The 72,089-nt window shown below is 37.5% G+C and overlaps 1 long non-coding RNA gene across 1 annotated transcript; it reads right to left on the bottom strand.

Moving 5' to 3' along the window:
* Positions 1 to 27,723: 27,723 nt before the first annotated feature.
* On the bottom strand, positions 27,724 to 60,901 carry LOC116599713. The gene is made up of 3 exons (XR_004289458.1): positions 60,838 to 60,901; positions 30,392 to 30,486; positions 27,724 to 28,353 (listed from the first exon to the last, which is right to left on the bottom strand). It is a non-coding gene; the product is annotated as an uncharacterized LOC116599713 (long non-coding RNA).
* Positions 60,902 to 72,089: the final 11,188 nt, after the last annotated feature.

Below are 72,089 nucleotides of genomic sequence, written 5' to 3'. Positions count from 1 at the left end.
CATGACTGCCTTCACTTTTCAAAACTCATATAACTGTACACCAAAAAGTAAATTTCACTATATGAAAATTCATAACTTCTGTTGATCCTAGGAACGAACTTGATATTTCTACCCAGGTGTGTTCTGATGGCTCTTTACTGTGATTTTTTTTTTCTAAGATTTACTGATTTATTTTAGAGAGAGAAAGTGAGAGAGAGGGAGAGACAGAGTGACTGAGCATAGTGGAGAGGGTCGGAAGGAGAGAGGGAGAGAGTTTCAAGCAGACTCCTTGCTGAGTGCAGAGCCCAATGCGGAACTCAATCTCACAACCCTGAAATCATGACCTGAGCCAAAACCAAGAGTCAGATGCTTTATCAACTGTGAAAGACCCCTCTTCACTGTCATTTTAAGCAAGTCTCTTTATTTCTCTTGTCAAAAGTGACCTTGGACAAATTACTCAAATACTTTTCCATCTACATAATAAAGAAAATAACAATTAAAAAAGTACTCTCTCTAGACTTTTGACTTGCAATTTATATCATCACATCAAGAGTATTACTTATAGAAAAAATGTATCAATCAGGTAAGCATATTTTTATTTTTATCTGTAGATTTATCAAAATTTCATTTATTTATTTATTTATTTTAGGGCGAGAAGGCATTCAAGCATGGAGTCTGGGGAGGAGGTAGAGGGAGAGAGAGAGAGAACCTCAAGCAGACTCCACATTGAGCACACAGCCAACATAGGACTCAATCTCACAACTCCAAGTTTAGTACCTAAACTGAACGAAACCAAAAGTCAGATGCTTAACTGAGCCAGGTGCCCCAAGCATTTTGTTTTTTTTCTTTAATATGGAGTTTAAGTAGTACTCACTTTACTGGATATGCCTATTTGTTTGTCTAACTCAGACATAAGCAGTACCAGCTTGGTCCCTGTCTTTCCCTCTTTGCTTTAAATCATTCTTAAAGCAAATCTCATTACTGTTTCCACTGTACTAAAAGAGTCCATATCCCTAAAAGCAATGAACTACTTGGAAGAGAGCTCGTTTGAGAGAGAAGGAGACATTTGGCACATAGTGTCTTAAATATTCATTCCATTTGTGTCCTCTCTCAAATTTTCCTGGACTCAAACTTGAGTCATTTCTTCTTTACCTATCTTGATAAGTCCCTGAAAAAGCCCTAAAACAGCCTTCTGAGCTGTAGAATCTTCCTCTACTGTTTCTTAATCACTCACTGTGTTCTCTGCCAATGCAGTTCAAGACTTACCTCTTATATCACTCCTGTGTAAATTTGTGTGAGAAACTCCAACAGACAGACAAAACCATCAATCAGATTTGAGTAATGGGAAGAAGAGGAATTAAAGGCAGGAACTAAAAATTATTTTAGGAAACAGTATTGAATAAACAAAACTTTATACATAAAACCACTATAGAATTTAATACAGAGAGCCTACAAAAATGTTAAATTTTACAGTACCAGTTAAGTAATGAGAGATTCCAAAGAAGAAATTTGTTTTTCTTTTCTCTACCACTACGTTAATCAATCTATTGATTGATTAAATGTCAACTGGATAGTCTTGTATTATGAACAATCACTACCACTCCCTACTCCAACCTACACACACACACACACACACATCAGTATATCATTGCATGAATGAGTCACATAGTAATAGAAAAGGCATGATTAAATCATTACTAGTTTGTGATAGAACAATAGAACTTTCTGTCACTGGTTGGCCAAGAACCAATTTCCCTTTGGAGAAAAATGAAATCATTTGCTTCCAGATGTAACAAAGGTATATCTCTCAAAGTTGCTCCATTCCCTTTGTATTGTCTTAAAAATAACTTCATATACAATTTATGTTATAGATTGGAAGATACAACAGTTTCCATTCTCTCCAAATAATGACTATCAGAGCTTAATGCTTTCAGACTTAGATTTAGGAAATGTTTGTTATAAGGAAAAAATTGGGGAAAAACCTTGAAACCCAAGAGTTAGAAAATTGTCATGAAATCATATTTGTCTCACATTGGAAATTAATGTGATAAAATAATTTAAGCCAGTTATGCAGAGATTTTGCATTGTGTATCAATTATGTACGAGGCACCATGCAGCTGGTAAGTTAACAGAGGATATAATTGGGCACCTAACATTACTAAAATAGTGTAGAGATCAGCCAGACAACAGCCTGCTTTTTTCAAGTTTATTGGAACACAGCCACACCCATGTTTATGTATTGTCTATGGCTGTTTTTGTTTCTCAATGGCAGAACAGAGTCATTGTGACAGACCATATGATCACAAAAGCCAAAAATACATCCTATCTAACCCTTGAAAGGCAATGTTGTTGATTACTGAACTAAAAAATTAAAGGGTGGGATGCCTGGGTGGCTCAGTTGGTTAAGCAGTTGCCTTCAGCTCAGGTCATGATCCCAGCATCCTGAAATCAAGTCCCACATCGGGCTCCTTGCTTGGCAGGGAGCCTGCTTCTCCCTCTGCCTCTGCCTGCCACTCTGTCTGCCTGTGCTCACTCTTGCTCCTCTCTCTCTGACAAATTTAAAAAAAAAAAAAATTAAAGGGTATGTTTTCTGCAGGCTTGTTTAGAATATATTTTAGAAGTAGAGCAAAAAGGACTTGATGAAGGGTTAGATGAAGAAAATGAAGGAAAAAGTAAAGTTGAGGATGGTTTCTTTTTTTCTTTTTTCTTTTTTTTTTCCTTTCCTTTAACCTGAGCAATTGGGTGAAACATACTACCATTTACTTAGGTAGGGAAATTTTTCAGAAAAGGTAATTGTGGGGAAAAGGGTGGGGGCTGTCTAGTGTCTGTTCACAGCAGTACTCTGTTTATGGGCCCCTGAAATTTGTTTCTTTGTGTATTTTACCTTGATGTGTCTTTAAGCCAAAGAGTTACACACATTATGGGCACATAAAAGGTATAGTCCCTGTAAGTCCGATTCTGGAGCTAGATTTACCTAGGGTAGAAACCTGCCTTCAGCAATAGAAGCTACCATATACAGGACAAGTTTCTTGACTTCTTTTTGCCTCAGTTTCCTTATCAGTAAAAAAAAAAGTGAAGTAACAATAATATCTGACTCAGAGTGTTGCTGTGAATGTACAATGATTTAATATTTACAAAACAGTAAGAGAAGTGGAGCAAAGCATTTCAGTGTTTAATAGGTAAGTAAAATTGAGTATGTCAACCTTCAAAATAAAACAGCCAAATTAGTTTACTAGCAACATGAGTTTATTTGGGAAGAGCAGAGGAATTTGGGACAAGTGAACTTTGGCAAGCCACAGGCAGGTCCAAAGAGACAAAGGGAAGGTGAACTTTTATTAGGTTTTAGGAGGAAATTGGGGGGATTGTTTGGAACAAAAGCTCAGGGGAGAGGAAAAAGAGTTGGTGCTTGTGAAGGCTTCTCGTTGGCTGTAAGCTGTGGTTAGTGCCTTGTTGCTAGGGCGGGGAGCAACCTTCCTTCTTTGTCGTAAGGGCAGGAGATGAAGTTCCTATGTCAAAAGTGTCGTCAATTGTCAAGATAAGAGTTATCTTCCTGGGGGTTTTGCAAACTGCAAGGCATGGTTCCTATGTGGAGAGCTCCCCTCAGGGCCTCCTGACTTCATTCATTCATTCATTCATTCATTCATGTTTTTATTTAAATTCTAGTTAATGTACCTCCAATGTAATATTAATTTCTGGTGTACAACTTAGTGATTCAACACGTCCCCATAACACCCAGTGTCCAGCGCAACAAGTACACTCCTAAATCCCTATCCATCATCTATTGACCCCATCACCCTACCCACCTACCTTCTTGTAACCATCAGTTTGTTCTCTATAGTCAAGCATGTTTCTTAGTTTGCCCCTCTCTTTTTCTCATTTTAATGAAGGCTCTTTTCCTCATTTTTTCACAAGATTTCCGTAGGTTTTACTTTAATGGCAAAGAAATGTTTTCATCAGTGAAAGTGAAACTTACTCTGCATGAAGAAGCAAGGGAAAACTGGGTTACTGATAGATGTCCTGGTTAGCGAAGATTGGAGACCAGGCCTGAAAAGGTCTCCAGGCTGTTGTCAGAAGAGTGGCCACTGGTAGGCATACCCATGAAGTTGTGCTCTTCCACTAATGGTGAAAATGAGCAATATTCCTACATTCATTAAGAAATTGTTTCTTACTAACTGGAAATTATTTTTATAGTTGGCATTTAATTTGTTTCTACTAAGAACTAGTCCCCTGGTAGCCATCCCCAGTAATCTTCTCCATTACCTACCAAAGGTAACCACTATTCATCTTTACAGTAATCAATTCATAGTTTTTCTTTGTAGTTTCACCTCTAAATCATGTATACCTAAAGAAAATAATTTATTTGTTTACCAAAGTATATAAATGGAATTAATGCCACATGTATTCTTTTGAGTCTTGCTTTCTTGATCACCTTTATGTTTGGGAGAATCACCCTGGCTGTGGGTTTAATTCTGTTCATTCATTTGCATCACTCCATGATACTCTGTTACATCAATATATAACAATGTGTTTATTGTAAACTTAATGGTAATTTTATTTTTTCAACTATATTATGGTTTCATAACATCGTATTTCATGTTTCTCTATGAACAATACATATATACTTCTGTTGGTGTAGTCAATTCTCTGAAATGGAATTACATTGTCAAAGGGTGTACCTATCTTTAATGTATTAGATAATGTTACATTATTTTTCCAAAGTGAAAGTACCACCAGCAGTGTCTGAAGGTTCATTTTGGTCTGTACACTAATCAATACTTAGTATCCTTTACCTTTATAATTATAGCCATTTCAACGGTTACATAGTAATATTTACTTGTGGTATAATATGAATGCCCCTGTGCTTTCTAGAAGCTGTGGTAGATACAGAAAGGAACTGAATAAGAGAGAGATGTATTCTTTGAAGCTGAATTCATGAGGCAATGCATATGGCAGAAAGCTAAAGGACAGACATAGGCTAAGTTTGGGACAATAAATATGTGATGGGGCAACAACTTGAGGAGATATGAGAAGTGTGAATGAGAGCAAAAGTTTGAGCCTGGAGCCAGAACACATCTTGCACTAACACAGGAGTGAGGAAGAGTAGAGACAGGTGCAAAGGTAGGGCTGGGAGTGAGGACATAGAGAGACAACGTACAGTTGTGAGACTTTCTGACTTGCTTTTTGGTCAACTTTAAGAAGGCACAATTTGTCTGCTTTGAGCCAGTATGGAGGGAGGTAAAAGAGAGATGGTGAAATGAAACTCTACTGTGGGGAACTGGTGAGGCAGAGTGAAGTACCTTTTTATATCCAGCACATGGTACAGTACTTAAGTAAATTGGATACATCAGAACAGGCCTTACTAAATGGATCTTATGTGTTTAGATGTCTGTCTCTCTCACTGCACCATAAACTCCCTTAAGGTTGGGACCATATGATGTTTCCTTTTGTAGCCCCAGGGTCCATTATAACTTGTGCTGTCGAGTAGGTATCTAATACATTTTTGTTAAATGATTTTATAAAAGAGAGAAAATTCTATGTTAAACCACTCTGTAATTACCATTTCAAAGTGTCAGGGTGTTTCTTAAAAAGGGATAGGGAAATGTAAACAAGAATTTATTTGCTTGAGGTACTAAAGAACTTCCTAGGACTGTAGAAGAATCTAGGCAGCCAGAAGTGGGAGCTGAACTGAAATAAAAAAGATCATTTTTCTTCAAGTTGCCATCTGAGGGTAAGGTAAGGACTGCTTCACAGTTAAATGAGAAAAGAGAACATGATAGACAGTTGAGACACTGAGTCCATAGCATTTAGAAACACTGCTGCCTGCATATACCCAGAATTATTTTGTGGAAGTAGCAGATGTGGTTCCTCCAGATTAATAAGAGAAGGCCCAGGAAATACTGCTTTTCATTTTAAGAAAATATTACCCATTGGGGCACCTGGGTGGCTCAGTGGGTTAAAGCCTCTTCCTTCGGCTCAGGTCAGGATCCCAGGGTCCTGGGATCAAGCCCCGCATCGGGCTCTCTGCTCGGCGGGGAGCCTGCTTCCCTTCCTCTCTCTCTGCCTGCCTCTCTGCCTGCTTGTGATCTCTGTCTGTCAAATAAATAAAAAAAGTCTTTAAAAGAAAAGAAAAGAAAATATTACCCATCAAGATGGTGACATGGTGACAGGGGCTTTTCCTGACTTCATTTCTCTCTTAAGACAAACAAGTGAACTTCTGATTATGATAGCACCAGGACCAGGGACAACCCTGAAAGGGTAAGAGGAGCAGCTGCACACAGACCCCTGAGCCTATGGTTTTTCTGGTGGGAAAAGAGAGCCTGAGGTGAAAGTTCAGCTCCCCTAGCCTTGCAGGACACTTCCTCAGAGACCCACTTAGGCCTTATCTCATGGGGATCACTGGGAGAATCTAAGGGTCTCAACCGCTGGGGAGCAGGTAGGATGGCGAAGGAGGTCGAGGCTTACAGCAATCAGCAGTCAGACCTTGGTGGACCATATTCCTACTTGCAGCAGTGCACAGACAGAATTCCAACCAGCAGCTCTATCTGTCTGCACAGCTGAGCAGGGACCCATGTGGCTAAGGAGCTCCGTTAGCAGTTCTGCCTGAGGTGGGTCGCAAGTCCATAGGCTCTACTGGTCATGGAGCCCTTTCTACCACTCCACCTAGGAGCCCTCCCCAACTGTTGGGTATAGCGTCTAGTCTTACCTGACCAGAGAACCTGGACAGCTATGGAACCCACCCTACAGGCCTGAAAGAGCAGAGAACCAAGCCAGCAGCTGTCCCTAGCTGATGAGCATAGCTTCTGGCCCTGCATATCCAGAGAGTCTGAACAACCCTGGTTGTCATCAGAGTTCATCCTATACTACCCCTGAGTGGCAGAGCTCAGCCTAAATCCCAACCCAGCCAAGAGTCCAGCCTCTAACCCTACTCAGCAGTAAAGCTCAGCCTACAGCCCTTTCCAGTTGCTCAGTAGGGTCGATAGCCGAAAAGCTGGCCAGTGACCCTGTTCAATTACAGAGCATAACCTGCAGCCACACCCAACCAGGGAGCCCGGAGAGTAACCCCACCTACCTCACAGCACAAACTCTAGGCCCACTCAACTGCCAGCTATAGCTGGGGACCTCTCCTGACCAGAGAAACCTGCCAACAGCCTTGCCCAACTGCCGAGAACACCTAGTGGCCGAAGCCCAGTCCGCAGTCCCGGCCAGCTGCAGGCACAGCTTAGAGCCTACAGCTCTGACTGATCACACAGCTCAGTCCTGAGGCCCCGTTCACCCACAAAGCCCTGTGCATAGACCCCTGAACACGGACCCAGCCAGCAACACCATCCAGTCCAGGAGTACAGCCTGGACCCCAACCAACCAGAGTCCCCCCCCCACCTTTTTTTTTTCTCCATTTCATTCAAGTATCCATGTAGATGCAAGATGTTTTGGGAGTAATGTCCCCCATATGAAAAACCAGTCTCATGGTATTTTGATCATTGTAACGTGTTAGATATGAAAATATTCCCTCTTTTTAATTATTACTAATAGCAAGAAGAATTTTATTTGAAAAGGAGCTGTAACCTCACTATAATAATACCCCAAGGCTACTCTCCAGCTGTTTTAAAGATGGCACTGACATGTTAATGATGTTCTTTACAATTCCATTTGTATATCCCAGAGTTCCAAATCAACTCTATGCAAAGACTCTCTGGAAGATACAGAGCCAGTCTCCCTCAAGAATACTAATAAGAGAGGTGCCTGGGTGGCTCAGCGGCTTGGGCCTCTGCCTTCATGATCTCAGGGTCCTGGGATCGAGCCCCGCATCGGGCTGTCTGCTCAGTGGGGAGCCTGCTTCCCCCTCTCTCTCTGCCTGCCTCTCTGCCTACTTGTGATTTCTCTCTGTCAAATAAATAAATAATAAAAAAAAGAATACTAATAAGAAAGAAAAGGCAGGTACGTCAATATCTGGAACACAGGCTAAAACTCGATGGGACATTTTTGTTCTGAGATCTCCTTACCGAAGACCCAGCTTATTCTAATGTGTTTCTGTGACCTCTGCGTGCATACTTCACTTACCAAAGTATCCCAGAAATCATTTTACCTCACCTCATTGCAAGATTTTCTTCATTAAGAATAAGAACTTACACCATGAGCTGTAAACATGTATCTTCCAAAAAATGGGTGTTCATGATAGACTAAGCGCATTCCATTGTTAGGCATCTTTTCCCACCTCATCTCAAGACCTCATAGCATTAATTTGTAGATATTTAGGTACTTGCCCCATATGTTTTATTTATATGTAAGCATAGAGCAATATACATTCACAAGTTGTATCTTCCATTTATTTTCTAAAAGTTATATAGAGATCTCCAACGTGAGACAGGAATCCATCAGAATCCTAGAGGAGAACATAGGCAGTAATCTTTTCTGTATCAGCCACAGCAACTTCTTTCAAGACATGTCTCTAAAGGCAAAGGAAACAAAAGCCAAAATGAACTTTTGGGACTTCATCAAGATCAAAAGCTTCTGCACAGCAAAGGAAACAGTCAACAAAACAAAGAGGCAACCCACGGAATGGGAGAAGGTATTTGCAAATGACAGTACAGACAAAAGGTGGATATCCAGGATCTATAAAGAACTTCTCAAACTCAACACAGACAAAACAGATAATCCTATCAAAAAATGGGCAGAAGATATGAACAGACACTTCTCCAATGAAGACTTACAAATGGCTTCAGACACATGAAAAAATGTTAATCATCACTAACCATCAGGGAGATTCAAATTAAAACTACATTGAGAAACCACCTTACACCAGTTAGAATGGCCAAAATTAGCAAGACAGGAAACAACGTGTATTGGAGAGGATGTGGAGAAAGGGGAACCCTCTTACACTGTTGGTGGGAATGAAAGTTGGTGAAGCCTCTTTGGAGAACAGTGTGAAGATTCCTCAAGAAATTGAAAATAGAGCTTCCCTATGACCCTGCCATTGCACTACTGGGTATTTACCCCAAAGATACAGATGTAGTGAAAAAAAGGGCCATCTGTCCCCCAGTGTTTATAGCAGCAATGGCCACGGTCACTGTGGAAAGAACCAAGATGCCCTTCAACGGATGAATGGATAAGGAAGATGTGGTCCATATACACTATGGAGTATTATGCCTCCATCAGAAAGGATGAATACCCAACTTTTGTATCAACATGGACGGGAATGGAAGAGATTATGCTGAGTGAAATAAGTCAAGCAGAGAGAGTCAAGTATCGTATGGTTTCCCTTATTTGTGGAGCATAACAGATAACATGGAGGACATGGGGAGATGGAGAAGAGAAGGGAGTTGAGGAAAATTGGAAGGGGAGGTGAACTATGAGAGACTATGGACTCTGAAAAACAATCTGAGAATTTTGAAGGGGCGGGAGATGGGAGGTTGGGGGAGCCAAAGGGTGGATATTAAGGAGGGCATGTATTGCATGGAGCACTGGGTATGGTGCAAAAACAATGAATTCTGGGGGTGCCTGGGTGGCTCAGTGGGTTAAAGCCTCTGCCTTCGGCTCGGGTCGTGATCCCAGGATCCTGGGATCAAGCCCTATGTCGGCTCTCTGCTCCACGGGGAGCCTGCTTCCTCTCCTATTTCTCTCTGCCTACTTGTGATTTCTCTCTCTCTGTCAAATGAATAAAATCTTTAAAAAAAAAACAATGAATTCTGTTATGCTGAAAAGAAATATAAATAAATAAATAAATAAATAATTAGAAAAGTTATATAAAGATCTCTTGCAAAAAAATAATAAAGAACCTACTTTTTCAAGGAATCTGAATTGATAATATACTGTAATGATTTACTGACTCTGTTCTGCCTACCCACGAGGTATTGGAATTGCAGTTAACTTGAGAGCATCAATGCATAAACAACAACTAAGATATGCAAGTAATTCTAGTGGAATTGCTAGGTTATTCTGTTTCATAAATGTCACAGGCAAATTTAACACCAGGTGTTCAAACGGTATCAGCCCAATTTATATGTGTGTGTGTGTGTGTGTGTGTGTGTGTGTTATTCTTTTGTATTTAAAATATAAAGTCGAGAAAAGGAAGTCTCTCTCATAAAGATTTTTCAGAATTATAAATTCTGGTATGAAAATAAATTATCCAAAGTCAAAATGACTAAAGAGTTTAAATCTAATGATTTAACAATTCAGTGGGTCTCTAAACCCCTAATTCCTGTTTCTCAAATTCTTTTTCAGATGAATATTAGCACAGAACAGTAACAAGAATCCAGGTTGTAGAGTAGGAAATGTTGACTATGGGTCACAAGATGGCCACTCCCACAGCTTGCAGAAGTAGAGCAAAAAGACTGGCATGAGAGGGTGTTGGGAGTATACTCCCTCTGGAACAGCCAGCATAATAAAGATGGTGCTAGTGTGGGGATGGAGAAAACCATGCTGAACTCATTCAGTGCTAGGCCGTAACACTAAAAAAATTACAAATTCATTAGGAAGCAGCAGATTCATCAATGGTTTCATTTCTTTCTCTTTTTTTAAGATTTTTATTTATTTATTTGATAGAGAGAGAGATCACACATAGGCAGAGTGGCAGGCAGAGAGAGAGGAGGAAGCAGGCTCCCTACTGAGCAGAGAGCCTGATGTGGGACTCTATCCCAGGACCCTGGGATCATGACCTGAGCCAAAGGCTGAGGCTTAACCCACTGAGCCACCCAGGTGCCCCTTAATGGTTTCATTTCTAAGTGTCAGAAAATGGGTATTCCAAGGCTGCCACAGCTCAGGAAATCCCTTTCATATAAATAGAACATACAATCCTACACTGCAATATTTTTAATACACAACAGGTAGAAGGTTCACAGAAATGGCAAGTCATAACAAAACCTAAAGAAATTCAGCTGGGGAGCTCAGTTTTACCACCAAGACACCAAAGCCAGGGTGATGATGAATACATCACAGCCCATGTCTGCCCTCACCCTCTGGTCAGAAACTAGATTTATTCAGCACATTAAGAATGGAGTCATCTTTCAGGAAGTGACTCATATCAGCCAGAGCCATATGGACTGATGTACAAAATCACTGTGAATCAGTAAGAAGAGATTTGCAATGTCCAAAGAGAACAGAACAAAGAGACTGTGGTCTGTACAATCTCCCTGGACTAGGCATGTTACACAGCAAACCAAATTACTATCAAAATGCCAGTTTATTAGTTGATATAGGATTTTAATTACCAAGTGGGCCAAGCATAAACACTCTTTAGCAGCATATTTTCTTCATATAAGGAAGCTACACTGAAAACTAATTGATAATCAGATTTTGGTTATACACTGTGGTCTTAAAACAAAGGGCAGGGTTTCCAGTTTTAGTGCTGATTGACTCAGCACTGGAACCAGGCAGAAGGAATACTGGAAGGTCCATCCTCTCCCTGGACTATGCTTGAAAAACAAGAGCCCCAGTTGCTGGTCAGACTCTCCTTCTGAAGTCCCTCTCCCTGTTATTTATGGATGGTTTCTGGTTCATTGCCTTGGCTTTCAAGTAGATTGTACCTCCCAGCTGCTTTCTTCTGTAACAACTGAAATTACTTCTCAGTGTGATACTTTAAGATCCTGGGCATTTGAGGGTGATGAATGACCAGGTGTTACTTAATTTTATGCTTTGTTTATCACTTCCTTTTGCAAGACTATACCACTTAAAGTTGCATGGTATATCAACCCATTTTCCCCTAACTCTGCTTTCCTGTCCTTGGGTCCACTCTTACTCCTTAAAAACGGTACAGATCTCTCATGATGACTTTTAGGAAACCTCACACCCCTTGCCCAGAATCCATTGCACACCTCCCTCCCTGGCAATGTATTTCTTCAAGTCTGTTATTCTACCTGGAACACACTAAGCAAGACCTACAAACAAGACATTTTTGATGTTTACTTTAAAGATCACTACACTACTATAGCCCCCAAAATGCCTTCTGAGTCTTATAATGTTCACTGTTGGATAGGACATCTGTGATGTCTTCCCAAAGAAAAGTCTTCATTCATTCTAGGAAGATAAATATTTTGCTAGCCCTTCTGTTATTTGCAAAACCCCCAATCCATACTGGAGTTCAGGCTGATGATTATTATGCAGAGAGAGCACTCTTACAGTCGCTCCTCTACCTCTCCATCCAACTTGCTCCCACCCCTATGCTTCCTATTATGCTTGCTGAAACCTAGTATATAATCAAAAATTTGAAAAATAAGCATATGGTTAGGGCATATACATATTAATTGCTGCTCATTAGCTACACGAATCCTCAGCTTAGGCTTTAAAAATGAACGCTTAAAAATTGTTAAAATGTTGACTTGATGTTATGTATATTTTATCACGGGGGAAAAAAAGAGTGAGAGAGAGAGAGAGAGAGAGAAAAGAACATCTGTAAGGTGTTGATCAATTTATCATATTTCTTTCCAGATTGAGGGGGGGGATATTTCCTTAGCTTGATACCACCTCTTTAATTTTCTTTTTTTGTGTTGTTTATCTCCATTGCAGAATAATTTCCATTATGATTGACACATTCTTTCTTTAGATATGTTAATGCCTTAACAATACCTTAATGCTTATAACTACATAGTTTAGCTGGCCTGGAAATTCTTCTCTTTCAGAGATGATACTCAGGACATCATTATTGCTGGTGTTTCCAAGTTATTTGGGGACATTTCACCATCACTCCAGTGCATCCCCTACCTTTGCATTAGAACATTTTCTTTTATTATTTATCTTCTCATATATAACTCTGTGACTATCTTTGACAAGCATGGATTCCAGAACCAACTTCCTGGGTTTGAATTCCAGCTAATCCACATATGAGCTGTGTGACACTGGATAAGTTATTTGACCTTTCTGTGCCTCAGTTTCCCTAGGTCTAACATAAAGATAACAATAGTATCTCCTTGGTGAGGTTGTTGTAAAAGTAAATGGGTTACATGGAAAGTATTTGCAACAGTGCATAGCATATTACTGTATACGGAGTTTGACTACTGGCTGGCCACTAGGAATACTATGGAGAGAGAGATAGATCCTATACAGGGAAAAATGCAGTTTCCCTTGACACTATTTCTATTGCTTTCGCCACTCCTTCTGGTCATATTCCCATACTGACTGTGTAGGTGCATACAAATCATTTCAGTTTTGACACCATCTACCTGGAATTAGTCTCAGATCCCTCACCTTAAGGGCTCAAGTCCCACAAAACTACAGATAACATTGGCAGGTCCCAGCCTGTCCCCCGTACTTCTGACTGACAGCTATAAATCAGGGTCCCAACCCCTTTGTGGGTTTCATAATTTGTTAGAGCAGCTCACGGAACTCAGTGAAATGCTTACATTTACCAGTGTACTATATGATAAAGGATCTGATAAAGGATGCAGATGATTGGCTGGATAACAAGTACACAGAGCAAGATCCCAGAAGGCTCCTACACCCAGGAGCTTCTGCACCAGTGAAGATGGACTGTGCCACCCTCCTGGCACATGGATGTGTTCACCAACCCTCTCTAAACCCTGGGATTTGGAAGATGTTTAGGGAGGCTTCATCATATAGGTATGATCTATTATTCACTTAATTTCCAATCCTGCTCCACTCTCTGGAGAATGAAGGGTGGGGATGAAAATCCCAAGCTTCTAATCATGGTTTAAACTTTCTGGTCACCAGCCCTCTCCAGAGAGAACCTCAAGAGTTACCTCATTAGAATAAAAGATGCCTCTAGCTCCCAGAAAATTCCAAGGGGGTTAGGAGCTCTGTGCCAGACATCCCCATCACTCAGGAAATTACAAGTGTTTTAGGAGGAGACAGGTTCAAAGACCAAATGTTAGCTGGAACTAACACAGAGACAAATATATTTTTATTTTATTTCACAGTCCTTTCTCCGGAGAATATACAAAGCTTGTATTCTTTTTAAAGAGACAGACAACTCCAAACACACAGGCCAATAAACAAAATAAGTGCTTGCTGCAATGGGGCTTTTGAAGACAGAAGGAAAGGAGTTGTGATAAGAATGATAAAGAGAAACTGGTTTAAGATAGAGCAGTCAGGCAAATCTCTGAGGTGATAACAGTCAGGAAAGTGAAAGATTACCAATTCAGAGAATGGAGGAGAGAGCCTTCCTGGCAGGGGGAATAGCCGTACAAAGATCTGAGGTAGTGAAGAGCTTGGTGCTTGAGGAGCTGAAAGAGGACGGAGCATTAGGGAAGACAGAATGTGTCATTTGGTGTTCTTCCATAAAGTTGATCATCTGCAAATATTAATGCAAACCTCCTTGTTACATTCATGAGCTGTGTGGCCCAATGCCTGATACCCAATAGTTTCTCTTTTTTAATAATTCAAGGCACGACTTAGCAAGTTCTCAGGTGGAGGTGAAAAAAAAAAAAAAAGATGCTATCAAATTACAGTGCCAAATAAATTAATTTTGCAAATGTACTGTTTTCACATGCATTTTAAATTAATCTGACTTCCCGAGTTTCTAGTGATTTGACAATTTTAGTCCCAATTCCTCTATTTGCCCTTATTAAAACAAAACAAAACAAACAAGCCAAAAAACCCCACTAAATCTAGATGCTGGCTGTAAGACTTCACCTGTGACCCCACAAATGGCCCATAAAACGTGCTGACAATAATGCCCTGTGAGCAGCAGGGGTAACGAGTCGCAAAAGGAGCCGAAGAAGGGAAACTAAATGAATAAAGAAGAAGGAAAACACTAATGGTTGGGGGTGGGGGAAACGGACTGCACAAACCAGGCAAGTATAAAGACATCTACTGATCTGGGATGAGAGAGGAACTGCCAGAGTCTTGAAGGGCATGAGAGGAGGTCCTTGGCCCTGGATCACTCTCAAGACAATGCCACACAGCAACACCAAATTATACTCTGATAGGGGTTATCTCGATTGTACCTCTAGCATATTTTCATGTAAATAATCAAACCCACAGGTTTTTAGAGAAGAAATCTGGCAGATGGAGTAAACCCCCATGCACAGCATAGCACCAGAAGCATCTGGTTGAGCCCCAGGAGCAGTTCCGTGAACCCTCAAGTATCTGTACTGGTGACACAATAGCATGATGGGGTTGCAAGGGAAACCTAGGTACAGGAGGAAACTCAACTGCGGTGGCAGGAGGAATGTTCTGGAAGAGGGAGTGTCTCGTGAGCACATCCAAACGCTCCTGACACAGCAGTCCTCATCTTCATCAGACACTGGTTACTGCCTTAAAATCACAGGCAGACGTGTCAGTCACCTCCTAAAACCAACAATAATCACGGATCCCGAACACCATTTGTACAAGGATTTTACCATGAAGTGCAGAGTACTGGTGGTCAGAGATTGAAAGCAGAGTGGGCTTTTGCTTTGTTTTGTTTGTTGGGAGATGCCATGAGACAGGGTTAAGAACATACCACCCCCCAGTATGGCACCTTGGCATAGGGAATTTTTAGTTAAAGAAATCTGAGCCATGGCAGGTGCAGGAAGGACTCTCTAACCTCTCCCCCTTCTTCACTGAAACAGGCTGGAAGACCTTCATGTGAGAGATGCCCTCCTTTTACCCAGAGGAAAGTAGCATCTTCATCTCTAAAGAGGGAGGGGAACCAACAGGCCTTGCTGAACTTCCCCCAGTTGTCTACTCTTATTTACCTCATATACTTTTGTTTTTATCTTGTTTTCCCACAACTTTCTACCCTTCATCAAACCTAGTATAAAAATGCTTAAGCTTAACAGCTTTTTGGAGTCTTCATTTCCTTATGAAGACTCTCATGCCGTGTAAAACTTGTAATAAGTAAATGTACATGTGTTTTCCCAATTACTCTGTCCTTGTCTGTTTAATGTTCAGGCTTAGCCAAAAATCCTAAGAAGGTCAAGGAAAAGTTTTTCCTCCCTTACACATGGAAGAAAAAAACTAGCAAAGGGAGTATTCACCTTTTAAAAATTCATTCATTCATCCATTCCTGTATAATTGACATGCCATGTTATTTCAGTTTCAGGTGTACAAAACACTGATTCAGCAATTCTAAACATTACTAAGGGCTCACCCAGGAAGTGTATTCACCATCTGTCACCATAAATGTTATTATAATATTATTGATTATATTCTCCATGGTGTTCTTTTCTTCTCCATGACTTAGTTATTTTATAACTTGAAGTTTCTAACTATCAATCTCCTTTATCTCTTTTACCCATCCTCCTACCCACCTCCCCTCTGGCAGCCATCAGTTTGTTCTCAGTATTTAAGAGTTTAATTTTTGTTTGTTTGTTTGTTTCTTCATTTTGTTTCTAGAGCTACAGATAAGTGGTATAAGGTACCTTTCTTTCTCTGTCTGACTTATTTCAGTTATCACAATATCCTCCAGGCCCACATGTGTTCTCCCAAATGGCAAGATTTCATTTTATATGGGTAAGTAATATTCCACTGTGTGTATATGCTACATCTACTCCCTATGATTCTTTTTACTATTATTATTGAATTAACATACAGTATTGTCTTACAGTATGTAATTATATACAGTATGTAATTAACATACAGTATTGTCTTAGTCACAGGAGTATTTATTCATCTTCAAATCCACTAATTTATCCATTCAGCAGATATTTATCAACTTGTCTGCCATATATAAGTCAGGGGTTGGGGATTCAGTAATGATATCCTGCCCTCATGGTTGTAAGATAATTACAACAGATATCTATCAAGCAACTCCTCTGTCTCAGACACCATGCTAGACTCTCTGGACACAGTTAAAAGCCACAACTGTTGCCCTCAAGGAACTCAGAGTGGTTGGACAGACAGATAAGTCAATATGTGTGGCATGAACAATGTTATGATAAAGATGCTCATAGGTGCTAGAGGAAAGGTTGTTAAGGAAGTTTTTCAAGTTGAGTAAGGACTGGACTGAGTCTTCAATGATGAGGAAGAACATCTCAAGCTAAAAGAAAAAGGAGTTACATTCCTAGAAAGCTACTCTACATGAATAAAGACCTAGAACCATGACATATAATAATAGCTAATATGTATTGCATGCTAAAAATGCCTGTGTCAGGTATATAATCAATGCTTTACATAGATTATCACCTTTATTCTTTACAACAATGTAATAGAATAGGAACCTTGTTAGCTCCATCTTGAAAATGGGGAAACAGAGGCCTAGGGAAATTAAGTCACTTAAAATAAACTTAAACACTTAGTAAAGTAGAACCAGGAATTGGTTCTATCTTTGAAAACTCCAGAGAAGAGCTCCTAATCACTGTGCCTGAACATCTGGCATGACTATGAGATGTGGGTTCAGCTGAGAGACAGAGCGGAGAATCAGGCAGAAGCCAGATTTTGCAAGAACTCATAGGTCATATTGCGGACTTAGATTTAAATCTGAAGGTAAAGAACCAGTAAAAGATTTGAATAAGAAGAGAATTGAGATCATTTTCATATTTATAGTTTTTTACTATACAATTTATAGTATAGATTTCAGAGGATAAGACCCAAGAGAGGAAGGACCCTGTAGGGACCACCATGATATTTTAGGAAGAAGACAGCAATGGTCTAAAACCAGGTCATGACATGTGGGATAGGAGACAGAAGTGAGAAATGAGTAGTTTCTGAAATTAGCAAGACTCAGCAGTTACTCTGCTATAGGGAGAGAGAGAAATCAAGAATGATTCTGAAGTGTTGCACCAGATTGACTGAAAAACTGGGTCTTCTGTTAGCCCAGATGGGAATACAGGAGGCAGTGCAAAGTTGAATGAGCCATAATAAATTCTGTTTTGCAAAATATGAGGTTGAAGCTCCTGTGAGGCCCTCAAGGAGAAAGTTCTAGCAATGTGGACACATGTATTGCAAGTTCAAACTAATCTTGAAGACAAAAGATTCACTGGCTTTATTAGACCAACCATATAGAGGACATGGTGGTAGTGTAATGCAAAGTACCAGAATGCCTGATTCAAAGCTGAAGTCTGCCACGTACTCATCATATAAACTTGAAGAAATCATTAGGTTTCTTGTGTCCTTGGCTTACTTTTTCTTTAGGATGAAAAAGATAGGAGTAATAATCTCTTAGAATTCTTCCAAATCTAAATGTTGAATACATTGTCATGACAGGTTTTTAAATTATTTTTTTAATATTTTATTTATTTATTTATTTATTTGAGAAAGAGAGAGAGAGAAAGCATGAGCAGAGGAAGAAGTGGGCTCCCCACTGATCCCAGGACCCTGGAATGATGACCTGAGCTAAAGGCAAACACTTCACCAACTGAGCCACCTAGGTACCCCACAATAGGTCTTTTAAATGTGTTTTCATTTGATCTTGCCTCATAATGAGTTCATCATGTGTAAGAGACAGTAAAATACTAGAGAGAGATGAGGCAGATGCACCAATGTTTTGAAGGAAAGAGAAAAATATTCAAATGAGAATAAGTTAAACTTGAGTACAAGTTCATTCTTCCATTCATTCTACAAATATGTATGAAGTTCCCACTATATGCCAAACACTATATTGTGCTCTCTAAATAAAATACATAAGACTCCTGCCCTTATGAATCTATTTCCTTGGGCAAGTCACTTAAGGGTGTATTGTTTGCCAGGTACAAATTTAGGTTAATAATAACTCCATTGCCATTATATTAATCACATGATCCAATGTATGTGGGAACTCTTTATGAACATGATACAACTGATAATTCTTCTCTAAGAACTTCATCACGCCCAGGCACAAAGCATTGTTCTCTACATACTGGGAGCATTAAAATACTGTATTTCATCAAATCTCTATTGAATCCTACTCATCATTGTTGTATGCATCACTAAGAAAGAAAAATGTCTGCCAATTAAACTATGACTCAATGCTAGGATCCCATCAATTAGAAGATTCAACTGACTTCACAAATGTTAAAATAGGAAAAAATAAATAAATTTTATAAAAATGCAAGCTAGCAGCCATCTAGCTCAGTACACATTTAGCAGGGAGGTAATGCGACTTACAGAAATGAAGGTGTATAACAGACTAATTTCTTATTATCTTTGGAAAACAAGTTCTGTAAATAAGGAAGAAACAATAAATAAAATTTGTGGGATCCCCTATGGCATTTGTTATTTCTCAAGTGGTATTTTTACAAGTTAGCTCTGAAGATATGGTCTAGATCATACTCCTCTAATACTGTTTGTTGATATTCTCCCCATGCACTGAAAACATATCATATACAGACACTTCATGGGTCCAAGATGTAAAGAGGGGTGACATTGACAACTTACTCAAAAACTTCAATACTTGGGTTAACTCCAAAGATTGGTTGGTAAGTGAATGCGACTACCTTGAGGAAATTGTTTTAGAAGCACGAGTGGAGGTGGAGAGCCGAATCTGGGATCTGAGATGTTTGAAAATTCTATCAGTGTTTTAAATGAAGGATGCCTTCATTACATCTGCAGAAAGTGACAATTTTTTTTAAAAAAGTAATTAAACCGGAAAAGAATGAAGCTAAATGCAAAGCAGACTTGATAAAGTAATTATCTATTCAAACATGCTAATAGTCAATGGCTGGTAGTGTAAGATGATATAGTCTGGAAATTAAAAACAACCATCCAAATATAGAATTTGAAACAATATGCAAAATAACTTAGATGGGCTTTGATGTTGAAAAAATAGAAAAAATTAGTGCTGTACTTCCGCACCTGCTTTAAAAAGATCCAAAGAGAATCATGAGAGAGAAAAAGACTAAAGAGAAATCTAAAGGGGGTGGAAGCCTTCTGGACAATTGCCTGGAGACAGCCTAAAGGTGGAAATCACCCCATCTTCCTGGGTAAGAAAGGTTATTTTCAGCACAAACTAATCCGTTTCTGTAGGGTCACCAGTACAAAACGCAGCCCACATCACAGAGAGAAGAAATGGACTGACAGAAAAGTAGACACAAAGTTATCATCAGTTAAGGGTGCCACCCCATTCTATGTGATAAGGTAATTAATTAAATAGCTATCTCCATCTTTCTGCAATTATTTGTCAATGACAGGTAGATTAATGTTTCCCAAAGTATACCCTCATAGAACAATAAATTCACAGGGGGACAATAAATTGTAGCTGGGGAGAGAAAGGTATATTCTGTATATACACTTGGAAAAACTGGGGTTAACACTGAGTTAAACCATGGATGGTTAAACATGAGCGAACAAGTTTCTCTAGTGTGAAGCTTCTCACAATTTTTTATGGGATTGTATAAAAATCAAACATAATCCCTAAATTAAATCTGATGATGTTACTACCTTCTTTCTCATGGAGGAATATTAAGGAGCAGCTAGAGTTCTATAGAGATCAATTTTGAAAATCCTGGTACAGGTCAATCTCTGCCATCAAAGAGAGCCTTGGAAGATATCTTTCTCAAATCCTAAAATTTCTCTTTTTAAATAAAATTATATGGAATCATTGCTTCACCAAATTATGCAAGTTTGGAGAAGATTCTTTTTAAGGACCCAAAGGAAGGCAGCGTAATTAAAAAGCTCTAAAAGAATAACGCAACAAAGGACTGCCAAAGTGAAGTTGTTTTTTACTTCATACACATATGACAAATTTCTTTTTTTTAATTTTTAATTTTTTAATTTATTTTCAGTGTAAGAGAATTCATTGTTTATGCACCACACCCAGTGCTCCATGCTATACGTGCCCTGCATAGTAACCACCATAGTAACCACCATCCCACCCCCACCCCTTCAAAACCCTCAGATTGTTTTTCAGAGTCCATAGTCTCTCATGGTTCACCTCCCCTTCCAATTTCCCTCAACTCCCTTCTCCTCTCCATCTCCCCATGTCCTCCATGTTATTTCTTATGCTCCACAAATAAGTGAAACCATAGATAATTGACTCTCTCTGTTTGACTTATTTCACTCAGCATAATCTCTTCCAGTCCCGTCCATGTTGATACAAAAGTTGGGTATTCATCCTTTCTGATGGAGGCATAAAACTCCATAATGTATATGGACCACATCTGCCTTATTCATTCGAACATATGACAATTTTCTAAAAAACAAAAACAAAAACAAACAAACAAACAAAAACAACAACAGCAAAAAAATAAAACAAAAAACCCACATTGACATCAAGGCATAGTTCTAATTCCTTAGAAACCTAGTGGCGAAACTTGACTGTGAAATCTTTTCCTTTGTTTTGTTTTGCTTTAAGGAGCTACTTCACAGACAGCACACTTGAGAGACTGAGTCACAACCTTCCAACTGAACTTTAATCTACAGATTCTGTTTTCTCAAATGGAGCATTCCTAAAATGTACTTATTAGTGCATCTGGTAGTACTAAGGTGAGTCCTAATGAACATGGGCTTTAAGGCTCACTTGAGCAAAATACTGTGTCACAAATTGCTGTCTAGATCTATTTGTAAAGAGATTAGAGTCTGAATTCTATATAAATCCACATCTTACAAAGTCATCTTTTGGGTCCTCACACAGATTTAAAAACCACATCTGGTGAAATGGTATGGTATAATAGCAAGGGATCTCTGCTGAAGCCATGAGAACATCAAATTAATGCTAGAATCTAAAAAAATAAATTTTTGTTCAACTCTGGTTTCAAAGAGCACCTTGGAAGACTCTGGCTGTTCTGCTCGTCTTTGCTTATCTCTATTATTTGCTTATGGAATATAGAATATTTGGTCCTTAATATAGCCCAAGATCATATTCAAAGGGTGAAACTATTCATTTCTATAATAACTGATTTATCAATGCTTCCTATACTCTAGGTAATTTCCTTTAAAAAAAATAATCAGAAACCTAAGCCTGGGAATTATTATTTTTATCTTAACATAAAGTGTTGTCATTTGGATGGAGTTGAGCCAAGTGCCCAAAGTCACAGACCTAATAAATGGCAAAGCTGGATATAAAATTTCTGTCTTTCTGACTTTCAAGTCCATGATGTTAGGAACTAAGCAATGGACCTTCAGAAGAGCAGCACTCCACTGACTTTTTACTCAAGGTTAATTGGTTGGAAAGATGAAATTCATGATGCTAATGAGCTCGCCATCACAGACCATTGTCAGGATGGTCACTGGTTTCACCACTGGCCTATGAATGGGTAAAAAATTTAGAGTCAGTTAAGGTCAGCTGAGACTACACAAAAGAACAGCTTTGAAATGGACAGTCCTTCCTTTCTGATCACAACTGCACATGTCCTTTGGCATTTTAGAGTGATGTTTGCTTTTGGTGATTTACAACTAGAACCGTAGGTCAACTAACCCAATACAAAATTGTGGAAGCTAGATGTATAATCTCATATCCTAAATATGCCCATCTTCATATTTTGTGTTTCTTCTCAAATAGCCCACTTTTCCCAATGCCAAGGCATCCTCAGTAGCCTTAATTAATTTCTTACCTTTCTTAAATGTATATCATATGTAACATGATCATTTCTGCACATCACAATTTGTTTTATAAATATAGCCCAGCCCATCCTATGTCTTCACTCTCATTCATTGTTCCCCAGCTTTCCTGAGGTGTAATTGAGCAAAAAAATTGTAAGATATTTAAAACATATGATGCGATAATTTGACATATATTTATGTTGTAAAAGGATTCTGTTAAGGTAATGAACAGATCCAGCACTTCGTATACGTATTTTCTTTCATTTTTGGGAGAAGATTTAAGTTCTACTTTTCTACCAAATTTCAATTATTCAATACAATGTTACCAACTATAATCACCACATGAGACATTAGATCCTCAGACCCTTTACATCTTATAATGGAAAGTTTGTATCCTTTTACCAACCTTTCTCTATTTTTTCCACCCCCAGACCCTAGAAACCCCTTTCGTACTCTGAGTTTTATGTGGGGGTTCTACATATAAGTGATACCATGTATTATTTGTCTTTCCCTGTCCAGCTTATTTCACTTAGCATCATACCCTCCAGTTTCATCCATGTTGGTGTAAATGACAGGATGTCCTTCCTTTTGATGGTTAAATAACGTTCTTTTGTGTGTACATATATCTCTGTCTCTATCTATCTATCCATCTGTCAATCATCTATCACATTTTATCCATTCATCTGTTAAAGGACACTTAGGTTATTTCCATATGTTGGTTATTGTGAATAATGATGCAATGAACTTGAAAATACAGGTACCTCTTTAAGGTAATGATTTTGTTTCCTCTGTTTATACATCTATGAGTGGTATTGCTGGGTCATATGGCAATTCTATTTTTAATTTTTTTTAATTATTTATTTATTTGACAGACATAGATTACAAGTAGGCAGAAAGGCAGGCAGAGAGAGAGGAAAGGAAGCAGGCTCCCTGATGAGCAGAGAGACCGATACAGGGCTAAATCCTGGGACCCTGGGATCATGACCTGAACCAAAAATAGAGGCTTAACCCACTGAGCCACCCAGGTGCCCCTCTATTTTTAATTTCTTTCTTTTTTTTTTTTAAATATTTTATTTATTTATTTGACAGAGAGAGATCACAAGTAGACAGAGAGGCAGGCAGAGAGAGAGGGAGGGAAGCAGGCTCCCTGCTGAGTAGAGAGCCTGATGCGGGCCTCGATCCCAGGACCCTGAGACCATGACCTGAGCCGAAGGCAGCGGCTTAACCCACTGAGCCACCCAGGCGCCCTATTTTTAATTTCTTGAGGAACCTCCATACTGTTTTCAGGAGTGGCTGCACCAGTTTGCATTCTCACCAACAGCGCATAAGGGTTCCCTTTTCTCCACACCCTCACCAATATTTGTTATCTCTGTCTTTTTGAACACTGAACAGGTGTGAGGTGAATCTCACTGCAGTTTGATTTGCATTTCCCTGGTGATTAGAGACGTTGAATACCTTTTGATGTACCTCTTAGACATTTGTATGTCTTCCTTTGAAAATTGTCTATTCAGGTTAGTGCTCATTTTTTAATGAGTTGTTTGTTTTTTTGTTATTGAGTTGTACAGATTGCTTATATATTTGGATATTAATCCCTTATCAGATATGTGGTTTGTAAATTTTTTCTCTCATTCCATAGGTCACCTTTTCATTTTGTTTATTGTTTTCCTTCCATGTGAAGAAGCTTTTTAGTTTGACATGGTCCTGCTTATTTATTTTTCCTTTCATTTCCTTTGCGTTTCGGTGTCAAATCAAAAAAAAAAAAAAAAAAATCATTGCCAAGACTGATGTCAAGTTTACCCACTATATTTTCTTTTAGATTTTACAATTTTAGGTCTTACATTTGAATCTTCAATACATATTGAGTTAATTTTTGTGTATGTTCACCCTCAGTCTTGACCCATAACCTTGTCATTCCTTCCTCAATATGGGGTTCAAACCTATGCTATCTTATCTTTCTGCATTCCTCACCCATGTTTATGCTTTTCTTTTCATTCCTGCTCTACTATTGTTATAATCCTTAGAAATATTCTATGGAAAGGGTGCCTGGGTGGCTCAGTTGGTTAATCATCTGACTCTTGATTTCAGCTCAGGTCATGATTTCAGGGTCCTGGGATTGAGACTTTCATCGAGTCCCATGTTGGATGTGGAACCTGCTTAAGATTCTCTCTCTCTCTCTCTGGCTCTGTGTACATTCCAGGGGTGGAGGGGAAGAGTCTATAAAAAAATATTCTCTGGTCTATATCCAGGAGAGAATAGCAATTTTTCAACTTTGTCTGATTACCCGAAGCCCTACTACCCCACTTATCTCTACTCCAGACCTAGCACATTCAAAGACAATGATTTTATCAAATTAATAATTCTAATAAAATACCCATTTGGAACACTAAACCTTCCTTACGGAAGATATCTAATGAGAGTAACAAGAAAGTGAAATGATGTGCTAATTTAGCCATAATATGCTAATTAAGAAAAGAAATTTTTAAACACTGAGAAAACCTCCATTCAGACAATGCTCATTTCAACAAGAATCAGAATATAGAAGAAGCTCTGCTAAAATGTTTACCACAGTATTCTTTTCACTGAAGTGTCAGGTTACAAAATTAAAACACTCTTTCCCAAGTAATTCCATTAAGCAAAAATCACTGTGTGTGGTTTTGAGATTATTATATAATTATCTCTATGCGTTTAACATTCATTATCATGGGAAGATGAATCTGTGCAATCAACATTTGTTTAGACACGATGTTTTGTCAGTACTGGGGTAGCAAATGTCACTAAGCTAAATAAAAGCATTTCTTACATATGCTTGTGCAACAGGAAAGACACTTGGGAAGTTAATTCTGTCCTGTTGCTGATTTCGAATGTCAGCTCTGACAGCCACAATAACAATTGGTTCAGGTAGTGTTGACAGCTGGTAAGGATGGGCTAATGCAAGCAATGCCTTGTAGATTTAGAATCTTACCACTGTAGTCCTTGAGCTGAGGAAGTCAGGTGACTGACATGTAATTCGGTAAGTGCTAAAATGAGTTATAGATCACTTTTGTAAAATTGATTCAGATTTTTGGATGACACCAAATAGCAAAAGATAATCCTCTCATGTCATCTAGACACTTTGATAAGGCTCCTCAATGGAATATCTCAAACCACAAGTTAAGGGCAAAACAACTGATGAAATGTGTTCAAAGACTGTCACCACAAACCGTTTACATGGAAAACTGGCACCGGAGTTCAGGCTATAGGCTGGAACATGGGTCAGCAAAAGTTTTCTATAAAGGGCAAGACACTAAATATAAAGGGTCATACAATTTCTGTTACAACTACTCAGTTATACAGTTATAGCATGAAAATAGCTATAGATAATACATAAACAAATATTGGGTGAGTTCCAATAAAACTTTATAAAAACAGATATGGAACCAATTTGACCTATAGTCATAGTTTGTTGACTTCTATACTAGATTATAACCTCCCCAAAAGCTGATGGTTGGTATTAGAAACATGGTATTTCTACTAGCCCAGGTGTATATGCATGACAGTTCCTTCCAGTCATCTTTAAAAGGCTCTTAGGTCCTGAGTCTATCTAAATTTAGACTGAAATCACACAAGTTTACTATCAATCTTGATGAAGGCAGGGGCGTAGAGCAGAAACTAAGTGTCTCGTGTAGAATTCATTACATATATCTATCAGTTCTCCTTCCAGTTAATAAGAGGAAATCCAATCAACTAATACTCTGATTCAAATATGCCATCCACAGCAGTACTCTGTTTAAAGGTTTGTATTTTTGTGAAGTGGAAAAACCACTGAAGAAGAAATTAAGAGTCCTAATGTTGATCCAATCTCAGTGACAAATAAGTATACAGTCTTGGGTACTTTGTATTACACCTTCAGACTGCAGTTTCTTTTGTGTAATAGAGGCACTGAATTTGATCATTTCAAATGTCTCTTCCAGGTCAACATTCTATCATATATGCAAGTCAATTTCTTTTTTCCTTTTTTTTTTTTTTAAATATTCGATACCTTCTTTTTTTTTTTTTAAGGATTTTTTATTTATTCATTTGACAGACACAGATCACAAATATGCAGAGAAGCAGGCAGAGAGAGAGGGAGAAGCAGGCTCCCACTGAGCAGAGAGTCTGACGTGGGGCTAGATCCCAGGACCCTGGGATCATGACCTGAGCTGAAGGCAGAGGCTTTAACCCACTGAGCCACCCAGGCACCCCACAAGTCGATTTCACTTTTAATAGTTACGTTCTATAAAATTGCTATGAACAATAAGTTAGCTGAACCAGTGCTCCAAAGGGAAAAACAGGGTTAGGTTCCTGTAAGCCTCTAGTCACATTTTTGTCAATCTATCAATACGTAACCTGGTTTTATGTGTATTTCTGTTTAAGGACACCATATTTAATAGATAGTATTGATTCAATAGCATGATTCAATAGCATGGAATTCACAGCCAAGAGCACCAAAATTCATGTTTGAACAAAGCACTTCTGATATACGTTTTCTCCTTACGGCACTCCACAGCCTTCTTGCACTTAGGAGCATTAGACGGCACTTCGACATTGTGCTTGGGAGCCATTTTAACAGTGAAATCAACAACAGAAAGCACAAAATGGGAGAAATGTAGCACTAATTGGATTGTGAAAAGCATACTTGTTGACAGTACGAAAGCTAGAACAAGAAGGCAGAGCATCACCTTATTTCACTTTCAGCTGGTACCATGCATGCTGGGCAACTCAGATTTTTTTGCCACTCAATGCATATCTGTGAATGACCCAAAGGTGCTGCAAGCCCAATAATGCTATTTTATTTTCTTACACTTTTCATAAGACATCACATACTGTCCCTTCTAAGGACTCTTCCATATCTAACTACTCTGAGTCCCAAGCCAAATGCCTTGAGCTTTCACTTCACTGCTTAGCTATCCATGTTAATTCCTCATTACCAGTAGAATAAAATCCTAAAATCACAACTTCTTAGCTCACTATATAACACCCTTCATAATTTAAATCTAACTCCACTCTTGCCAACACTTCTCTTGTTTTACATATTATCCACTCTCACATCCTTATATATCCACCCTTGTCGTTGTAGGAGCCTGTGCTTTGCAGTTACTATCGTTGTTTGCTATGTTCATAGTTTGAAGTCCACCAACCAACTCTGGTAATTTGTCCTTGAGTATGTTAGAAAAAAAAAAAAAGATATTGCTTACAACATTCAGATTACCTGTTTACATGAAACTTGATGCACTGAACTGCCATTTCCTTAAGTACAAGGGAAATCTCTTACGGATATTTTATGTTCTAACACCTCAGAATGAGGTCAGAGGATAAGAAGTTCTCAACAAAGTTGCATAGTATGTACAGAAGCAGTATGCACTTACTACTCATTGAAAGTATTTATTCACTGCTTTCCAGTATTGGTGTTGAGGAGACACAATCTGAAATCTGACACGAGCTATATAATGTCTCTCCGAGGGAGGGCAAAAGGGTTATATGCTCACATACCCAGAATGATTTACATGTCTCTCAGATTCAGTCAACTAATTTCTGACTTGGAGTTATTTTAGATATTTCTTCCTATTCCATGATTACATCCTCAGACTTCCCTTGTGAAAGTTTGTCTCAATTCTTATTGAACTGAGAGATCCTTCTATCTTTTAGAAAAGAACATAATCTCCTGTGGACATTTACAATAAGCCCAGTCTATTATGTGGCTGCAGGCTACAGAAAGCCCCAACTACATTGACTTAAAAAATATGGGTTTGTTTTTCTCATAAAATGAAAGTCTGGAAGTAAGTGGCTCCTGGCATTGGCTCAATACTTCAGTGTTAGGGTAAATGTGTCTGTGATTCTCTTGGCCTTTCTATCACGATTTGTAAGTGGCTTTTAGAGATGAAGCCACCATGCCGGCATTCAAGGCAAGAACGGAAGGAGGGGGGTCCAGCATCGGAGTTGGGAAGATCAAGCTTTCTTGGGAAGTCTTGGTGTAATCCCATCCGCATCTCATTGGCGTTGCTTGTATCTCATAGCTATCCTGCACACCGCCTGCCACAAAAACCAGGACAAAAAGGATTTTTAGTTCAGCCCATTCATTACCATCTCAAACAGGTTGTATTTTTCTGTGGGTAAGGTAGAGGAGGAAGGAACAGATATTGCAAGCACTCTCATGGTTAGCCACACCAAGGAAACAGCCTAGGGCAGGTTTCATAAACCCAAAGGAGTTAGAGAATAATCCAAAAATATGGGCCTCTCTCAACACATTTTTAATAAATGCACACATTAATTTCTCTGATTCTAAGGTCCTCATTAAAAACACAAAATATAAGATATCTTTTTGCATTTGTATCCATAAAAATAAAAATGTACCTAATTTCAATTCTCCTAAGGATTGTTTGTTTTAACTTCTGTGCCTCTAGGACATGAGTTCTCAAGCCCTGTGTTTTAAAACTCACAAGTTTCCCAGAAAAACACAACTTATCTCACAAATACCATCACTTCACATGAGAATAGGTGTGAAAGATGGACAAAGAGAGTGATGCACAAGGGATGTATCCTAGAGGTGCGAGAGGAAACTAGAGGAACCCCTGTGTGGCCTGTTCCCCATGCAGACACCAGAAGCAACAGCCCTTTTAGGTTAATAGATAGCTGAACACTGACCAAATGGTGGACCGCTCTTGTCAGTACAAGTAAGGTGGCAACCAGCACCTGAAGTGTGGTACTGAAGAGTAGGAGGCTGCCACTAGATTCACAGGGAAAGACCCTGGTCATTTTTAAGGAATAGCAAACCAGCTTGGCAGAGGCGGGGTGGAGCCAGGGTTTGTCCGGCGGAGTTTGGCGGCAGAAGTTAACATTTAAATGTTTTCTGTCTTGCTTAGATGCCCTTTTGGCTAGAAGAGTAGGCTTCTGATGAGGCTGTTTGTGTCTGTGCTCCCTAGGTGTTTCTGGGTACTGGATTCTTCAGCTCTAAGCCTAAAATAAAGGAGATTTTAAAAGAGAGAGAGAGAGAACACACCACCATGTGTGTGCTTGGCTTCCCATATTCTTAAGGAGTTTGCCTTCATTTAAAGGTACTACCTTCAGTAACTAAAACATACTACCTTTTAGAGTATTCTCACATTTGTTTTACCCAATATCCAGAGATTTTAGTCCTGCTTAGTGAGAGGAATAGAGAAAAGGGCGTCTACTTTCTCTTCCTAGAAGGTGAAGTTCCCTGCGTTAAATTACCAAGCAAAACAAAACTCCCAAAGATAGCTTCCACAGCCAAAAGAGCAGATCTGGAGATGCCATGCATCTCCCTCCTAGGTTTCGTTCAGTGTGGGCATCTGCTCTTTATGAAAGCAACAGCGACCCTAAAACATGGCTTACAGATTGGAGTTCTTAAGCACTTTTCTTCCACCGATTTCATGAGTTGTAAAAAATCGTTCCATTTTTTCATGTGCGTGATTATTTATTATGGAAATCCAAATGTTCATACATACTACAGTGAAATTCTCACTTGTGGTAGGTTGTCAATAAATCTTTAGTAAATATTTACATGAATTAATGCATTAATGGACCAGAACTAGTATATATGAACCTACAAATAGATCACAACACTTTCTTTGAAAAATACTGAAGCCACTAATTTTTCCCAAGTCACGATGGAAAAGGATGCTGCTGACTAGCCATCCTCTCTCCCTACTACCACCAAAATGATCTCAAAAATTAGGGACGTGGGGACTCTCCTTTGCAAAACATGCTCTAGGCACCATGCCTTAATAGACTAGCAATAGAAAACATTAGTGAGAAATCCCAGCGGAAAGATCACAAATTGGGAAAAACTTGGATCACAGCAGAAAAGACAACGTGCATTAATGATAAATTCAGGTAGAGGCAGTCAGTAAGGCAAAGCAGAACTAGTCATTCTAGGACCTTCACTATGTTTCTTCAGCACTGTGCTTTTTAAATGTCAAATACAAGGTTACGACGACAGTTGTCAGCAGAGAGGAATTACAGAGCTGCAAAACCACTCACTCAATCTCAATGATTTAGCCCTCTTTCCTCAGGGAAACGTCTAAGTAAACAACACACAGATAACATTTACCTGACATTTTCTCTTTCTTCACCTTGATTGGTAATTCAGCAGTAATTCGTGTTCCCTTGGGCACACCTCTTGGGATCCTCGTAATTCTCAGAAATCTCGAGAAAAGCAAAGAGAAAATGGACAACTTCCCTCCTGCTTCCAGTCTTCATTCAGACTGATCGCTAAATGACCTCCCTCTTACCTTGGAAGAAAGACTAAACACGTCAGGAGAGCAAAGGCAACCACTAGCAGACCATGGCATCTCAGAATCCATGAGAGCCAGCTGACAGACTAACATGATTACCTTAACTCACTATTGCCAATTCTGTCTGATGGGAACAAGTGGCCTGGGTCTTATCCAAACAGGAAATCACTGCATCACCGCTTATTCTTTGGAGCTCACGACATGTGAGACTCTCTAAGCACCCACGTTGATTATTCCCATAAGAAGGGTAACTTGGTTGCTGGACAAAGTGTTCCAGAGAAGCTCTGACAGCAGCCACTTGACTTGGGATGAAAACACAGTAGTACGTGATCCCGCCAGCCCCAGGTCTTCAAACCAGGCCTATCTACTCACATAACTCAGCACGCCGAGTCCTCTTCTCAAGGAGAATCGTGAACTGTGGACCTTCATTACTGACCTTGTTCTGACTCAACTTCATTTCATTTCCTACCCGACCCAGTCTACAAAGCTCATGATTGCTTTGTCTCCCGTTCCTGACACCTTTTCATTCACTGATTAATGGCTGACATTGACTTCCTTGCTTTGACCCCTTTTCTCTATAGGAACTCCAAACCTAATCTTTTTCTAGTTCTTTGTGCAACAGACGTTTTTGCAAAAAAAAAAAAAAAATACCTACAAGCACAAGTTCTAACATTCCTGACAAGTGTCAATGCTCCAACCAGAATCTCTGGCCCCTCTAAGAGGAGTCAAAATATAATTTATAAAAATAATTATCTGAAAAAAGAAGTATTTCCACTATTATTTATATAAATGTTCTTCTGATTTTTTTCATTGTTCAGATTTTTTAAAAATACCAGAAAAACACGTGCCTGGATGGCTCAGTCAGTGAATCATCAGATTCTTGATTTTGGCTCAGGTCACAATCTTGGGGTTGGATGACTGAGCCCCATGCCAGACCTGTGCTGGACACAGAGCCTGGTTTAAGATTCTCTCTCTCCCTCTGCCATCTCCCTTAATAGTGTGCTCTCTCTTTCTCCAAAACAAAACAAAACAAAACAAAAAACCCCAAAACCTGAAAAAACAAAGTTAGTCAACATCCCCAAATTTTAAAATTTTGACATTTTATTATCTATTTGATTTTATTTAAATTCAACTAATTAACATATAGTGCAGTATTAGTTTCAGAGGTAGAGTTCAGCGATTCATCAACTGCATATAACACCGAGTGCTCAGTACAACATGTGTCCTCCCTATCCCCCCACCCATCCCCCCAACAACCCTCAGTTACTTAAAAAAAAAAAAAAGATTTTATTTATTTATTTGTCAGAGAGAAAGAGTACCAGCAAGGGGAGTGGCAGGCAGAGGGAGAGGCTCCCGGTTGAGCAAGGATCCTGACATGGGACTCTATCTCAGGACCCTAAGATCATGACCAAAGCTGAAGGCAGACGCTTAACCAAATGAGCCACCCAGGCGTCCCCCTCAGTTTGTTTCTTATGGTGAAGAGTCTGTTAAGGTTTGTCTCCTCTGATTTCTTCTACCTTTTATTATTTTTAATTCCAATTAAAACAGTAGAAGAATATAAAAATTTTAAATCCTATTTCTCTACTCACTTCCATTCTACTCCCTTCCTCCCCAAAGGCAACTGCTTTTATTCATTTGGTATGAAATCTTCTACATGTGTATCTGCATATCCATGAGTAACGTGTTGCATTACCTTGCATGTTTTTAATAAGATAATACTATTATGCTGCATGTTTTATTTAAAAATGTGATGTTTTCACTCAACCTTGTTTTTGACACCTATCCTTCAATCTATTTATCTACCTATGTATTTTTTTTTATGTATCTATCATTCAGTCATTTTAAAGCAATGAATAATATGCTACTATATAAACAAATAATGTGTTACACATTTAATTCCCTCTTGAGGGACATTTAAGATGTTTTCAAAATTTGCTCTTACAAACAATGCTTCAATAGGCATTATAGTACTCTTCTATAGTTATGGTCCATATGTGCTGGTTTTTCTAGGGTAGTATTTATAGAACTGTTGAACCCATTAGAGTATTATCAAGTCAATTTCCTATATCAGGACTATCATTCTAAACAATGGTAAAATAGACTAAGACAGAGTGAAATAGATTAAAGTAGAATAGAATAAAATACTATAATGTTATAGATGGTCCACACAGATGATCATCAAGTCCTCCTGGCCTAGTACATGCCTCTCCCCATGTAGAGATGATATCTATTTCCTTTCCCCTTAACATGGTTTGGCTTTATGACTTGCTTTAGCCAATAAAATGGGTTGAAGTGTTGTTGTTTTTTTTCCAAGTTCTGAAGGCTGGCTTTGAAAAGCTCTGGCATATTCTTCTTTTGCTCTGAGAGACCTGAGCTACCATGTGAGGAAACCCATTTATCCTACATGGAGAGAGGCGAAGCTAGTTTAGCCATTCTGACTAAGGTGATGCACAAGGAACCAGAGCCAATGTTGATCAGATAGCTCCAGTCTAACTTCCAGGTGATCTTTTTTGTGAATGACCTGGGAGACGAAAAATGACCTTTCCCAGTGGGGTCCAGACTAGAATACAGAATCAAGAGCAAATAAATGTGAGTGTTTGTTTGTATGTTTGTTTGTTTAATATGCTAAATTTTAGGTCAGTTGTATTCGTTCTTGTACATAATAACAGTAAGAATATTGTAATACTCAGTATGGGCCACGTAATGCTACAGGATCAAAACCTCCAAAATCTTAGTGGTTGGTAAAATCCAAGACTTATTTATTAGTTAGTCTCTATGTCCATTTTCGGTAGGTTGAGGGCTCTGTTCTACATCTCCTTACTTAAGAACACAGGCTGAGTAAGCAAGCAACATCTCAAAAATCTCCAACTGCCATAGTGGGGGAAAAATACAGAACATCTTGCAGGCAAACTTTAGCACAGAAGAGATACATATTATTCTGCTCACCATTTCCTGGCCAAAAGCGCAGGCTCAATGGGACTAAGAATCGTGAGCAGGGAGGCCTTATTTAAAGATCATGTAGTAAGAAGACAGGAAGTTAGCAATATCTGGTGAATTATATTACATCTGTGCATTTATGTCTACTTTGTCTGATGCAACATGGATTTTTTTTTTCTATGTGTTGTGATTTCAAGAAAAAGTCTGAAAAGAAAAACAGATCTACAGTGTATTTCTCACCGTGAGATTACTAGGTCATAGAGCAGGTACATTTTCAACTTTCCTATGTTTATTAAAATGTCTTCCCAAGTGGTTGTACTAGTTTATACTCTAGAGTTTTTCAAAGCAGTCATACCTAATAGCACTCTCTGAGAATTCTCATTCCTTCATACTCATACCAAAATTTAGGATTGTAAATCTAGTAATTTAGTTAAGGTCTTAATTCAGGTAACTTGATCACTTTAGAATATTCTATTTTTCTGGGGCACCTGGGTGGCTCAGACGGTTGGGCGTCGTGATCTCTAGGTCCTGGGATCAAGCCCCACATTGGACTCCTGGCTGGCTCAGCAGAGAGAGGGTTTCTCCTTCTCCCTCTGCCTCTCTCTGTCTCCTTCTCAAATGAATAAATAAATAAAACCTTTAAAAATATATTGTTTTTCTTCTTACCTCTTTTATTTCTTTTTTTAATTTAAATTCAGTCAGCCAATACATAGTATATCATTAGCCTCAGATGTAGTGTTATTTCTATATCTTTAATTACTAGTGAGTCCTTGATTAGTAATTGGTGAGGTTGTGTATCACTTCCTATGTTTTTGCCTATTCTGGTCCATTTTCTGTGATTTGCCTGTTTATATCCCCTGCTTATTTTATACTGGGTTGTTTGTCTTTTTCTTATTGGAATTCCTTATATATTCTGGATACTAATCTTTGGTCAGTAACATCCTTCTTTTTCTCCCCCCTCTCAGCAGAGTTAACTGTGCGGGTCTTTTCCTTTAGGATTTGTGCTTTTGTCTTAATCCAAAAAAATCACTTTTTTGACTCTGAATTTATAAAGATGTTTCCTGGAATTTAATTTGATTTTTTTTTTCCCACATGAAAATACTGTCCCTTACCCAGTTATAGACTAATCATTCTTCTTCCACCAACATATAATGCTTTATACCAAGCTTTATAGCAAGCTTGGTACATATGCCTACTATGTTTCTGGCACACCAAAGACATAGACGTTGCATGCAGCTTTCTGCTGGAGAAGGCAGAAGAGTAAACTTTTAAATCAATAATAAAACTGGCTCTAACTTATTCTTCCTCTATTTTATCATGTGTAAGCAACATTGAACAAGGCCGGTCACAAGATACTCCAAACTGCCACAGTGAGCTGTTCCCTGGCCCCCCTCCCCCATCTTGTTAAATGTGCACTGCTCTAATCCATCCTATTGACAAATTCGTGCGTCACATCTAAAATTTGGAATTTGCACATCAAATCTAAAATTCTTGCATCAAGTTTTGCATATGAACAAATATGCACACTGTTTAAATTCTAATATGTGTCATAAACATTGATACCTGACAGGGCGCATTTCCCTTCCTTGTTTTCAGCAGGGGTTGGGGGGGTGGGGGACGGGATGAGTCTTTTTCTTGACCTCTTCCTCATCCATATTGATTTTGGCATCAGATTGTCTAATGCCACAAAACCAAACCTGTTGATGTGTTAATTGCATTGCATTGAACTTAAAGATCAGTTTTAGGAGGATTGTCACCTTCTAATATATTTGAGTATCCTTATCCATGTATATCATTAATCTGTTCATTTTGTTCTGTCTTTTTTTAAGATTTTATTTATTTATTTTACAGAGAGAGAGAGAGAGAGAGAGAGCGCACGCACAAGCAGGGGGAGGAGCAGAGAGAGAGAGAGGGAAGAGCAAGCTCCCTGCCAAGCAGGGAGCCTGATGCAGGGAACCGGATGTAGGGCTCAATCCCAGGACCCTGGGATCATGACCTGAGCTGAAGGCAAATGCTTAACAGCTGAGCCACCCACGGGCCCCTTGCACTGTCTTCTTTAATGCTCTTAGTACTATTTTGCAACTTTCTCCAAAATAAGTCCATGTATTCTTATTAGATGCATTTCTTTACACCATGGATTTTTGGTTGTTTTGTTTTGAAATTTTTCCTGTTATAAATTAGTTATTTTTGGTATATAGGACTGTCAATGATTTCTGTATAATAAGCTCATACCAGGAACAATGCTGAACTCTATATTGCTACAGTTCGTCTATGAATTTCACTCCTTCTTTTCCTTTCGGTTCTATATTTTTATTTCCTTTGTCTAACTGCAATCCCTAGTAGAGGTAGTAGTAACAGGCCACATTCTGATTTTAAAGACAGTGCTTCTTAAATTTCATCACTGAATATGATCCTTGCTATAAGCTACAGTAAATTTCTATTATGAAGATAAATATTTTTCCTTCTTATTCAGTTAATAGTTTTTAATCATTAATAGATTTTGAATTGATATTTTTATATGTCGTAAGATGATAAGATGTTAAAATAGAAAATTAAAATAACAGATTTTCTAATATTAAACAATTCTGGCATTCCCTGTACAAACCCAAAATAGTAATGGTGCATTTTGGTATATTTTTACTGATTCTTTTTCAGGACTATCCGTCTATATTTGTTAAGTGAGATTGATCTGTATTTTTCTTACTCTCACTCTAATTGCTTGGTTTTGCTCTGAAGGTTTTATGAACCTGATAAAATATGAGCAATGTTCTCACTTTTTCTAGTCTCTGGAACTATTTGTGTTACATTGAGATTAATTGGAGCTTAAAAATTTGGTAGAAAACTTCTTTATCGATGTGTAATTTTGAAGTATGTTTTTAAAATTTCCCAATATATACTTCTGTGTTGTCTTTTTTATTGTTGATTTGTAACTTAATTGTTTTAATATCAGAAAGTGTTAAATAGCAATTTTCAATAGTTGTTGAACCTTGCTTTATGGCATAGAACATAGATGGCATGATTATATAATTTTTCATTATACTTGAGAAAAATGTGTAAGATGTTCTTGGGTAAACTGTTCTATGCATATCTTTTTGATTCTTCTGAATCTTCCTTACTCCTATTAAAGATTTTATCTACTTGATTTACAAGTCATTCAGAGAGGTATATTGAAATCTCCCATTATGGTGGTAGATCTGTCATCTTCTCTCTGTTAAGTTTTTTATATATTTTAAAATTATGTTATTTCACATACAAAATTTAAAAGCGGTATTGCTTCATAGTGATAAATATTTAGGAATTAATTTTGCCTTAAAGGCTATCATCTGTATATCAATTAAGCTACACCATCTTTTTTTTGGTTAGTATGATTTAAACTATTATGGGTTCTGCCTCCTGTCTAGGCTCAACAGTCAGGCAAGGTAACCCAATAAAACATATAAATATGATTCTAGAAAGATGATAATGCTTTACAAGCCTCAGTTGCCTCACTTATATAACGAGTGCCTTAATTATAATGATCTCTAATGTACTTTACAACTCTGACATCCTATGACCTTCCACCTTTTCTTCCTAGATTAGTACTATGCGGAAGTACTCCACTCACTCTACTTGAATTTGGCTAGCTATGAAATAATGTTAATTTGCAGATATTCCAGGTAATTCTATCTTGCCAAGTGGGACGAGATCAGAAGTCCACACTATTCTTTAGAAATTAGAAAACAAACAAACCCAGTTATTTTACAACTGTGGCTTTCATCGTAGTCATGCAAACAAAACATCCAAGTTGAAATCTGTCTTGGGTTTGGTCCGTTCTACAAAATCTTTGGATCCTTAATGGCTAAGTAGAAACAGAGAGAAGAAAGCTCAGTGTGAGAGAAATAAGGGCAGAGATGACGCCTTTATCTCAGCAGGGGAAGACAATTTACAATAATTTGTACACCAGTACCTATTTTCTTGCCAAATACATTTCATTCAAAGGCTGCTGGCCAGCAGGCTTATCATCAAATATGACATAATTCAATAAATAAATATTAATGCTCTATGTCCAACACTAAGCATAGTATAAATTTGAAGACAGAAAAGATATTAGGAGTCATCAGTTCCAGAATTTTCATTTTAGAAACAGAAAATTAGAACCCAGAAAGAGTGATTTACCATATTGTTTGTTTTTAACATCGTATGCTTCTGATTTTCATGTATTGATCATCAATTTCTTTTACCTTTGCCAGAGAAGTCCTACCTTAGGCCTATGTAGACGTGTAACCCCCTTTCTCTCCTTAAGCCAAATTGTATATTTTGCATTATAAGAATTTATTTTTGTTTACTCTTTACATTTTTTCCTACTGTATCCTTACATACTTTTTTTTAAAGTTTCATTTATTTATTTGAGAGAAAGAGCACAAGCCAGGCAGAGAGGCAGAGGTAAAGGGAGAAGCAGGCTCCCTGCTCAGCAGGGAGCCCAACACGTGGCTCCATCCCAGTACCCTAGAATCATGACCTGAGCTGAAGGCAGATGCTTAAGGGACCAAGTTACCCAGGTGCCCCCTTACATACATTTTAAGAAAGATTCAAAAAGTATATTGATATGCTACAAATATTTTAACTCAAAGATTTTGAAAATCATTTTCAATATCATCTTGAAAATGTTTCTTCTTTCTTTATTCCTTTCTTTCCTTCTTTGTTTTCTATTAACATATAATGTGTTATTTGTTTTAGGGGTACATGTCTGTGATTCATCAGTCTTACACAATGTTTCTTCTTAATTCAACCGTTTTCTTCTTCCTGGAGCTGACATGTTGAATTTTTGTTCCTTATCACTGACATAAATGATTATGACTTAAGACTTTTCATATTGCAAATTCATGCTGACCCTACTCTAGTTGGATTGCCTCCAAAATACCTCTTTAAGACCTTGTCAGCTCAAGGATTTGAGGGGTACATATCATTGGCATTGAGTACTCATTCTTAATTGTTTAAAATATGATTAGAATTATAAATAACTAGAACTTTTAAAAAAATTCACAATAAAGTCACCACAGAGAGAAAACAGTTACCAAGATACTGGCTTTTGAAAACTTGATAGCCCTATTTCTTGAAGTGCATAGTACTTTAGAAATAAAAGATATTCTTAAAGATTGTCTGGGCCAGTGGTTCACAAAGTGTGGTTCCAAGACCAAATTCTCAATCAGAATCTTTGTGGGAAGGTAAGGAGATCCATCAAACTGTGTTCTAACATTCTCCCAGGTGATCTGACACACACTCAGGTCTGAGAACCATTAATCTAGGCCATCCTCCACCCTCTCTGTCTACCTTTCCATAAATAATGGCAAATGAAGTACAGAATGGTATGACAATCCCTTGTGCTTTGAGTATTCTGATTCCCTGACTTTCCTAAGGTTACACAAACACCACTAACAGACCCAAGATGAGAACATGTGTCTCCTTACTTATGTATAACTGAGGTATAGAATGAAAGAATGTTAGAGGTAAAAAATATTTAAGATCAATGTATCCAATGTGTTTTATGTTCCCCTGAACTTGTTAATTAGCTATTATACTCATAATTATTTACTTAATGTCTATTTTTCCTACTAAATTCAAATATCTGTAAGTGATAGACCATAACTTTTTTGATCATTATAGAGTATCCAGTGTCTTCACAGTAATCTGTGACATGGTATCTACTTAAGAATATCCACTGATCAGGTAATGATTGACTATATAACATGATTCCAGAGAGTAATTCCAGGGACCCATAATCATACTGAATTTCAATCACATCCTTCTTCTAAACTAATAAACTTTAATAAAAACATTTATATTCTGCTAATCCTTATACATATATAAATTGAGAAGTTTGGAAGAAGTCACTGGCAGGTGGAGGAGAATGATTTATATTATTTAGAAGTATGTCCTGAAGTGTTCTAAAATAGAAAATCCATGGCATATTTGACTTACCTCTGAATCACAGAGACCCTGGAACAAAGGAATATTATGTTCCTATAGTAAAAACAGTTCAGAAGAGAGAATAAACAATTTCTAATATGTAAATGTGGACTTCTGTTATTTAACCTTATCATTTACAAAAATGCATCTTCCCTTTAACAGGTAAATCAACACTAATTTATCTTGACACTAATGTGAATGCATATATACATACATTCTTCATATGTCAGTTTCTCCTTCTTTGGGATATTTGAAAGCTATAGTCTAAAAGAAAATCTGAGATTTCAAGGAGCACAGACAATACTTTTTCTTTTCTTTTTTCTTTTCTTTTTTTTGGGGGGGGAGCATAAAGATCAGGGTTCTAGCAAAGAGAGTTTAGACAAGAGCAAAAACCAAAAATGTATCACATTGTAGTTCACTATGTGGGCTCTGCAACCAGACATCTGTATTTAAATTCCACCTCTGATATGTACCTGTTGTGTGACCTTAGGCACATGCCTCTTTTTTCTTTCTTTGAAATGTTGGATAATAATAGCAGCTTTCTTGTAAGGATAAGAAGATTCAATGCATTAAAATATACATAAAGTACTTAAGATGTAAATGTTAGCTATTATTATAGAGAATAGAGTACTAATTTAGGACCTAAACCAGCTTCTCACTATTAAAAATACATTGGCAACAAAGAGGTTCTTTCAAGTAAGTAGATTTGTGTTGCAAGTATGGATACCCATACTACCCACCCCCCCAGTCTTTCCTATGATCATCCCACCTGAATTTACAAGATCCTGGTCAACCAAGTAGCATTTTGTATGAAAGTACTTTGAAAATGGCAAAATATTATGAAATGCAAGGTCATAACAAATATTCAAATTCTTTACACAGCTCTCATGGCTCTCTGCCATCTTCCCTTGCCACTCTCCCCAACCCTTGCTAGACGTCAGGCCTCTCTAGGTCTGCGAACATGTTCCTCTTCCCTGTGCTTGAAAAGATGCTTCCCAATAAATGACCTAGTTACCAATGGCTTATCTTTTAGGCTCTGTTTAAACACCATTTCCTCAAGGAAGCCTTCTTTATATCCTTTCATATTTATTGCATTTGCACTATATTTATAATACATTAAAGTGTAATGTCTATCTACTGTGGCAGACCTCAAGCACCCCAAAAGTGAGATCTCTGTCCATCCTGTCTTGCACATAGTAGGAGAACTCAAGAAAACAAAAACAAAACAAAACAAAACCCCACAAAGCTATCGACTGAGTGGGTGAAAAAGACATCTGTATAATCTGGTAATGAATAATATAAAAGAAGATGTTAAGGAGAAAAACCAGAATCCTCATGTTCTCCAACACAATCCTTTTATTTTCTGGACCTTAAAAAAAATCTCCACTGGGTTTTGTGGGAAAAGAAAATGTTTTTGAAGTCAGTCCACAGTAAATAGCTAAAAAAGAAGACTGGGGCTGGATTTTTCCATAACATACTGAAAAATTAAGCTACTTCTGTATACATATTTCTGGCTTTGTGTAAATACACAATGAGGACATGTTTTCACTTCTTGTATCCTAGTATGACAAAATATTGCCTTTGAAATCAGTAATCATTTGATTACTAAATTAATTTTAGATTCTAAAAATAATTCTTTGGTCCTGATTCTTATCGAAACTCCAGTAGAAGTCTTTGCAACAATGCCAGACCCACCACACTTAGCAAAAGCAGCTGCAACAGCCAAAGGATAAAGCAAGGATCCAGGTACCTTCTCTTGGTTTCTTTACAGTTCAATGACAAAATTGTAAATTTGGATGTTGCCCAGATGTAGAAGTAGCAAGACTGCTTATTTGAAATACTGTCTTGGGGCCAAATAGTGTCTTGTAAGGGAAACAAAACTATTTATCTAAGAAAGGACAGAAGGTACATTTTATCCTCAGCAAATGTTAGAGTAACATGATTCAACCTGGGCAATGAGGAGCATTGATGTACCTGGGCGGGGGGACATAATCTAAAACAAAGCTAGTCAATTGCCATGAGGAAACTTGCAAACAATATCAGGGAATAAAACCTGGGGTTAGTAATGGGGAACAAATTGATAGGAATGAGTGATAAGACAGGAAAGAGTCTACAGAAAGTCGCTTAGGAGGAACTGCAGAGCTTCAGGGATGTGAGGGACCCACAGCTGGGCTCGGCTGCAAGCCCTCCTCTCCAAAATGGCCCTGGATCAATCATTATGTCTTTTTCTTGCTCTTCCCTCTGTATCTCCATTTCACAAAGCATCCTGCGCCTTTCTGATACCTACGCTTCCCCCCATCAACAGGTGGCGAGCAGTGCAGAACATCAAAGAGATGCAAGAAAGATGCCAGAGAACAAAGTAGAGAAGCATGGAGGCAGGATGACAGAAGGAACATATTCACTGACCTTTTCTATATCATTTTTTGTTTTTTATTTTTTAAAGATTTATTTATTTATTTATAGAGAGAGAGGGAGAGAGCGCATGAGTGGGAGGGACAGAGAAAAGGGGAGAGAGACTCTCAAGCAGACTTCTCACCAAGTGTCGAGCCCCACATGGGATTCGATCTTACAACCTTGAGATCATGACCTAAACAGAAACTAAAAGTCTGATGCTCAACCCACTGCACCACCTAGGCACCTCTCTTGTTTAGATTCCATCATAATCTTAGGAAGCATATGTGATTTTTTCACTTTACAGATGAGCACATGGACATTCAGTGAGGTTAAATGACAGGCCCAAGGTCTCACAGCTATAAGTTGGGCTTTGTTTTTTGTTCAGCTAGTAAGTTTTAATACCATGATTCCAGCCTGAAGTCCATCTTCCACCTTCTCCTCTAGCTTCTTGCTATCCTCTCTTGACTACCCTTTCAGTTACCAGATAAATAAGTTTTGGGACTCTAATGTACAGCATGGTGACTGCGGTTAAAATATTATAATGTATATTTGAGAGCTGATAAAACGTCAATCTTAACTGTTCTCACCATACACACACGCACTCACACACACACACACACAAATGCTAATTATTTGAAAGGATGAATGCATAACTAACTTTATTGTGGTATCCAACTTTGCAATATATAGGTTTAATTTACAAAATGTTATATGCCAACTATATATCAATAAAATTGGAAAAAACTTTGTAATAAATTCAATAAAAGAAGTAGTTACTTAATGTTGGGAGTAACCTCCTTCTTTCTGATTAGCTATTCCCTATGTCATCACCCCTTCCCAGCTACTGTTCTCTCTTTAAATAGATGACTGGATTATTCCATTAAATATCTAAGATAATTGAGGATTTTGAGAATATTTACAAAATTTAAACATATACGTGCACAGTGGGTTTGTCCCGATAGCATCTTTAAAAAGTGTTCATCCAGCTTCTATTTAAACAACTTCCAAGGAAAATATATGAAACCTTAGCAAGCAGCCACTACTTATGTTGAATATTACTCAGCCGTGCATACATTCATCCATTCATCCATTCAATCAAATTTTTAACACCTGTATGTTCTGAATGAAAATGAATGAGACATGTTTCATTCTTCAAAATATTCAATCAAGCTAAGAGAGGCTTATAAGTAATTAAAAGTTAAATTTTGCACAAAGCCATTACAAAAGTTTATGTAAGATACTAGATACAAAATTTTATTTTTAGAATCTGTTATAGATGCAGATGATATCAAGGATTCTCCTTTTTACCTAAAGAATGAAATAAAATAATTGTCCCAAATATATTCTTATTAACTTTTCCTGATATCAACCTTATTTGGTGGATTAACATTAAAAAAAAAAAGAAGAGGAAGAGGAATATGTCAGTCAGAAGGAGACTTGATGAGACTTTTAAGCAGTCTCAGAGACTGAATGTTGGCAGGACCTTTTATAGGAACCGATACGATTTTTGGCTTTTCTGGAAGACATATATGCGTATTTTACTGTTACAAGAGATAAATTAGGCTATGTCAGCCTCCTATCAATAACTATCCAAATCCTGTAATTAATTCCTCTTGTTGATTTCCAGTTCAACCCACAAAATTCTGATAATTTGGTTTCCAGAGTGGCTTGCTCATGGGGATTGAAGATAAAACTCAGGTTAGTGCTATTATCTATTCTTTTGAGCAGTTATAGTTTTCACTGTAATTTAAGAGTCTGGCACCAGTCTCTTGAAACTGTTATCACATGCCACTGTCCCACAGGGGGACCATCTCTGGGACAGTGACATGAACAGGTTTTGAACATGAAAGCCTATGTTCTAAACCTTGAGCACAGTGTTTCCCCTGAAGACGTACATGGAACACTATGGAGCTGAGGTTTCCACCACAGGGAGTTACCTGAGAGAGACCTGGAAACAAGTGTAGTCCATTCTCCCCCCACCCTCCCCTATGATACTTGGCTAAATACAGCAATGATTTACTGATACATGAATAGTCGCATGATACAATATCATGGAAAATTGACTTTCCATGTTGATCTTATACTCACTAGCTTCCTACCACTCTACTTCAGTGGACATTGCACCAACACAAAGATCCTATTTCAATTCAAGGGCAATGTCAGTTATGGAAAGTAGACAGGGGTCTGAGATGAGGATAAGAAAGGTTATAAAAGGGACGACACAGGTAGACAGCAATAATAGAAGAGCAGCAATAATAAAGAGTTAGGAGAGGCACAGATGGAGTGGACCTTCTCAGAAACTCCAGGATATCAAACTGCTCTGGTAGGAAATACAAATACAAGAAGAGTCCAATTAATGAGTGAGTAGAGGAGGAGTCACGATGGAGACAATAATTAGCTGGTAAGGAAGCCATGTGTAGAGATATCCATGTTGTTGTTCATGGTTTCACAAACATTATAGAGTGGTAGTAGGTATTATAAGAAGTGAAACAGGATTGTATTTCTTTATATTTATTATCCTCATGATTACCAAAGTAAAACATGATCCTTAAAAAAAAAAATTAAAGGAAATATTTATGAAGAACTTCAGAATGAATGTAGTAAACCGAAAACAAGATCTTATAGATTCTCTCCTTCTAAGTCCCACAAGTATTCCATAAAAGAAACTGCAATGTTAAAACCCCACAATGGTAAAGAGGGCAGTCAAGGATGGAACAGCAAAGCAGAATTTTCAACAGAATATTGAAAGAAAGAAGTGGATCTAGTGCACATTTAGCTTTTAACTTTCTTGGATTTGTTGTGTACAAGCATATGAGGTCACCAGAAGGAAACTAATTTTTTTCCTCTTAAATACTAAAATGAACTCAGGAACAAAAGCACCCAGTTATTTTTCAATGCAAGGAAATACGAGATCATACATAGGAGAATAGGCTAAAAATCTGTATAAAGAGTTATTAGAAACCAGAGCCGCTCTGCCACGCGAAAGAAGAACAGAATGTATTTCCCCCAAGATTTCTGGCTATTTCTTAAACCTAGGAAAGAAAACAGAAGATTTTTATTGAGAAAAAGTGCCCACTGATACACTTAGAAGTGATTCAACAAAAGTTCTCCATCTCTTTACTCACAGTGAAACCTATATGAGTCAAGGAGCTCTGTGAAAGCATAGTGAACTTAAAATGATTTTTTTTTCTTTTAAGCAATTTAATCATAGTCATAAAGACATACTTCCTTACTATCTCAGGAAACCCCCTAACCTAAAAGACAGAACCAAAAGGGAAGAGAAATAAGAAAGAAACAAAAATTATCAAAAGCAGGAGATAACTTCAAGAATTAGTCTTCCTGTTTCAGAAAGATACATACAAAGTTGAAAGAATATGCTATCTTTAAAAAATAAGTAACAGCATTAAAAAGAAAGCTCTTGAGTTAAGAACTATCAGAGCAAACTGAAACAGTCAATAGAGAATTGGAGGGTAAACTTGGAGAAATCCACCAGAAACCAGAAAAAATATAAAGAGATGAAAGCTAGATGAGAAAATCAAAGACTCAATTCAGGAAGTCCACCATCCAACTCCAATAAAGAATTCCAAAAAGAGGGGTGCCTGGGTTCCTCAGGCGTTAAGCATCTGCCTTTTTCTCTGGTCACGATCCCAGGATCCTGGAATCATGCCCCACATTGGACTCCCTGTTTAACAGGAAGACTGCTTCTCCCTCTCCTACTCCCCCAGTTTGTGTTTCCACTCTCACTAGATCTCTGACAAATAAATAAAATAAAATATTAAAAAAAAAAAAGAATTCCAGAAAGAGAGAGAGTAGAAATAAGAAAAATTTCCATACCTGGTACATAATATTTTTCAGAGTAAAAGGACCACTAAATACCCAACATAGTAAATTTTAAAAATAAATAAATAAAGGAAAGAAAAAAAAAAAAAAGAAAAAGAAGAAGATTCTCAAGAAGGTACACCATTGTGAAATTTCAGAATGCAAAATTCAAAAAGAATAAATATTCCTAGATCCCCCCAAAATATTATGTAAAACATATCAGTAATTTACAATGCCACTGGATTTTTCAACCCCAAGATTGGAGGCTGAATAACATTTAAGTATTATCTTCAAACTTCTGAGGGAAAATTATTTTAATATTCAGAAATACTATGCATCAAGTATATGAAAAGAATGACTGTATTTTTATTCCTATGTGTCCTTTCCCATGGTTCTTCTAAAGATTGTGCTTTACTGACACAAAGCAGCAAGCTAAGAAATGCAGAGAAAATAAACAAAAAAACCTATTTCAAGCAGGAGAAAATAAAGAAAATTTTTAAGATAGCAATAAAGAGAAGTTCCAAGACAACAGCCACCAATAATTCCAATCAGTTAATAACAAGTAGATAGAAAGACGGAGGACTCCAGAAGTAATATCTCCAGGAAACAAAACAAAACAACAAACCTGGTGTGTTCTTACATCTGTTCATACAAAGAGGAAATTCTATAAAAGAATTTACAAAGATTAGGCTCATGAAAAATTAACAAGACAATTATTAGCTTCAAGGAAAATATATGAATAAAAAAGAAAATGTAACTATAGTAAACTGTGCAGTTTAACAATAAACATTATTTTGACTATAATAAATTCAACACAATACTGAGCATGCAGACTTTATGATATATATATACTGATATGGCTGGTGGAAGAAGTGTTTGTGATTGTTAAGGGAAACATAAGGAAGATAAATCTTAACACGATATTATATGAAGTCAATAGAGTATCCCTCAAATCAACAACAACAACAAAAATTTATTTATTTTTAAAGATTTTATTTATTTGACAGACAGAGATCACAAGTAGGCAAGAGAGGCAGGCAGAGAGAGAGAGAGGAGGAAGCAGGCTCCCTGCCGAGCAGAGAGCCCGATGTAGGGCTCGATCCCAGGACCCTGGGGTCATGACCTGAGTCAAAGGCAGAGGTTTTAACCCACTGAGCCACCCAGGTGCCCCAGAAATAAGTATTTAATTAAAAGGAAAGAAAAAAGTTGAGAAGAGAGAAAACAAAATTACTTATCATTCTCCATTCATTGATAATCACTGCAAAGTATTTTTGTATGAATCCTTTTAGTCAGTTTTGTTCTACGTATAAATGTCAATATACATTTTGACAAAGTGACAAAAGCATGCATTTTTTTTCAATTCTATAAAATTGTGAACATATTCCATACCATATATATTTCTTTCACATACAGTGAGTGCATGTCTTTTTAAAAAAAAAAAAAAAATACCATAATTTATTTAATCATCCTCTACTTTTAGAAATTTAGATATCTTTAAATTACTCATTATTACAAATAGCATTGCTACAGATATTGGCCCTGTATTTGCACATCTTCTAGACACTTTGTCATTAAATTAAATTTTTAGAATTTTCTAAAACTTCTTATAGTTTTCAGCTTTTGACTCAAAGATGTCAGTGTTTCTGAACGTTTTTTTCATTATTACTCACCAAAGGTTGTTTAGATTTTTTTCTTAATCACTCCCTCATGTAATTTTCATCTTCCTAATCACCCCCTCATGTAATTTTAATACACACACACACACACACACACACACACACACACTTTATACATTAAAAGACTTAAAAGAATAAGATTCCCCCACTACCAATTTGTCTCCCACCTGGAGGTGATATCAGTCCTGTTGAAAATGCATGACATAAACATCCATTGGCTTTCAGTACACATTACCAAATTCTACTTCTCAAAGATACTATCAATTTCAAGCTTTATCAGCAACATGTGGAAATATGTTTCTCCACCTCCCCAGAAAATGGTGTTTGGGAAACAAATACATATATTTTTTAAATGGAATTTTCTCAATGCAAAGTTTAAAATTACATAATCTGTTTATAAATACTCTTTAGCACCAATGCTAAAAGTTTAAATATTTACTTGCTTCAGTCTTTGTCCCATAATAATGGGACATTGGCCCGTTTCAAATTTTCAAGCAATTTACATTTAGAAAGTATGCTTCTAAGTGCCATCATGGTTCTCCCTATAATTTAAACTGTTTTTAAGTCAATTTGTTATTGATTCAACCAGAATGGTCAATTATATCCTGTAGATCTCCTTTAGTCCTCAAATTACTGACCTGGTTGAGTCAATTTGTAATTAGACAACTTTTTTTAAAGTGCTTTCTCTCTATAACTATAATGTCAGTTTTCAAAATGTTGTGAGTTCTCCCAAACCTCTTGATTATCTGGGCCTAGAACTGCTTTTACCTACAGCAATTATTTTTTTTTTTAACAAAGCATGCCTTATGTTTGTAATAGAAGTTAAAAGAGTTACAAGGACTACTCCAATCCTGGACTGGGTTGATTAGTTGGGTATTAGGTAAGAATCCCATGAAACTGTCATTTCTGACACTAAAATGACCAAATACTAGTAATTCCATAGAAGTCAGTCTAGTGGTTTATTCTCCCTTTCCATGCCCCAGAAAGGAAATGAGCGTTTATGAAGTATTAGAACTGTCTAAGCCCTGACACATAGATTTTACATATTATGTTGAGATTTATACTCTTTATAAGGGAGCAACAGCCCAAACAGCCAAACCAACCTAACCACAGAGGATTAGATAGTTATTCACTTCCAGATTGATACAAATACTACCTCTGTCTTCCCAGTCAGGAAAGTAGTTGCAACTCCATCAACATAGTGTAGGGAAGAGAGCACTGGAACCAAAGTTCAGGAACCTGAAACAGAAATGTATTCCATGCTTTTCCATTTCTAGCCTGTATGAGGGCGGCCAGGCCCCACTGCTTAGTCAGCCTTCAGGTCCCAGTAACAGGGTAGGTATTAGCTCCTGAGGCCTCCATAGCACCCTTTGCTTTCCCTTTTGTAAAAGTAGTTATCATATTAAACATTTATGTCATGTCAGTGTTCCTCACTAAGTAAGAAGCATGAGGGTCAGAAGATGTTTGTCTTGTTTATTCTTTTATCCCTGGTGTCTAACACAATAGCTGACACAAAATAAATGACCAGTGTACATCTGTTCATTGAGTAAGTGAATGAAATAAATCTAATGGTTCAAAGCTTTAGTTTCATCATCTGTAAAGGACACATAATAGTGCCCACCCTACCACTCACAGAGTTTCTATGGTGTTGAGATGAGATGATTGGGTAGAATGGAGTGAGACAGAGGATATATATTTCACGTCTTCACTCTGAGATCTCTCCCCAAGTCCAAGAGAGTTAATGTTTATGAAATTGTTTTAGAAACTGAGTAGCGCTATACAGGCAAGATTTACTACTGTGTTTCATAGAAGTAAAGACCTTATTATATCCATGATACAAGGATTTCTTTAGGGAGTCATTCCACTGGACTAGGTCTCTTGTGAGTACACATACATTTGCCTTTACCCAATCTGTTGCATGTCCCAGTCCACACCAATCCTTTAACATCTACCCACTTTGGTAATGTGTTTTCTCTCCCTGGGAACATGGCCAAATCATAAAGACGCTTTATCAGTTAGAGCTCAGGCAGCAAAACAGACACCATTCTAGATCTTCCAAGTAGGAAGGGTTTAATACAGAATTAGAGGCTTAGTCAGTCATTGGAAGGGCTGAGAACAAAAGTCAGGGGAGTGGCTACCACAGATCCTAGCTACCTGCAGCACCAAAGGGGTTTTCCCAGAAGGCATTGCAAATGTCAAGAATCTCTGGGAAGCAACCACCAAGGGTCCCAGTGGTGTATAACACCACTGATAGACGATATACAAGATCTTGTCAAAGAAGCTGCTTGACAACTCAAGCAGCTGCTCCTAAATCTGCTGATAATTTCTCCGGGGAATAGTGGTTCCTAAAACAGCTTTAAATACCATGAAGACAGAAATAAAACTTCTGCAAGCGGATTGATTAGGGTAAGAGTCAGAGGAGCCACTCCCACTTCTACCTCGTTTCCCTAGGTCCTCATTTTTTGGTGATGGGAGAAAAGATTTCATACATAGATCACTGAAGATAAACAGCATACCGATAACACCATAGCTTGGCAAGGTGGTATCATATCACTTGAACTATAACTGCATCTTCAAAAACTGCTTTGGGGTGAGAGGCTACCTCTAAGGTCTGTGAATCCTGTAGACATGAGCCCAAAATTCCTCTACATCTGTTATATCGCTTTTGGAATACTATAACATAGTGAATAAAATTTGGAGGGTTTCCTATCCTTCCTCAGAAACATAGGGGCTTTGCTTCTATTCCTCCTCCAGTGGCCTTGGGGGTGAAAGGATGTATCATTTGCTCACACTACCACCCCCACAAGGGGCTTAAGGCTGTTTCTTAGGAGGACAGAGTCAGGGAAGCAGATGTTACTTTCTGCCTTGTCTCTCACATCTTACACATCCAACGCGGGGCTTCTTTCTGATATCCAAGGCAGTGGTTTTTATGTTTTTGTTTTGGTTTGGTTTGGTTTGGTTTTTTAGTGTTTTTTTTATGTTTTACTCACTGTATTTCTAACACCTAGAATACTGCCTGCCTAGCACATGGTAATACTTGATTTTGATAATTGGATGAATACATATTAAATAAAGAATAAGGCCATCATTCAAATGGTATAATTTAAATTCAGAAAAATACCTTAAGTTTGAAAGTCCTCATGAGCTTTCCTGACAATATGAAAGTTCTTATTCACCTATCTAAAATATATTATTTTTTAGGAACAAATTTAAATTGAAAACATTCACCAAAGACCCAGACCATCTACTGTGATTGTTATTTTAGCAAAAAACACAAAATTTCACACTTATTCACCTGCAAAATTTTTATGACAGAACTTGCATGGCTGGCCATGTGAAGATGGGGATTAAAATCTCGGATTTGGGGCCCCTGGGGGGCTCAGCTGGTTAATTGTCTGTCTTTGGCTCTAGTCATGATCTCAGGGTCATGAGTTTGAGGCCCTCCTCAAGCACTCACTCTATGGTGAGTGTGGAGCCTGCTTAAGATTCTCTCTCTCTCTCCACCAAGCCTCTACTCCACCCTCTTCGGATCTCTCTCCCTCTCTCTTAAAAAGAAAAAATCTCAGATCTTCCATATTCTAGCTGTGTGACTATGAATAAATCATTTCACCTCCTTTACCCTGTTTTTCCTTCTGAATAATCAGGGTAATTACAATATTTACTAGGGTTACTATGATTTTACCTTAAACATTGTGAATATGTATACATACATATATACACACGTTTAAACACTCAAACAGTATTTATCAATAGTGACCAATAAACAAACTTTTATTTATCTTGGTTTTATTTTTCATGGTTCTATTTTTCATGGTTTATTTTTCATCGATCATATCTTATCTCTGCTACAAAACTAGAAATTCTCTGAGATCAAAGGATTGATTTTGAGATGTTGTAAAATCCCCTCAACGGGAGAACAGTGTGCTTTAGGTTCATAATTTCTTCACAAATGAATCATATTGAATACGGAAATGTTAACATAAAGGGCAAAAGTATTTTCTTTTCTATTTTTTCTCCATTTCTATTCCACAGAGTTCCCCTCTTCCATTTTTTATTACATCACCCATTATGTGGATTAGAATCCAGTTGAGAAATATTTTTTTTTATCTTAGCAGAAATATCCTAGCCTCCAGGGAATCAAATTCCTTCCATTCCACATACATTTACCTGGTCCTGTCTATGCACAAGACAGTGCATAACACAAGCATGAACCAGACATGCTCCCTGCACCTAAAATCCCTGGGCACTGGGAGTCATCAGTAGTTTGGGCCTGCAACATCCTAACTTTGCCTGTAAGGACAGGAAATCAGTCCTCTAACTGCCTACTCCCATGAAACATTGTAACATGCTTTGTTCTTGCTTGTTCAAAATAATGACAATATCTTAAATTGACCTGGTGGTTCCAGTAACTGAAGGTATATACATGTTCTACCTCAGTTTATCTTCACTTCATTCATATTGAGTGAAACAAATACTATTTTAAAAAATTTGGAGAAAAGAAGGCTCAGAAGGGTTACATTTCTTTAAATGAATCACAATTGCATGACCTGGAGCCATATTCAAAGTCTTCTGACTACTTAGCTTGTGTTCTTTTCCCAGCAATATGATAATTAGAAATTATTTCAAACTCTGTATTATGGAAGGAAGGAAAGGGAGGGTACAATTAAGTAGCATAACTGAGTGTTCAGAGGCACAATAGTGCCAATGATCATGACCTTCCTAGAGGAGGATCTAGTGTAGCGAAATGAGCATAAGAAATAGTGTCAGAAGACCAAGTATTACTGCTGCCATTTCAAATAACAAAATAAACTTCCCTGACCACTACACAGACATCAGGAGGACCAAAACCTAGAACACCAACAGCACCAAATGCTGTAGAGGATATAGAGCAACAGGGACTCTTATACATCATTGGTGAAAATATAAAACAGTACAGTAGCTTTCAAAGTTTCTTGAAAAACTAAATGTATTTTTACCATATGATACAGTAATTACATTCCTTGGTATTTACCCAAATGAATTGGAAACTTATGTCCATACAAAAACCTGTACACTGATGTTTATAGCAGCTTTATTTGTAATTGCTAAAACTTGCAAGCAACTGAGGTGCCTTTCAGTAGGTGAACTGATGAACTGTAGTACATACAAAAAATGGAATATCATTTAGCACTAAAATAAAGTTGTCATGATCTCAAAAAAATAGAGATACCTTAAATGCACATAGAAGCCACTGAAATGGTTACATACCATATGATTCCACTTATATGACATTCTGCAAAAGGTAAAACTCTGAAGATAGTAAAAAGATCACCAATACAGAAAAGAAATTGATGGTGGTTGTAGTTTCCATACCTGTACCCATCTCAGGATTGCCCTTAGCTGATGGAAGCTTCCTAGCCCAGAGATGCCTAAGAGGTTCCATTCTGCTTTTTCCAGGGAATCATCCAATTCTCCATGGAGCTTCGATTCATTGTAATAGAGAATGGTATTTTTTTTTAAAAGATTTTATTTATTTATTTGACAGAGAGATCACAAGTAGGCAGAGAGGCAGGCAGAGAGAGAGAGGAGGAAGCAGGCTCCCCTGCCAAGCAGAGAGCCCGACATGGGGTTCGATCCCAGGATCTTGGGATCATGACCTGAGCCAAAGGCAGAGGCTTAACCCACTGAGCCACCCAGGCGCCCCTAGAGAATGGTATTTAGAAAGCAAGGTCTGACTACTGGGAGTGCTCTTTCTTTTTGGGATTGAGTGCTTCGAGGCTCTCTCAGAGGACAGAGCTAGGGACTCTATGTATGGATATTAGTAATTCATGCATAGGTACATACATACATACATTTATATCCATATTCACTCCATCTTCTACAAATTTTTAAAAATACCCATGAGTCTTATTATTAATACCAACTCTGATTCATCATCACAGGGTTCATTCTTGTCTTCACTTGTGTCCTATTATTAATTTCTTTCTCAGACAGTAAGAAATATCGCTCCTATTATCTATAATATATTTACTTATTTTTTAAACCCTAGTATACATGTAAAGTAATTTTGCAATTGCTAAACCATGTCCCTCTGAGAAATGATTTTACCAATTAAAGTAAAAACTTATAGATAATTTTTTATTTGCTTGTTTGTCTTTAAGCTTTTAGTTTCTAATCAAAATACTGCTTTCCATAATTACGTAGGATGGTTCCTTATTTTTTTTTCCTTATTCCCTTCAGTCTGCTTATGAGTCATCTGTAACATAGTTAGAGTCCTTTGTCATAGTCTGATTTCCATTTTAGGTAGCTCTTATGACCTGGAGAATAGTTTCCAATTTTCATACAGTAAAATTCCCTCATTATAACACAGTTCTATAGTTGCATGCCATCACCACAGTTCCATATGGAACAATTCTGTTACCCCCAAATTCCTTCACAATGCTCTTTTATAGTAAACTTCTATTCCCAAGCCAAAGTCCAGGCAACAACTGATCTGTTCCATCTATATAGTTTTCCTTTATTTCTAGAGTGTCAAATAAATGAAACCACACAGTATATAGGTTTGTTCTCTGCTTCTTTCATGTAGAATAATAATTTTTGGAATTTATCCCATGGTTTGACATATCAGTAGTTATTTTGTTTTTATTGTGAAGTAATATTTCATGGTACAGACAGTATATAATTTATTTAAACATTTCTATGTTGGTGGACATTTGGACTGTATTCTATTTTTACTATTATGATTTAAGTTGCTATGTAGACTCACATACAGGTCTTTATGTGCATATATATTGCCACTGATCTTGACTGAATAATTAGAAGTGGGATTGCTGGATAATAAGCAACCTCCAAACTATTTTCCAAAGTGACTGTACCAATTTACATTCCCAACAACAGTGCACAAGAGTTCCCTTTCTCCACATCCTGGCTGACACTTGTTATTTCTTGCCTTTTTTTACAATATCCATTCTGACTAATGTGAGGTGATATCTCATTGTGGTTTTGATTTTGCAATTCCCTGATAATTAATGATATAGAGCATCTTTCATGTGCATGTTGACCATTAATATGTCTTCTTTGGAAAAGTGTCTTTTCAGATCTACTGCAGAGTTCTTAAATTAAATGTTTTTTGTGTGTGTGGTTTTTTTTTTTTTTTTTGGTTTTTTGCTTTTGAATTGTATGAGTTCTTTATATATCTTAGGTAATAGCTTTTTTTCATATACATGAGTTGCAAATATTCTCTCCCATTCACTAAGTTGCCTTTTCATTTTAGTGGTGGTCTCCTTTGCTATACAATGGAAAACATATATAGATATAGATATAATGAATACATAATATCTTTCTATCTATCTATCTATTAAAAGGCTTTTAATGATATTCTCTGAATTACATATCATTTTCTGTAAGCCACAGGGATCAAGTGGAGTACAAAGATGGAAGTCATGTTTGTTACCAAACTTTATTCTATTATATTGTCAGATGAGGAGTCGATCAAAAAGGCCAGTAATCCTTTGGATGCTATTAACAAATGTGACAACACAGTGCCAATGTTCTGCGTAGACAGAAGGTCTGAGTGACCCTGTGTGTACCTACATATGTGTACATGCATACATGCACGAGAGAAAGACAGAGTTCTGGAAAGTGACTAGCATGGCAATCCTTCTTTCATAGTAAACTCCTGAAGAACAATTCAGCCTCCTGATATAGACTCTACTTCCTCTCCATTCTCCTACATTCTCACTCCACTAATTAACCTATTCACTTCTGCATATTCCGACTACTTCCCCGTGGCATATAAGTGAATGATCTCTTTTATTTTAAAGAAAAATAAAGGTCTGCCATTGACCTCTGATTCATACCTCCTTTCTTTTCAGAGGTACTTTTCTAGATAGAGTATTCCCTGCTCATAGGTGAAAAAAAAAAATCAGTGGTTGTCAAGGGTTGGGGAGATGAGGGATGAATAGGCAGAACACAGAGGATTTTTTGGAGCAGTTAAAATGGACCACACGCTATCTTTATGATGGATACATGTCACTATACATTTGTCCACACCCGTATAATGTGCAACACCTAGAGTGAATTCTAATGTAAATTGTGGATTTGGCTGATTATGATTATGAAGTGTCAGAGCAGTGGATCTTAGTTTTGGCATCTGAAAAATACATGCCTTACTCCTCACAGGCTTGCTTCATGATTCAATGGCATCATATATGTTTAGGTATACAAATGGACACTAGTAGATATGGTATCCCTAAACTTGTTAACCATTGTCCCTATGACTTGGCATAGCTTGTGCCTGATGGGAAAATACAACTGAGACTCACATACTGCCTGGTGCTGCCAATGTAGCCACTGTATCAAAGTCAGGACATAAAAAATAGTGGGAGAAAAAACAATTTGACAGCAACAAAAACAAAATTGTGTCAGACAGACTTGGAATAGAATTCTGGTTCAGAGATACTTAAGATAGGTGGTGTGGGAAAAAATACTTAAATTTCTTTTAATGTTTTCTGATCTTTAAAAATGAAGACAAGATACACTTTTTTAGTATTCTTGGGAGGACTTAATAAGAAATGTAAATTAAACCTTTAATATACTGTCATAGATAGATGTTCTAAACATCTTAGCTTTATCATTTTTGTTTCTATTTATTTATATATTTGTTGAACTTATTTGGACTTCCACTTATGCCAGATTTCATGGCATATAGCCGCTGGCCTATTCTCTCTTCAGCCTCACACTTTACAGATGATCATTCCAAAGGCTAAGAGCCCTTATCAACATCCTGCTTCCATAGATTACAATGATTCAACAATTCATACCCTCTCCCTCTCAAAAAGAGTCACTGATTAGCAAATCCAATGACAAAAATGGTTGTGATTTGGCAGAAGAAACACCATAATTAAAAGAGAATAGAAGCAGGTATACTCAGCATTGGTCAGAAATGGGAAGAAGGAATAATCAGATATAAGGCAGAACCTGAATATGCCAACCCCAGGAGGAAGTGAAAATCTGAAGAGACATGAGTATGGAGGAAAGAATAGGTTTCTCTTTGTTCAATATCTATGATATTGAATAAATATCAATAAATAAAATAAATATAAATAGATATTATAAATAAATGAATATTATATAATAAATATAATAAAGATATATCTAATATCTTTCATTCAATATCTATGCATTGAGTCCTTTTATTTGCCAGCCTTCCTCAAGGTGCTAAAGCTAAGACACCCTTATGGCAACCAGGGGGCCATGCCTGAGAGGAACTTAAGATTTATTACAAGCTATGGTTTAAAGGTAAAAGATTTCAGATGCCATTACCAAACCCTGAAGTAATTTAGTCACCAATATGAGCTATAATGGATTATTGATTTCATAGTCTATAAAGGCTCTCAAAGATCTATCATAGGCTATTGGGTTAATCTGGCAACTGAACATGCATACTTATTTGTCTATTGTCTGTCCTCATTCACATGTACAATTCCTCCTGAGGAATAGAGGCTTGGCAAGTTTCATTTTAATTCATATTCTTTGTGAAGCTGTAGTATATGCAGGTACTGGTTCTTGTTCCATAGAGGTTTCATGTCTTTGTTTTGCATATGTTTAGGGTGTGTGTGTGTGAGTGTGTGTGCATGTGCATGTGTGTGCATGTATGTGTGTAAGAGAGACAGGGAAAAGAGAGTACCATGAGGCTTTCTGACAATATTCTAAAATCAATACCCTTAGCTGAAAGCCTGTTTTGTGATTAGCCAGAAGTAGATCTTGATTGAAAAGGTCTAAGCCCCTGAAGAATGAGATACATAATGGAAATACCTGTGCAGTTGTCATCAGAAAGTGGCAAATATGCATCACCAACAGTCTTGCTCTCCATGCACAAAAGAGACCTCTCAATAAAGAGCAAAGCAATGTCATGGTGACCACATCTTTTCTGTACAGAAAGTCAGTCAAGTGACAAATTCACCCTTGCCAAGCCACTGACTTGAACAAGAGTGATTATGTATTGGGAATGTATGTCTGCATTTCAGAAATTCCCTGAGCAGTATCCCAGAAGCTCAGAAAAACATATGAAACCAGGTAGAGGGGCTGCTTCCTCTCAGCATCACTCCAGGCAGAGGCAGGACAAAGGAGGCTTGTAGATGCTCTAACATTGAATCCAAACCATAGAATCATGTATCTAGATCTAATTTTTCATTTTGTTGGTGAAGAATCAAAGACTCAGAGAGGTCATGGGACTTTCTATTTCCAGAAAGGAATGAGGCAAATCATTGTAAGAATGAACTTCCTTTATTCCAGGGCTGCAAGGTTGGTTCAACATCTGCAAATCAATCAATGTGATACAATACATTAATAAAAGAAAGAACAAGAACCATATGATACTCTCAATAGATGCTGAAAAAACATTTGACAAAGTGCCGCATCCCTTCCTGATTAAAACTCTTCAAAGTGTAGGGATAGAGGGCACATACCTCAATATTATCAAAGCCATCTATGAAAAACCCACTGCAAATATTATTCTCAGTGGAGAAAAACTGAAAGCTTTTCCGCTAAGGTCAGGAACATGGTAGGGATGTCCATTACCACCACTGTTATTCCACATAGTACTAGAAGTCCTAGACTCAGCAATCAGACAACAAAAAGAAGTTAAAGGCATCTAAATCAGCAAAGAAGAAGTCAAACTCTCACTCTTCACAGATGATATGATACTCTATGTGGAAAACCCAAAAGACTCCACTCCAAAACTGCTAGAACTTGTACAGGAATTCAGTAAAGTGTCAGTATATAAAGTCAATGCACTTAAATCAGTTGCATTTCTTTACACTAACAACAAGACAGAAGAAAGAGAAATTAAGGAGCCAATCCCAGTTACAATTGCACCCAAAACCACAAGATAACTAGGAATAAACCTAACCAAAGAGGCCAAGAATCTATACTCAGAAAACTATAAAGTACTCATGAAAGAAATTGAGAAAGATACAAAGAAATGGAAAAATGTTCCATGCTCCTGGATTGGAAGAACAAATATTGTGAAAATGTCTATTCTACCTAAAGCAATCTACACACTTAATGCAATTCCTATAAAAATCTCATCCATTTTTTTCAAAGAAATAGAACAAATAATCCTAAAATTTATATGGATCCAGAAAAGACCTCGAATAGCCAAAAGAATACTGAAAAAGAAAGCCAAAGTTGGTGAAATCACAATCCCAGACTTCAAGCTCTATTACAAAGCTGTCATCATCAAGACAGTATGGTACTGGCACAAAACCAGACACATAGATCAATGGAACACAGTAGAGAGCCAAGAAATAGACACTCAACTCTATGGTCAACTAAATCTTCGACAAAGTAGGAAAGAATGTCCAATGGAAAATAGCCTCTTCAACAAATGGTGCTGGGAAAATTGGACAGCCACATGCAGAAAAATGAAATTGGACCATTTCCTTACACCGCACATGAAAATAGACTCAAAATGGATGAAGGACCTCAATGTGAGAAAGGAATCCATCAAAATCCTTGAGGAGAAACAGGCAGCAACCTCTTTGACCTCAACCGCAGCAACTTCTTCCTAGGAACATGGCCAAAAGCAACAGAAGTAAGGGCAAAAATGAACTATTGGAATTACATCAAGATCAAAAGCTTTTGCACAGCAAAGGAAACAGTTAACAATACCAAAAGACAACTGACAGAATGGGAGAAGATATTTGCAAACGACATATCAGATAAAGGGCTAGTATCCAAAATCTATAAAGAGCTTAGCAAACTCAACACCCAAAGAACAAATAATCCAATCAAGAAATGGGCAGAGGACATGAACAGACATTTCTGCAAAGAAGATGTCCAGATGACCAACGGACACATGAAAAAATGCTCCACATCACTCGGCATCAGGGAAATACAAATCAAAATCACATGAGATACCACCTCACACCAGTCAGAAGGGCTAAAATTAACAAGTCAAGAAATGACAGATGCTGGCGCGGATGCGGAGAGAGGGGAACCCTCCCACACTCTTGGTAGGAATGCAAGCTGGTTCAACCACTCTGGAAAACAGTGTGGAGGTTCCTCAAAAAATTGAAAATAGAGCTACCCTATGACCCAGCGATTGTACTACTGGGTATATATCCTAAAGATACAAACATGGTGCTCTGAAGGGGCACGTGCATCCAAACGTTTATAGCAGCAATGTCCACAATAGCCAAACTATGGAAAGAACTTAGATGTCCATCAACAGATGAATGGATAAAGGAGAAGTGGCATATATATATATATATATATATATATATATATATATATAATGGAATACTATGCAGCCATCAAAAGGAATGAAATCTTGCCATTTGTGACGATGTGGATGGAACTAGAGGGTATTATGCTTAGTGAAATAAGTCAATTGGAGAAAGACAACTATCATATGATCTCCCGGATATGAGGAAGTGGAGATGTAATGTGGTGGGTTTGGAGGGTAGAAAAAGAAAAAATGAAAGAAGATGGGATCGGGAAGGAGACAAACCATAAAAGACTCAATCTCAAAAAACATACTGAAGGTGCTGGGGAGAGTGGGGACAGGAGAGTGGGGTGGGGTTATGGACATTGGGAAGGGTATGTGCTATGATGAGTGCTGTGAAATGTGTAAACCTGGCGATTCACAGAACTGTACCCCTGGGGATAAAAATACATTATATGTTTATTAAAAAATTTTAAAATTAAAAAAATGAAAACAATAAACCTATCACACACTAACATAAATAAGCTATTTTTTAAAAATTTTAAAAAAAGAATGAACTTCCCTCTTTCTTAGACCATTCTTCTGTTCCCTCTCTTGTATCTCTCTCAGGAAGGATGGTCTGAAGAAAAAATATACATATATTTATATATATGTGTATGTATGTATGTATGTATGTGTGTGTGGTGTGTGTGTAAGTGTGCATATATAAAATATGTTATTTATATGCATATATGTATTTACACATGTATATTATTATATATACATATACACATAATATACATATTATATATTATATCTCTGAAATATGTATTTGTATACATATGTATGTGTGTGTGTTTGTGTGTGTGTATGTGTATATATGTGTGTGTGTGTGTGTGTGTGTGTATACACACACATATATATATATGAGGCCAGTAGTTTCAGAGAGTCTAGATACAAAAAAATGTTTGCTGGTTCAATAATCTATGTCTATTGTTCACTTTCAAAACTGTATATATTATTATCACATGCTATTTGAAGCCAAGAATACTACTGTAGGTACAATGTCTATTTATTTCTAATAATCATATATTAATGTAGCCTTTCACTAATTTATTAAATCTATTCTAAAGAATCTAGAATATTTGGCAAAATCTGGTACAATTTTCAGTTCAGGTACAAATCAGTAAGAGTATCCTAAGGACCCCACTCAGGGTCCAGCTTTAAAGCCATCTTCTCCATGAAGCCTCTCGTGAGTTCTTCCTACCCTGATCTGCCATCTCTACCCTATAGTTGTACTTACAGCTAATGAGCACAGGATGCATTTCATTGTTTTCCAGGGATTCCCTTTGCCTTTCAGGTCAGTGTGATTAGAAGAGAGAAAACATTCTCTAGAACTCAGGGCCAGTTAATCTTCACCAGCTCTATGGCATCACAAGATTCTCTTTAAAATTATGTTAATTAGGCTGTGAGTTCACCACGGGGATGAATGTTACATGGATCTCTCTTTTATGGATCCAGGTACTCTATTTGTTTCAACAAAGCCCATTTTCTGGCTGTAGACTAATGGGTTTGTTCACCCATCCATGGATTCCGTTACTTGACTATGCAAGAGAGGAGAAATTAGCTTGGAAAAGCAAATAATATAATAATAACATTGTTATTATTATTATTATTATTATTATTATTATTATTAAAAAATATGCCTTGCATTCCACCTTTGTATTTGTTTTGGGTTTAACAATCACATACATTTTCCACATTTATAGATCACAATTAATCCTTCCAAAAGCTTATTGAATAAGTAGTATAAAATAATGAATAAGATTGTGAGTACTGTAGTCAGACAGACCTGGTTTTAATCTAATATTCTCTATGATTCTGTTTCCTCAATGGAGGATAATAATGCCCTTGCTATCATAAACTGGGGATAATAATGTTTTTAGTTTATGGTAAAGGTTAATGAACATAATGCATATACAGCAATTAATTCCTACCAGAGAATAAATAATCAGCAGATCTTAAATATTATTACTATTTTCCTCATAATTATGGATCTATTATTACTGCAGAGGAATTATCTTCATGCCATTCTTCTTATTCATAAAATCCGTGGCACCTGACTTAGTTCTTGCAGTTATTTTGAGTGGTTGTAACACCTACCCGCACTTCTCAGTTTGTTGACCTTCTCATGTCTGAAGACTTCTCTTCCTTCACCACAGCCATCCATAGTCATAATTGTTCCTCTTCTTTATTCTAATATCTCTGTCCCAAAACCACTAATTCAAGCATCCTTTTTTTCTGACCATGGTCTCCTATTTTCCTATCTTGCTCACTGAAAACCATGTGGATCACAGTCGCACCTCCATTTCTTTTATACTTCTGCCTAAAAATTTTACTCTCCTCCTGCCTTTAATTATTCTAATCCAAGTTTAAAACTCATTGTATTAATTTTAAACCCCTCTTGCCAAATCTTACCTTTCCTTCCTGCTCTATTTTTTTTTTAAATCAAACCCATATAGAAAATCCCACACCATTTCAAACATTTTTTCTCCATTTTTATGCCTAGGAAATCAAACATTGCTTTGAGAAATTTACTGAACAGGTTGAAACTGCTTTAAATTTATGATGAATAACCTCAATAGGTCTAAACATCTAAAAATTCTATTATATTTCTTAGACAATTCTTCATCCACTTTCTGCAAGAATTATTTCAGACCTCCTCAATTCTCCTCAAATCTCTGAATATCTTAGTCTTTTTCTTACTTTAATAGATACCCTTATTGCTTAATTTACACAATGACTCTCTCTCTCTCTCTCTCTCTCTCACACACACACACACACACACACACACACACACACACTCCTCCTGAAATTCTAGGGATCTTCAGACTTTGGAACATGGTTCCCTTACTTACACTCCCCCTTCCTTTGGAATACTATGCAATGTTTTGTTTTGTTTTGTTTTCCCTCAAGATGCTCTCAGCATCTATGCCTAAAGCATCACTTACTATTAATATATTACCAGCTTCTCATATATCTCCAACTCAGATCTTTGAGCTCCAAACCTAAATTTGAACTTGGCTTCTTGGCATCCCCACTTGAATGCCTCAGTGGCATATCAAATATAACATGTTGAGAACTGAATTTATCTTCCCCTTTAAACCAAATATTCATTCATTGTTTTCCATTTCAACAAATGGCAGAGCTATGTATCCAACCCAAAACCCAAATCAGGAATCTTAAGTGTTTCTTTAACCCTCTTTCTCCTTCACCAAGTCTTATTTAAGTTACCTAAAATCTTTAAAAGTCTGTCCATTTCTCTTCATCTTCAAAAATATGACTAGTACCTCTGCCAGACTTCAGTCTACACTTTCATCGTCTCTCACTGTGACTCTTTTCTGGCCATATGCCTCCTCATCATTCATTATCTAGCCCAGACTCATGCAAATCATATCTGATCAAAATATTCTTATGCTCAAAATATTTCCAAGATTTCTTAATCCCTTTAAAATAAAACAAAGTTTTTAACATACCTCATAAACTACTAGAGGATCAGGCTCCTACATACCTTTCTTACACATCTTAGCTAATCTACCCTTCATTTTCTATGTTCTCCAGACTGCAGTGTCCATGAGGGAAATGCCAGGCTATTCTGTTTCCTATCTTATTCTCAGTGTGTGCCAAAATCTCTGGTATCGGGTGGTACCAAATGAATAATAATTAAGTGAGTAATTAGTAGCTAAGTGACTTGTTCAAGGTATAACAGAAGGGAAAGATCAAATCAAAGACCCCAAAAATTTTCCAGCAGAGTCCAGACTAATCTCACCACTAACATATTGGAGATTGGTTGAGCTAAATATGGACCAGGAAAAAGAAAGGCACTGGTATCTTCTCTGCCAGATGCCTCCACAGTTCCTAATCATTAATATCATTAACCCAGATTGAATTGGTTCTAAAATATGGCCAGAAAAGGAGGAAGAAGAGTAGGAGAAGAGGAAGAGGGAAAAGGAGGGTAGGAGAACAGAAGGGGAGGAAGAAGACAGCTGAGGTTTTGTAGATGTCGTATCTTGAACTATCACTACAATCTTTTCATTAGAAAAAAAGGTGAGATGACCATACAGAAGAAAGCTTAAGAAAAGCAAAACCAAAACCATACTGTTTTCATTCACCCCTTTAAAATGCTTCTCTTTCATTTTACTTTCTTTGTAATGGGTCTTGAAAATCACCATTTTTAGCACAGCAAACTAAACAAGCTCTTGGCATTTCTGATACAAAAGAGGCACCATAATTTCATGCCTTTGCAAACACACACTGTGAGCAATCAAGGGAAAAAGGAAATTAAAAACTAATTCTGCTGTTTATTCTACTCATTTATTTTATCAGTCATCTCAGTCTCACACTGAATAACAATCAAAAGTGTTTGACAGACACACCTAGGGGAGGCTAGACATCTTCCCTCAAAATCTCCAGAAAGCTGGAAAGGAAAGCCAAATAACAATGCTTCAGGGGGGCATCTCTAATTATGCAATCAAATGCATCAGAACTAACATTTCTAGTAAATGTGAAACTTCTGAAATCAGAAGTTGCAAAGGGATATCAATAATTTTAAAAACTGGAGTTTCTGTATCACAAACTCAAAATATTTGATGTCCCAAAACCATGACAAGGAAGACTCTCTCCAGAAAAATAGAGACCTAAAAGAAGGTAACCAATCCCTGAAGTTTATCAGTGCCCACATCTAACTCTAGTTATGTGAATCTCCCTCCTTGGATTCTGGTAGTTGGAAGTTCATCTTGAGGCCCATGATGATCCCTTTAGTGTAAATTCATTTATGCCTCCCCAGCATTGTGGAAGTGATTCATAATACATAAAACCAAATTACCCATCAGAGAAGACATAGTCATTTCCTCCTTCTCAAATTCTTCTCAAGAGCTTGAGGTGGAAGCTGGACAGGATGGGAGTCATTTACTTTAATGACAAAAGTTTCAACACCCACATTACAAATAATGGGGGGCCTAACGACTCAAAACAGTAAGAAGATGGCACAGAGCACACAGCAGTAAAGAATGCTACTGAGGCATCTGGACTTCAGTCTTAACAATCTCCCTCTAATATCTGTAGCAGTCAGTAATAAGTATTTTTTTTTAAAGATTTTATTTATTTATTTGACAGAGAGAGATTACAAGTAAGCAGAGAGGCAGGCAGAGAGAGAGAGAGGAGGAAGCAGGCTCCCCGCTGAGCAGAGAGCCCGATGTGGGACTCGATCCCAGGACCCTGAGATCATGACCTGAGCCGAAGGCAGCGGCTTAACCCACTGAGCCACCCAGGCGCCCCCAGTAATAAGTATTAATGTATGCTTTACTCCCATCTTTATTCCTAAATAAATCTCAGCCAACCAACCAATCAGTAAGTATCAAGGAGTGGTTGCAGGTTGGTTTCCCCGGAAGCAGACTGTGTGACGGATCTTTGCAGGCAGGAGTTTATTTACTGAAGATCAAAACTTGTGAGGGAGTGAAGAGGACTGGGCAGAAGGAGAAGCTGAATCGCAGGAAAATCACAACTTGGGTCTTTGCTGATCCTAGATCCCATTCAGAGCTCTGAAACTAGATGATTCTTCAGCTCCAAAGAGAAACCTTCAGATGGAGGCAGGAAAACCAGCCCTTTTGTACCACCCCAGCCTCAACTGCCCAGATTTTGGATACAGGCTCTCTTCAGTGAAGGAGTTAGCAAATTAGAGAGAACACGTAATTGACTTCATGTGAACTCTTACATAACTGATATCCCGCAGACTCCCAGCCCAAATAGTTATGAGGTCTGTGGAGATTTTCCAGACAAAAAGCAGTCACTCCCCACTCTGCTTTCTCATCACCACAGTCCCAGGTTTGTGGTAATCCTTATCAAACCGAATCACACATCATTGGCTCCTGGTCTGTGTCCCACACTGGCCTGTGCTCCTTGAGCGTAGGTTGCAATTTAAATGTCACTTTCCTAATGAAAACCTTCCAAATCACCCTAAGTAACCATATTACATTTGTGATTCTCAGGAACGTCAAGCTTATGTTTCTACCTAGCATTTATCCTAACTCATAATTTTTAGGCTTATTTGTTTATTTGCTTACTGTCAGATAATTGATGAAACTCTTGTTTGATAATCACATTTAAATAAAAGTGATCATTTAAATAGCTGATTATTTTTATTTGTATTGAACTTAATTAGTGACATTCAATAAATCGAATTCTGGTTATGTATTTAAACACCATTGGAATTCAATAAGCCTTCCATTTTTTACACCAAGAAGCCAGTTTCTGGAGTTATTTTCAAATATAAGTATACACACACACACACACACACACACACACACACACACACACGATAAATCTCTCTCTGTGTCTATCTATATATGTCTTTTTATTTCCAAATCTCAATTTGAAGTATTTATTTCATGGCACCTCTTTTTATAAGACTTTATTTTTTTTTCAAAGAATTTGAGGTTCAAAGCAAAATTGAGGGAAAGTACAGAAATCTTCCAGCTGCCTCATGCCCCCACACATTTATGAACTTCCCCATGAGCATCTCCACCCCAGAGTAGTACATTTATTACCTACATCAAGTTCACCCAGAGTCCATAGTTTACATTAGGGCTCGTTCTTGGTATTGCACACTCTATGAATTTGGACAAATGTATGACATCTATCTATCTCTCATAAAATATCATACAGAGTATTTTTCACTGTCCTGCAAATCCTCTCTGCTCTTCCTCTTCACCCCTACTCCTCTGTATCCCTCCACAACCCCTAGAAACCACTGATCTTTTAACTGTCTCTGTAGATTTGCCCTTTGCAGTATGCTGTATAGTTGGTATCATATGATTTGTAACCTTTTCATAATGGCTTCTTTCACTTAATAATATGCATTTAAAGTACTTCCATGTTGGGCACCTGGGTGGTTCAGTCTGTTAAGTGTCTGCCCTCAGCTCAGGTCATGATCCTGGGGTCCTGGGATTGAGTCGCATGTCAGGCTGCCTGCTCAGGAGGGAGTCTGCCACTCCCTCTGTCTGCTGCTCCCCCAGCTTGTGCTCTCTCGTGCTCACTCCTCTCAAGTAAATAAATAAAATTTTAAAAAATAAATAAAGTATTTTCATGTCTTGGTAGCTCATTTCTTTTTAGCGCTGAATAAATATTCCATTTTCTGATTGTACCACAGTTTGTTTATTCACCTGCTGAAGGGCATCTTGGTTGCTTCCAAGTGTGGCAATTATTAATAAAGCCATTATAAACATTCAACTAAATGCATTTGTGTGGACATAAGTTTTCAATTCTTTTGGGAGCATGGTTGTTGGATTATATGGTAAGGTGATGTTTATTTTTGTAAGAAACTGCCAAACTGTCTTCCAAAGTGGCTGCACCATTTTGCATTTCCACTAGCAATGAATGAGAGTTTCTGCTGCTGTACATCCTTGCTTGCATTTGGTGTTGTCAGTGTTCTAGAGTTTGACCATACTCATAGGTATGCAGTGGCATCTCACTGTTGTCTTAATTTGCATTTCTATGCTGACATATGATGTGGAGCATATTTTCATATTTGCCATTTGTTATGTATATTGGTCAAGGTCCACTAAGGTCTTTGGCCCATTTCTTAATCAAGTTGTTCCTTTTTTAATTGTTGAGTTTTAAGAGTTCTTTTTATATTTTGGATAACAGTTCTTCATCAGAATGTCTTTGCAAATATTTAGTTCTAGTCTGTGGCTTGTCTTATTTTCTTGACATTACTTTTGCAAAGTGAAGGTTTTTTTTTTTAATTTTAATAAAGTTCTGTTTATCAGTTATTCATTTCATGGATCCTGTCTTTGGTGTTGTCTCTAAATGCATCACCACATCCAAGGTCATCTAGATTTATCCTATTAATATTTTAGTCACTGATGCATTTGCTCAAGTCACTTGCCTCAACCTCCAATTGATACATCATTATGCTGTGAACATTAGAAAACACAATTGCCAAAGTGTCTGGAATTCTACAATTCAATGTTTCTTCTCTATAATCAGGATTCAAAAAACTACTAGAAGAGTAAGTTTTTAAAAAAAGAAGATCAGGGTAACTCATAGATATGTAAAGAGTTTGTAAAATCTGTGCTCTCCTGTAGGTGATATTGCCTTTGGTCATTCAGGAGGAGTAAAATATCATAAATTGAATATATTTAACATGTTTTTGAAATTTTAAAAAGGAAAATTGGAAATCATTTTTTTTCCACTGCATTTTCTTATTTCTTCTTCCTACTCTGCTACAGTATATATTTTGGCTGTAAAAATCTCTGTCCACAGAGATTAATTTTCCTCCAGGTAAATTAGGTTGTTCAATTATCAAGCACACCCAGTACTATTGCTAAAAAGTCTCTAAGAGCATAAGTGGATTTAATGATGTCAACAATTACTATAGTTGAGGTTTAGATCATTAAAGCTGAGTTCAAGGTTAAAACAGGCCAGTCCCTGATTTACAAACATTCACCTTGCCAAGAGAGTTTGAAGGTTATTGCCCACCTGCCCTCAGATTTGCTATCACCTATCGTTCAAGCTTTGTGAAGAGTAATTCTTTGGGCTCAGAAGTGGAAAGTAGATGATACAAAAATAGGAACACAAAAAGTTACTTGACCCTGAAGTCTAGGTTTGGGCTGGACCTATCACCTGGTAGTACACTTGACCCAAAAATATCTTCTCCAAACTGCTTGATATGCCTAAAATGACAGTCATTAAAAAAAAAAATCACTTTGCTCACTTTAATACAGTTTGACTCTAGAATCAAACAAGCTGGATTTGAATCTCAGTTCTACTCCTGAAAGGTATGTGTTATAAACACACTTTTATATGGTTCTGGGTTCATTTGCTCACCAGTAAAGAAGTGATAATAAGAAGACTTACCTCACAGGGTATCCTGAGACTACAGAATTCCTCTACAGAAACTGCTCAGAAGCACACCTAGCATGTATGAAGTGGCATTAAAGACAGTAATGTGAGTTAGTGTTATTGAACCATGTTTCCATCAACTCGTTTATTATAAGATTTTATTTATTTATTTATTTGAGAGAGAGCAAGAGTGAGAGAGCACAAGCAGAGGGAAGGGTGGCAGAGGGAGCAGCAAAGGGAGAGGGAGAAGCAGGCTTCCCGCTGAGCAGGGGCCCTACACAGACCTTGATCCCAGGCCACCGGGATCATGGCCTGAGCCGAAAGCAGACGCTTAACCAAATAAGCCACCCAGACACCCCTATCATCACTCTAATAACAAATTAACTGAGGTAATGAAAATTCTAATAGAAGGATAGAAAAGAAGAAAACCTAGAGTGATATAGAATGAAGGGGTATTTATTCAGAAGTGAATGCAGGCACAAGGTGCGAGAAGGAAAGGCACCAGAAGAAGAAAGGTACAGAGTGGGATGTGCAATGGCATCAAGAAACATTTAACCCTTTAACCTCATTAAAATTTTGGTCGTGATTGAAATTATATCAGAAAAGAAGCAGCGACTTCCTTTCCCTTCTACAACATCCTTCCCTTCGTACAAAATGACCACCAGTGATTCTTAAAATGCAGAACTCAATCTAGTACTAAGGCCTTCAAAGACCTCTCAGTCTAAGAACCAACTGTTTCTAACATTGTTTCTACTACAAACCAAGTTCTAAATTCTAACTAGGACTCCACAGCTGAAAGTTGGGTATAGTCTTTTGCCAAACCTTTGCAACTCTAAGCATAAACCTGGGGGACAGCCTTTATATGAAGCCCAAAGAATAGAAATACAGTGAAAAGGATTAAAGTCCTAATGACAACGGCTGATACACAGATCCCAAAATGGAAATTTAAAAACCATCTGTTAAAAAGGCACACTTGATGAGTTGTAAGCCACTGGGACCTTTTAAAGGCTTTACTCTGTTAAGTATGCCTGGAACCACGCTGGTTACTGGATGCTCAGAGAAAGAAGCAGGCTCCAGCTCACCCTGGCCCCTCGTAGTTAAATGGAAGCAAGAATCAAAGGAAGACAACCATTTAGTATCCCTCCTCAGAGAGCAACCCAGGAAAAAGGAAGGAAACTGGACGGACCTAGTTCCCTATATGCTCCAGACACATGGTGCAGAGTCTGACATCTTGGGCCAATGCCTCTTGTTTCCAGATGGAAAGCCACTTCAAACAAGGTCATGTTAAGGCAAGAAGAGAGAAACTTTTTCCAAAATTCCAAAAATTATGTACTCAACCTTTTTAAGAACGTTCTTATATTGAGCACTTACTCTGTGCCAGAATGAGGGCAAATCGCTTACAGGTATCATCTTACTTAGTCTTTATAAAAAAAATTCTATGATTGACTGATATGATTACTCGATATTATAGATAAGGGAACTGAGAATCACAGTGAATAAGATAGTAAGTAGTTATGGTACAACCTCCAGTTCCTTACTAGAGCCTGAACAGAAATATACTTTGCACTAATAAGAGGACATATCCCATAAAATATTTTGTTCTCTATCTCCAGTCAAAGAAAGGAACAGTAATAATAACAATTTGGAATTTCACCAGGAAACTCAAACTTGTTTCAAACACAATAAACTGCAATTTCAGATACACAGATGATTCTTAGAGGCAAACAATCACCTTTTCCATATATAATTTAGTAAATTAACTTTCCTAAGTAGATAGAATTACAAAGCAGATTCAGAAAAAAAGTTTAATTTTTAAGAAAAAATAAATCTACTTAAAAACAAATGATATGGGGACGCCTGGGTGGCTCAGTGGGTTAGGCTGCTGCCTTCGGCTCAGGTCATGATCTCAGGGTCCTGGGATCGAGTCCCGCATCGGGGTCTCTGCTCGGCAGGGAGCCTGCTTCCCTCTCTCTCTCTGCCTGCCTCTCCATCTGCTTGTGATTTCTCTCTGTCAAATAAATAAACAAAATCTTTAAAAAAAAAATGATATGGTCTTGTTTCCTTTCCCAGTACACATGATTTCACAGATACACACACACACACACACACACACACACACACACACACACACACATATCCTCTTATATCTACCTGTCCCTGTCTCCTCAAGGAGAGACAGTAGTCCATTATAAACACATTAGGTCAATTGAGCTCTGTCTTTTCTGCAGTGTTAACTTGTTTTATTCTGGCTGTCAATATGTCATTGCACATTAACTCTTAAGAGAAAAATTTAAGGGGTGCCTGGGTGCCTCAGAGGGTTAGCCTTCAGCTCAAGTCATGATCTCAGGGTCCTGGGATCAAGCCCTGCATTGGGCTCTCTGCTCAGCAAAGTGCCTACTACCCCTCTCTGCCTGCCTCTCTGCCTACTTGTGATCTTTGTCTATCAAATAAAACTTAACTTTTAAAAGTTTTTTAAAAACTTAACTTTTTTAATAAAACTTAAAAAAGAAAGAAAGAATGACAACTTTGAATATCCATCCCAAAACTTAGCTCACCTTCATCATGACAACTTGCTTCTTTGACCCCTTTTTTATCTATGTCCCAAGTTAACAGTTAAGATAAAGGAGCAAGAAGGTGAAGTTGATGTTGAGAAGAAAAGCATTTTTGCCCTGACAAATTTCAGTCTATAAAATCATTAACTCCAGGAATCAGAATAGGATTTAAATGCCATCTTTTGATGTTATTTTTTCAAGATTTTTACTTATTTATTTGAGATAGAGAGGGCACAAGCTGGGAGAGTGGCAGGCAGAGGGAGAAGCAGGCTTCCCACTGAACAGGAGCCCAGTGCTGGACTTGATCCCAGGACCCTGAAATCATGACCTCAGCTGTAGGTCAGACACTTAACTGACTGAGCCACCCAGGTATGCCTTTTAATATTATTTTCAAAGATTTTTTTCAATCCAGCATAAAAATAGGAAAGGTACCAGCCGACTGATGGAGATGTATCAGATATTAAAGCTATAGGTGTGCAAAGTACTGTCAGCCCAGATGTGCATTGTCACTGATAAAGAAAAAAGAAGAGCCACAGACTTTTAAAAAAATCTTTTACCAGTTAACTATACCAAAAATATCCCCAAGACTTTGGAAATGTTGTACAATATGTGTCAAAGAGGAGTCTTATTCTCTTTACAGCTCTGCTTATGTTTTATGTTTCCATCACTTCTGTTCCCTCCTCTTTTGGTGATATACATGTGCCTGTGGACCTAAAGGGAAAACTCACATAAACACAATGTCTGTACTGACATTTTTACAGTTCGTCCAGAGTGAAGACAGCATCTATTGAGTGTGATAGAATTCCATGGCAGTGTATCAGTGAGAGACTTTGTGAAAGGAAAAGGCTAGATGCTAAGTGCCTATTCTGCCTACTAGGTAAATTATGTCTCCTGCCTGCTGTTTCTTAAATTTTAATGCCCCAGTTAGATCAAAGATTTGTAATTCAAAGACTTTGTCTTTTTTTTTTTTTAATGCCATGACTGGATGTGATATTGACCGTAGAATAAATGACTATCCATGACCTTGGATGAAATTCCATTTGGAAAATACTAGAAGTTAATTTACACAATATTTTTTTCTATTTTATTTATTTTACTAATT

The sequence above is a fragment of the Mustela erminea genome, chromosome 9 (assembly GCF_009829155.1).
Source record: "Mustela erminea isolate mMusErm1 chromosome 9, mMusErm1.Pri, whole genome shotgun sequence".
In the NCBI taxonomy this organism is placed as follows: domain Eukaryota; kingdom Metazoa; phylum Chordata; class Mammalia; order Carnivora; family Mustelidae; genus Mustela; species Mustela erminea.
This window is presented reverse-complemented; position numbering and strand designations above follow the sequence as displayed.